This window comes from Pezoporus flaviventris, unplaced genomic scaffold, assembly GCF_033815535.1.
Source record: "Pezoporus flaviventris isolate CSIRO_AGI_PZ_B2104156 unplaced genomic scaffold, CSIRO_AGI_Pfla_v1 ptg000149l, whole genome shotgun sequence".
NCBI classification, from domain to species: Eukaryota; Metazoa; Chordata; class Aves; order Psittaciformes; family Psittacidae; genus Pezoporus; species Pezoporus flaviventris.
In genome coordinates, this window is record NW_026892697.1 from 157794 (window position 1) to 229164 (window position 71371).

At 47.2% G+C, this 71371-nt stretch overlaps 3 protein-coding genes and 4 pseudogenes across 3 annotated transcripts; 5 read left to right on the forward strand and 2 right to left on the reverse strand.

Annotated features, from left to right (window-relative positions):
• The first annotated feature begins 1069 nt into the window (after positions 1-1069).
• Positions 1070-2004, forward strand: LOC133283047 (olfactory receptor 9G19-like; annotated as a pseudogene).
• A 9458-nt stretch (positions 2005-11462) lies between these two features.
• On the forward strand, positions 11463-12014 carry LOC133283027 (olfactory receptor 5AS1-like; the record flags this gene model as incomplete). Its single annotated transcript, XM_061479460.1, has 1 exon — positions 11463-12014. A coding segment is annotated over exon 1 (552 nt), but the record flags the coding sequence as incomplete, so codon positions are not given.
• A 4409-nt stretch (positions 12015-16423) lies between these two features.
• LOC133283050 (olfactory receptor 8I2-like) lies at positions 16424-17320 on the forward strand (the record flags this gene model as incomplete). Its single annotated transcript, XM_061479478.1, has 1 exon — positions 16424-17320. A coding segment is annotated over one exon (897 nt), but the record flags the coding sequence as incomplete, so codon positions are not given.
• Positions 17321-21514: 4194 nt separating this feature from the next.
• On the reverse strand, positions 21515-22244 carry LOC133283031 (olfactory receptor-like protein COR8; annotated as a pseudogene).
• Positions 22245-27624: 5380 nt separating this feature from the next.
• Positions 27625-28579, reverse strand: LOC133283032 (olfactory receptor 8U3-like; annotated as a pseudogene).
• A 6915-nt stretch (positions 28580-35494) lies between these two features.
• On the forward strand, positions 35495-36421 carry LOC133283022 (olfactory receptor 5G25-like). Its single transcript, XM_061479454.1, has one exon. The coding sequence runs from the start codon at positions 35495-35497 to the stop codon at positions 36419-36421; it is 927 nt and encodes a 308-aa protein (XP_061335438.1).
• Positions 36422-55041: 18620 nt separating this feature from the next.
• Positions 55042-58912, forward strand: LOC133283038 (olfactory receptor 8I2-like; annotated as a pseudogene).
• Positions 58913-71371: the final 12459 nt, after the last annotated feature.

Sequence of the window (71371 nt, forward strand, 5' to 3'; positions counted from 1 at the left end):
CTCTTTGGCAGCGAGTAGGAACTGGATGAGCTTTTGTAATCAGCCTCCATCTCCAGTTTCCCCATGTGAAATTCAATTTAAAGAGTCTTAATGTATGAGCAATTTAATGTGACAACCAGATTGAGATCTCATATTCATAGAAGTCAGGGAATGCAAGAATGCCTTCAAGGCCAGCTTGGATGGGGTTTGGAGCAACATGCTCTAATAGAAGGTGCCCTGCCTTGGACAGGGGGTTTGAACTGGATGAGCTTTAGGGTCCTTTCCAAACCATTCCATCATTCTCCAATAAAACAGCACGACCAAACCATAGCAGTGCAGATTCTCTTGATGTGCGGATTGACTCCACAACTCGTTAAAGTTGTGAAGTAGGTATGCTTTATTCAGCTGAGGTACATGGGGGATAGTTCCTCCAAAGGCATGCGCACCCCAGCATCATTTTCCCTCTACATTTATTCTCTATAGTGTTACATATGCAGTAGGTTACATGATATGCCTATACATATTCATACCCTTTTCCCGCTTCATATTATAATGAGCTAAAGCTTCCTTCACCCCTGCGCAGCGCCTCCTGGTGGTCGTGGGCAGGGGTCTCGAGATAAAGTAAACAAGTCTTCCTCACTCTTGAGCTTCTCACCTTTGTCTTGTACGCATGCTTACTAGTCTCTTGGCTTAGGTTCAAACTGTAGTTCCAGTCTCAGCCAGATCTTCACCGCGTGTATGGTGTTGCAAGCAGAAGCTTTGACCACCAGTTCCACTTATCTGATGTTCTTTCCTTTCTTACACAAGTTTACATTAAACACCAGCTGCACTTTTAGACAAATACTTATCATTAACTGAAGAGATTGAAGATTATCAGAAGAATAACAGGTTTAACACTGGGTTATTAATTCAGGCCCCCTATCACACTCAATGTGAAATTTACTCTGCTTTTCTCTTTCGTGTGTACAGCTGTGCTATGATACAGAGAGCAATGCCAGCACGACGGAAGCCCTTCTCTTAACCCATGATCAAGACCCCACACTGCAGCTATGAAATAGCCACTGGGATCCATGCCTCCAGTTGCTTCACCATGGAAGAGAGGAACCACAGTTCAGTCACCAGCTTCATCCTCCTGGGGCTCACCACTGACCCAAAGCTGCAGCTTCTCTTGTTCATGGTGTTCACCTTAGCCTGCATCACCACCCTCATGAGCAACATCACCCTCATAGTGGTGATATGCCATAGCTCACGCCTCCATACCCCAATGGACTTTTTCACTGGCAATTTGTCCTTCCTGGACCTCTGGTATTCCTCTGTCTACACCCCCAAGATCCTTCTAAACTGCATCTCTGAGGACAAGAGCACCTCATTTGCTGGGTGTGCTGCTCAGTTCTTTGTCTGCAGTGGCTTGGCCTGCACCGAGAGCTACCTGCTGGCAGCGATGGCCTATGACAGGTACGTGGCCATCTCCAACCCACTGCTCTATGTTGCTGCCATGACCAAGAAGCTCTGCATAGGGCTGGTGGTCACCTCCTGCCTCAGTGGCTTTGTCAACTCTACCCTCATTGCCAGCTACACGTTCACTCCCAGCTTTTGTGACTCCAGCATCATCAATGACCTCTTCTGCGACCTGCTCCACTGGCGAAGCTCTCCTGTGATGTGACAGACAGCTACCAGTCCCTCCTCTACTTCATCCTGACCTTCAACACCACCCTCCCTTCTGCACTCATCCTCAGGTCCTACATCTCCATCCCGGTTGTTATCCTGAGGATGTGCTCAACTGAGGGGCAGTGCAAAGCCTTCTCCACCTCTGCCACCCACCTCACCACCATCACCCTTTCCTATGGCTCCATCCTCTTCATTTACACTCGGCCCAGCTCCTCCTATGTGCTGGAGAGGCACAAGGTGGTCTCTGCGCTTTACATGGTGGTGACTCCCAAGCTGAACCCCTTCATCTACAGCCTAAGGAGCCAGGAGGTGAAGGAGGCACTGAAGACACTGCTGAAGAGACAGACAGCCTCCTAACAGAAGAAACCCAGGGGTTATGTCCCTAATGATGCACACAGCAAGAAGCGCACAGACCTTGTCTTGCTTGTGCCTTGCTTTGTTACTTATCACAGTCCATGCAGGAGCATAAGCTCTCCTGATCTTGAAGTGCATCATGAGGGACAGGAGATGGCACTGTGCAGACAGACCTCCTCTCCTTCCCACCTCTCCCCATATGCAATATATATCTGCGATAAAATGGGATGTTAGCAGCAGTTGGGATTGTTGCACATCACCTTTGCACTGTGCTTTATCTGAATTAAACATTCATTACTCATGCCCAAAAAAGTAGCTCAGCAGGAGCTACATGTGTCAGAGAATCATGGACAGCTTTGGGCTCAAAAGTACCTTAAGATCATCCAGTCCCAACCCCCAGTGACGGGCAGGGACACCTTCCACTACAGCAGCTTGCTCCAAGCCCCTGTTTCCAACCTGCCCTTGAACGCTGCCAGGAATGGAGCACTTACCACTGCTTTGGGCAACCAGAAGTCATGAAGTAACGTGTGCCTCTTCCTGAGCTGTCCAAGTTATTTCTTCACGATGATGCCAGCACCACAGACACACAATTCCATAGTCCTAGACTATTATCCCAATGAAATACACACATGAGCACAGGTAGAGCAGGTCAGATTAGATGAACCCATGTCAGGAAGCAGAAAGGCAACTGGGACTGACTTCAGTTGCCTGAACATTGACTATTAACACCATGGAGGGGCCCCTCGGTCTCCCTCTGAGCTTTCAGATGTTGCTCCAAAGCAGCCAAACCCTTCTGAAAGTTGCATGATGTACATGTCGAGGGCATGGCAATGTCCTGGGCCCTTCAGGACAGAGCAAATAGCACCACATATCTATATGAGGGCAACCAAACCTGACCTGGAGCATTTCACTGCATCTGTATCCTTCCCTGCAACTTAACTGGTAGTTTCCACCACCGCTTACAGGAAAACATGCAGAAAAAGGGGTTTCTTAGTTCTTCAATTATCTTTTCCTTTTCCTTTATAAAGTTTTAGTCCAACTGAAAGGAAAACTAAAACAAAGCTTTCAAGACTGTTGGGAGGAAGGATTATGAGATCTGCGGTAGTTTCATCTTCTTCAAATTTAGGTAAATAAAAGTTGAGTCATTAAATCAGAGTTTTGTGTCCCCACCTGTGCTCAGTGAAGGTGTGTTTCTGTACCTCCTTTTAGACTCATTAAATCAACCAGGTTGGAAAATTCTTCAGGCTCACCCAGTCCAACCCTTACCCCAGCACTGCCAAGGCCACCACTGACCATGGCACTGAGGGCCACATCTACACAGTGTGTGAACACTTGTAGGGATGATGACTGCAGCCCTGCCCTGGGCAGCCTGTTCCAATGCCTGAGCACCCTTTGGGGAAGGAATTGTTCCTCAGCTCCATCTAAACCTGCCCTTGTGCAGCTTGAGGCCGTTTCCTCTTGTCCTGTCTTTTGGATTAAAACAAACTGAAAATAGGTTTGAGGGGGCAGCTGATGCAGTTTGACCTCTAGGAGGCCTTCACATCCTGACTGGAATTCATTTAATCCAGAGAAAGCTATTCAGAGACGCACATACCATGGAGAGAGGGTGCATGGTACAAATCCTTCTGATGTTCAGACCTGCTCTGGACCACATCCATCCTCACCAGCTGTCCTAGGATGTAATAAAACATCCTCTTATTCCCATCCGTTCTAGAAGGGTCCTGACTATCTCATAACTAGGCAAGGAATTTTAGATGTTGAGTCAGGTGACCCCATTCCCATGTTTATTCTCCAATCCCAAATTCATAATGGTAGGAAAATCACATTTATGAAAGCCAGGCAGACATGGAGGATGGATGTAGTGGACTACAACTTGCCTCAGTTTAACAGTTTAAGAACATTTTTAACAGTTAAAGAACTAAAGAGAGACACAAATAAATCCATCCCAAGACAACTAATCACAAGAAATTCAATGTATGAAGTGTCCTTGAGGAGGCTGAAAAGTGAAGAGAAATGCAATGAGCTTCCCCAGCTCCCTTTATTAGGGGTCAAAAGCAGGAAGGGACAAAGCAACCCATTAGCAAGAACCACATGATCTGCACATGTCATGAAGACAGGGATGTGTCTTTAAAGAGAGAGTAGGACCAAGCTTGCATGGGCACAGAAAGCCCTCCAGCAGGCCCAAAATCCAGGCTTTCACAATACAAGCACTCACAGCTATTTCCATCACAAGTGATGCTGCTCACTTTGCCAAAGCAAGAAGTGGTCCCTGGGGACCAAGCACCCTTCCAGGAGTCATCAGCTTTAACAAGACCTTCTGGGGTTTACCAAGGAAGTTTCCTCATCACCACAAAAGCTTCTCAGAAAACTTGGATGTGACTTCCCTCATTCTTCATAACAAGCCATCAGAGATAATTAGCTGGGGATAACAAGAAAGAAACTTTCTTCTTTGTTACCAACAAAGTTCACTTCTACAGCTGCCTTGCTTGACAGAGATGGCTCATGGCCAAAGCCAAGGAGTTGGAGGGTCAGTGTGTAAGGCATGTTTGTGTATTAAGGACAATTTCATGGGAAAGGTTCATAGAATCCCAGCCTGGTTTGTGTTGAAAGGGCCCTTAAAGCTCCTCCAGCTCCAACCCCTGCCACGGGCAGGGACCCCTTCCACTGGAGCAGCTTGCTCCAAGCCCCTGTGTCCAACCTGCCCTTGAACACTGCCAGGGATGGGGCAGCCACAGCTTCTCTGGGCACCCTGTGCCAGCGCCTCAGCACCCTCCCAGGGAAGAGCTTCTGCCTAAGAGCTCATCTCAGTCTCCCCTCTGGCAGGTTAAAGCCATTCCCCTTGGCCTGTCCCTGCAGGCACCTGTCCTAAGCCCCTCTCCATGTTTCCTGAAACCCCTTTAGGCACAGGTTTATGTGGAAAAGTTCCTTTCTTATGGCTCTAAAAAGAGCAAACCAACACTAGTATCTTCTAGGCAATAATTTCCTATCCATCCATGCAGAATAGAAACCCCTCGTCAGGAAGTTAATATCTGCTATTAGCAACCTTTATAAAAGCAAACACACAGCCAGAATGCTGCCGACATCCATTTTGCTTTCCTATTCTGTCCAGGAAGTGATTTATGCATGCTGAGCTTTGAGGCTCTACTGCATTAGACATTATTGACCAACAGAAATGATTGAGGACAGGTTGGATGGGGCTTGGAGCAACCTGCTCTACTGGAAGGTGTCCCTGCTCATGGCAGGTGTTGGAACTGGGTGAGCTTTAAGCTCCCTTCCAACCCAAACCATTCTATTATTGTATGAAAAGCTGCTTGCACCTCCTCACTTTTGAGTGGGGTTTCTGAAGGACCCCAACACATCAGCACAGTGAGCTGATGTTTCCCATTAGACTTAAACTTACTCCTCAGGCGATGGCCTCTGTCTGCTCTGAACACAACCCACATTGTAGCTGTGTCTGCCCATCACTCTTCACTGCAAATGCAGAGAACCATCCACTTTTTCCAGAAGAAATCCCTGATATGCATGTTTAAAATAGAGCCAAGCTGAATCAAGGCCCCCAGATGCATCCTTGTCTCCATAAGGGGAACCTTCTGTGACTAATTCAGATGTGGAAACCTACAATTAGATACTACTGCTCCTTTGACCGATGTGACTCAACCCCCAAACACTGGAATGAGAAATCACGAGTGAGCTGCAGCTGGGATGGAAAATAAGCTTGGCCTGGATGGACAGATATAAGTTAATGAAGAAGTGATAAGGTAGTTCCAGACCACACTGAGAATCTTTGAGCCATGAAACAAGTTGGGCACATCTGCATACAACATATGGCCAGAAGCATGGAGCATCTGTGTCATCAGCACCAGATGGCATCGAAGGAAAATCCAACCCTGCTCAGACAGTGCCTTCGAAGGCTGTTCCCGAACCAAGTTGGGTGACTGCTTATCACAAGGAATGAAGTTACACTCTGCTTCTAGGTCAGCATGGTGGCAGCTTTCCATGGAGCAGGCCAATCCAGGAAAGCAAGACACTCAGATACATCCTATGGAAGAAATAAGTACACTACCTATGAGGAAAGAAGTAGATGGCTGAAGTAGATGGCTCTCAGTAGAAGCTGAGAGCTGGTCTTCATAAGGTTCCCCACCACCATGGTGTTGGAGATGAGTAAAACAGTTCCAAAGAGCAGCTTCTACACGTTGGGGAAGCCCAAGAGGACAAACGTGGTCACACTCAAGTGGTTTCCTCCAGCCACTCTCTTGGCAGCAGGAGACAATGAAACATGGAAAGAGGTTAAATCACTTCTCCCAGCTCACAGGAACACACAGTGCATGAGGTTAATGCAGGATTTGGGGTTTCCTTTAGGACTGCACCCAATTCCTGGGAGAGAAAACCATGATGGTTGAAGGTCCTAAATAATATATTAAAAATAATATCTTGATAAAATAATAGGCAATAGTTCGTATATGGAAAAAAATAATCTTAAAGCTTAAATCCTAAAGCTGTGGCTGCTCTGTTATGGAAAGAATTGGTCCTGCAAAACATAAGCATCTTCCCATAAGCATCCAAAGTCTTTTTAAGAAGGAGGCTTGTTTGGGATGATTTCTTTGCTGTCTGTGGGAGTTGTTCTTATTTAAGGACAAGTAAATACAATAATATCATGCCTTAATCTGCCACAAGAATTAGTGTTGCATTAAATAGTTAAGAAATCAAATTGGAGTGATTTTCTGACTCTGTAGTGATGTTTGAGTCAATTAAAGTGAGACCAGAATCCCTGAATGCAATTCCATGTACTTGTAGCTTAAAGGGAAAAACCAACCCCTTCTCATCTGAATTATTCTTGCATATATTTCTTCCTCTGTTCTTCCTTCTATTTAAAGAACATGTGTGTATATATAGATGTACACGAGATGACTGCTGTTCATGTTAACCTGAAATATGGAGGCCTTAAAAAGATGAGATGACCTTCAAATCAACATGTTGCCTGTTGAGAAATGAGCATTCCTCCTCCTTCCCCTACCACTTCACTCTTTCCATCAGCCTCTTTTCAAGCAAGATGACCATTTCTTCAGCACAATTCATCTTCTCCCTCCACCCTTCCCAAAGCAGCTTTTACTTCCCCATTCCCCAGCCTGTGCTCAGATGTTCATTGCACAAGATCCCTTGACTCACCACCAGTGCTCTTCTCATGTTGCTGGTGGGTGCCTTTGATGCAAGGACACATTGATGGCTCATTTCAACTCGGTGGACAACACAAGAGCCTTGTCCCTCTCTGATAAGGTGCCCCCCAGCCTGTCTTAGTGCTTAGAGCAAGTCCTCCTCATAGGCAGGACTCAGCATTTTCTCTTTTTGAAGTCTGTCTGATTCCACCTGCCCATTTTGGACCCAAAACTGGCCTTTGAAACAACATTTTGCATTATATGCCTCCAAATTTAAATAACCTCAGGGTGGCTTTTTACTGCTTGCAAAAGGAAGAGTGGGACTTGTTCCTTGTAGAAAAAAGCAGCTGACAGGAGCCAGGGCTTTAACACCTTCAAATGGGTTCAGAAGATCCAGCTGAAGTTGTCTACACCCACCTCAGGCAGGAGGATGAAGACAGTTGCTGTTTCCCATTGCTAAGGGCTCACACACTCAATGGCCATCTCCTCATCCTCATTCTCCTCCTTCCCCTTGTGTAGTACTTACATAAGTAAGTTGCAGATACATAAAGAGTAGACATATCAAACACACACCTTGCATCTAACACCACTGAAACCAGCCATTCTCAATACCACAGCTTGTCTAAACAAAGGGCAAAACATCACCCATCCCACATCAAATACCCACATCTTATCACACACACAAGCATGCTTTTCTCTGTGGTCTCTGCTTTACACACACATGCTGACACTGCAGGTGGCTAAAGATTGATGACTTACATTAAAAGCCAAACACAAGGGTCTCTCCTTATCTATTTATGATCTGAAGTCCAGTTACAGAAGATGAGACTCAGGCCAATGCAATCAGCAGAGCTCATTCAGATCTCTTCAGCTGGAGCAATGGAGGTGTCTGCCTTGCAGTGAGAGGCATGAACACCACCAAATCTCCCTCAACACTAAAGGGAGCTGATGGACCCAGTAAACACATAGGGGTGACATGGTGCATTCAAATGTAAGGAGATAAGTGCTTGCCCAAGGACATAGGAGATGATTCCCAAATCCAATCACTAAGTACCCAAAGAAGGGGAGGTAGCTCCTACCCAGCATTTGCTCAGTTGCTTTTAAACCAGTTTTAACTACAATGAAAGCAGCTCCAGCTGAGAGTGGGGAGCTAAAGCCATTAGGAGCTCCTCAGCAGGAATGCCAGAAGCCAGGCACCTCATTGCCTGCTCATCATGACCCAGCAGGAAGACGCATTGCAATGCTGGCTGCTGCTTCTGCTTCCTAGAACCTCACTTGGTGTTTCTTCTGCTCTCATGATCAGATGATAACACCATTGAAGGCAATGGCAGCTCTTAGCCACAGCAAACCACTGGTTTCATTAAACATACACAACAAGGAGCAAAAAGCTTTCGGTTTTGAGAGCAGCAGCTCCAATGTGAAGCCACAATGAGCAGAGCGATAGGGTTGTAACCACAGACTTGTGTTTTCAAGCCATTAACTGTTCATGTTCCTATTTAAACACTTGGTGATGATGAAGGAGAGACCAGCTGGACATAAAGCCATTGATTATTCTTGTAGAAGGCACGTATTCTTAGTGCCTCTTTTTGCCTTCATGTTGTTCTTTTCAATAATCTTAAAATTATGTATTTTTCTTCTTTTCTAAATTTGATTGAGAGTTATTTCTCCCTCTGTTATATTGATATTCCCACTTCACAAGCCTTGGTTTTAGCCCAGTACTCAATGGGGAAGAAAGACATTCAAAACCACACAGAAATCCTTTTCTACCCTCCTCCAGTGCATCTCCCCGACTGTCAGTCTGGTGCCTTCCAGCAGAAAAACAGGTTGACATTGAAAACATTTAAAGCCACCTGTGTACTTCTCCTTCTTCCTTTCCCACACTTTCATAGCTTGGTTTTCTCGCCTGATTGCTCCATCCTTTGTCTTTTCTAAATGTCTGGGACAAGGTTATCATTTAATATTTCCCCTAAGGGTTTTATAATGTCTCTTCATCTAGGAGAAGCATTCAGGACACACCAGCACTCAGGATTCTTCAGATGAAGACTGGGAAATATGACTTCATCCTGATATATCCACAAATCAGCAATGTAGAACAATGCTTTTGACCAAACTATTGTACAATCACTAGTCAAGTGTATGGAAATAAATGCATGTGATAGAAAGGACTCCCCATGACCAGTGCAAACCATCCACACAGAGGATACTTTGTTGTGCTTGTTTTCAGCTCCCTCCAATGCAATATTAGATGATCCCTGTGGAAGTAAAGGGCTTCCTCAGGGAAACACTGAAAGGAAGAGGTATGTGATAGATGGGGAAATACAGAGCAAACTGTCCTGGGCCTGTCTTCCTGGGTAGGTCTCTGCAGGAGAACTGGTCTTGGAGGTGTTGATGCAGCCAGAAGGAGTTTGGGGAGAGAGGACTTGAGAGGTTGTTTTGCTGATCAAGTCAAACTAATTATCCGATGGAGGAGGGTCCTTTGGGAGAACAGTTTGCACAGCACAAGCCTCTGAGGTAATGCCTCCTGTGAGATAAAACCCCTCCACCAGCCAGCCTGGAGCATCCTGCTCCCCAGCAACTCTCCTTCAACCTATCGCATGGTCTCCAGGAGGAGCTGCAGGCACTGCATCCACCACCACCTTCCTCTTTAACCAAGCAGGTACAAAAGGATTTGATGGGTGGTGGGTCCAGTTTGACTCTGGGCGTGCTGCCTCTCATATGCTTGATGGCATGTTGAATTTCACTGTTCTTCAGGGTCTGTATTGATAGGGCAAGGGGTGATGGGTTTAAACTGAAACAGGGAAATTCAGGTTGGAGATTAGGAAGATGTTCTTCTTTGTGAGGGTGCTGAGGCACTGGCACAGGGTGCCCAGAGAAACTGTGGCTGCCCCATCCCTGGCAGTGTTCATGGCCATGTTGGATAAAGGGGCTTGGGGGCTTGGGGCAAGCTGCTCTAGTGGAAGGGGTCCCTTCCCATGGCAGTGGGTTGGGGCTGGGTGAGCTTTAATTTCCCTTCAACCCAAAGAGCTCTATGATAGCCCATGGTGTGAATAAAAGTGCCCTAGTTCATGGTAGCTTTGCTTCAAACCCAACCCCCCCTCCCCCCCGCCCCCATTCCTGACCCTATGCACAAGTGATTTAGGGTTATTTTAGTAGCTATGTAGCCATTCATAGACGGATATTCCATCAGATAATTCATATGCAGAGGTATTGAATGGCAGCGATGATAATATCCAAGCTAAAGCCTTAAAATTTTGGTTTATATGTCATATATTTAACACCTCCAGGTGGATATTTGGGTTGGTCATAGCACGCTCAATACAATCAAAGCAAAAGCTCTGCTGGAACCAAGACCACTGCTTTCCCTTAACCTTATGCAGGGTGGGGGTTCTTCAGAAGCAAATAAGCTTAGAACTTAAATGAAAGAAAATTTCAAGTACTTGTCTTTCTGTTGTGATGAAAAGGATCCACCCCAACTAATGAAGCTATAGAAGAGCACTCATCCAGTTGGAAATATACAAAAGAGAGAGAAAAGAATTCCTTAAAATTCCCAGAAATAAAGAAAATACAAAAAAAGAGAAAAGAAATTCCTTAAAATTCCCAGAAGTCAGTGAAGAAAATACAGCATCTTTTCTGTTTTCCACATTTTGTGATGTATTTATTTGATTTTACTGTATTATACTTTGATGGACATGATGATTCTCAGTGTATCAGTTGTGCAGTGTATATCAATCATGGTAGAATTATTCTCTTTTAATTTCAGGTTGTGTAATGAGCTCCTTCACTTCTTTGACTCCAGACCTTGAGCTACAGACAGAAATACACCATTACAAATACACCATTTTCCATTGCATTTACTTTATGGATTAAACTCCAACTAAACTTCCACATTATTTCTCTCATAGGGGTGTATTTCACTGATTCCTTTCATTTCAATCCAAATCCATCAACTTGTTGAAATGACGGATACAGGAAACCTCACGGTTCTCTCCAGCTTCATCCTCTTGGGTTTCTCTGATGCCCCAGCGCTACAAACCACCATCTTCACAGTCTTCTTATCCCTCTATGTTTTCATGGTGCTGGGGAACCTGACGATGATCCTGCTGATCAACACTGACCCTCACCTCCATCCCCATGTACTTCTTCCTGACCCACTTATCTTGCATAGATTTTTGCCTTTCCTCCGCTATCATTCCAAAAGCTCTGGAGACCTTCCTGCTGGGGAGAAGCCACATCTCCTTTTGGGGTTGCTTTGCCCAGATGTATATTTTCGTGGCTCTGGCTATCTGTGAGTGCTTCCTCTATGGGGTAATGGCTTACGACCGATACACAGCTGTGTGCAAGCCCCTGCTCTACACCACTACCATGACCAGGGCGCGTTGCTATGGCATGATGGTGCTGGTGTACACCATCGGGTTCCTCACCTCCCTGATGCACATCACGCTGGCAGGAAGGTTGTCATTCTGTCAGGCCAGGAGCATCAACCACTTCTTCTGTGAGATGCCCACCCTCCTGCAGCTCTCCTGCTCAGACACAAGCACAAATGAGGTCTTGCTTTTTTACAACACTGTGTTTAACGTCATGGGCCCTCTCCTGATGATCCTGGTTTCCTACACCTACATCCTCCACACTGTCCTGCAGATCCCTTTGGCCACAAGGAGGCTGAAGGTCTTCTCTACCTGCACCTCCCACTTGGCTGCCATCACCATCTTCTACGCGCCCGGGATCCTCACCTACGTCCAGCCTCATGAGGCATCCTCATGGGATCAGGCAAAGCTGGTGTCGCTGTGTTACTCCATCCTCACCCCAACCCTCAACCCCCTCATCTACAGCTTGAGGAACAAGGAGGTGAAGGGGGCTCTGAGAAGGCTGTGGGAGCAAAAACTGCTGCCACATCTATGCAGGGTTTGAAAGCACGTTTGGAGCCCTTCAGTACTGTGGAGGTAAGGAAGGAATATGTGGAATATGTGATTATGGAATTGAGCATTACTGGCCATTATTGGTCATTATTGCTCACTACTGGTCATTTTTTTATTAAAAAACCCCATGTTTTTACTGGTGAGTTGAGGTGAGTGACACTGTACCTTTTCTGTTTTTGAGGAAGGATCCAGGTAACGGTTAGATGGGAGAGGAGCAGTGTTCCATGTCAGCAGGTCTTTTCCATATATATATATATATGTATATATATATAAACAAGTCTGCAGATTTGTTGATGAAGGCTACTGGCTCACAATACTTCTCTAAATATCTTTGAAAATAGCATTGTACTGTAAGTCTAGTAGAGTACTGCCTACTGGTTGTGAGTTAAGACATAGACCTGTTGGAGAGGGTCCAGCGGAGGGCCACAAAAATTATTAGAGGGATGGAGCACCTCTGCTATGAGGAATGGCAGACACAGCTGGGGTTGTTCAGCCTGGAGAAGACAGGGGAGACCTTACTGCAGCCTTTCAGTTCTTAAAAGGGGCCTATAAGGAAGATGGGGAGAGACTTCTTAGCAGGACCTGTTGTGATGAGGAGTAATGGTTTAACCTAAAGGAGGGGCAATTCGGGCTGGGTAAGAGGAAAAAATTCTTAAGAAGGAGGGTGGTAAAGTACTGGCAAAGGTTGCCCAGAGAGGTGGTGGATGTGTCATCCCTGGAGACACTGAAGGCCAGGCTGGACGCAATTCTGGATAACCTGGTCTAGTTGAAGTTCTCCCAGCTCATTGAAGGAGGGTTGGACTAGATGACCTTTGAAGGTCCCTTCCAACCCAAACTATTCTATGATCCGATTACAGATAAGGAGATCACAAAGCAAGTGCAGGTTGTGGAGAACCAGCACAAGGAATGGTTCTCTTCAAACAGGTTCAGGTGGTTTTAAGCGAGGCCTGAGCCTTCAGTAATTCATCCAAATAAGTATCAGCTCTTCAATAGCAGGACTGAGACAGCACCATGTGTTTTGTGTTTAAATTGTGCTAAATGAAAGTAGTGCCCACAAACAGGAGGCTCAGCCTTGAGGTAAGGCAGTGACCATTGTCTCCATTGCCTACTTCATAAGCATGTTCTCGGTGATGAACTGAGGGTAGAACCAAAGGGTTTGATACAGCTGTGGTGTCCCCAGCACAAGGAGGACATGGAGCTGCTAGAGCAAGTCCAGAGGAGGCAATGAGGATGGGCAGGGGCTGGAGCTCCTCCCATATGGAGCCAGGCTGGGAACATTGGGGCTGTTAATCCTGGAGAAGAGAAGCTGCGTGGAGACCTCAGAGCAGCTCCCAGTGTCCGAAGGAGGCTACAAGAAACCTGCAGGAGGGGCTTTGGCCAAGGGCCTGTAGGGACAGGCCAAGGAGAATGGCTTTAACCTGCCAGAGGGGAGACTGAGATGAGTTCTTAGGCAGAACCTCTTCCCTGTGAGGGTGCTGAGGTGCTGGCACAGGGTGCCCAGAGAAGCTGTGTCTGCCCCATCCCTGGAAATGTTCAAGGCCAGGTTGGACACAGGGGCTTGGAGCAAGCTGCTCTAGTGGAAGGTGTCCCTGCTTGTGGCAGGGGTTGGAGCTGGATGAGCTTTAAGGTCCCTTTCAACACAAACCAAGCTGCAATTCTAAGAAATAAAGCTCTGACAGTCTGCTGGTCAACAAAGCCTTTGTGCTAAATGGGGACGAGTCATATCTGAGCCTCTGCTCTGCTGGGAATTTAAGTAGGGGTGCAAAGAGCCTGAGTGCTGTTAGGAGGGAGGATTTGGGGTCTTCCTCTCCCCTGAACACCCAAGGTGCTGCTGGCCTGGGTCCCTTGATGAAGCTTTGGAGCAAATGCAGTACCCAGCTGTCTGCATCTGGGACTTCAAGCTGGGACAGTAATGGAAGCATTTCTGATTGAAAAGTAAAGGCATTTGCATCAAAATGAAAAAGAAGTTGTGCTTTTATTTTTCCTTCTAAGTAACAGCATGAACTGAGATAAAGGAGAGCTGGATTTCACCTACACAGAGGGTTGAACACTTCCAAGAGTGCTTTTCAAGAGGTAATCTTGTTTTTGAATACGGATATGACACACTACATATTGCTATGTACTAAACCAGGTTTGGGGATTTTTGAAGGCTGGATAAAACTCTTAAAGGGGCTGATATTTTTCAAATAAGACCTTCTGGTGCCATTAATTTTAAAACTTGTTGGGTGTATCCTGACCTGGCTCTTGGGAGCCCTTTGGGCTGACCCTTGCCTGGTCTGACAGCTCCCTGGCGGTTAATGTGTAATCCCCTGACTTGTTTTACCCCTGGCTCTGTGAATACCACAGCTCCCTTCAATGCAATATTAGATGAACCCTGTGGATGTAAAGGGCTTCCTCAGGGAAACACTGAAAGGAAGAGGTATGTGATAGATGGGGAAATACAAAGCAAACTGTCCTGGGCCTGTCTTCCTGGATAGGTCTCTACAGGAGAACTGGTCTTGGAGGTGTTGATTCAGCCAGAAGGAGTTTGGGGACAGAGGAATTGAGAGGTTGTTTTGCTGATCAAGTCAAACTAATTATCCGATGGAGGAGGGTCCTTTGGGAGAACAGTTTGCACAACACAAGCCTCTGAGGTAATGCCTCCTGTGAGATAAAACCCCTCCACCAGCCAGCCTGGAGCATCCTGCTCGCAGGCATCTCTCCTTCAACCCATCGCATGGTCTCCAGGAGGAGCTGCAGGCACTGCATCCACCACCACCTTCCTCTTTAACCAAGCAGGTACAAAAGGGTTTGATGGGTGGTGGGTCCAGTTTGACCCTGGTCATGCTACCTCTCCCATGCTTTGATGGCATGTTGAATTTCACTGTTCTTCAGGGACTGTATTGATAGGGCAAGGGGTGATGGGTTTAAACTAAAACAGAGAAATTCAGGTTTGAGTTAAGGAAGTTCTTCCCTGTGAGGGTGCTGAGGCACTGGCACAGGGTGCCCAGAGAAGCTGTGGCTGCCCCATCCTTGTCAGTGTTCATGGCCAGGTTGGACACAGCGGCTTGGAGCAAGTTGCTCCAGTGGAAGGCATCCCTGCCCATGGCAGGGCTTGGAGCTGGGTGAGCTTTAACCTCCCTTTAACCCAAAACATTGTCTTATATCCGATGATGAGAATAAAAGTGCCCTAGTATGGGGTAGGTTTGATTCAAAAACACCAACCTTCCTGAACCCATCTACAACTAATTTAGCGATATTTTAGCATGAGAATATCCAAGCTAAAGCCTTAAAAATTTGATTTATATATGGTATATTTTGTATTTTACACTCTTAGATGGATATTTGGGTTGGTCATAGGAAGCTCACTGCAATCCCAGCAAAGCTCTGCTAGAGCTAAGACCACTGTATTCCCTTAACTTTATGCAGGGTGGGGGTTCTTGGCAGGAGGCTGGGACTGGATGAGTTTTAAGGCCCCTTCAACCCAAAGCATTCTATGATATTATGTGGTGTGAATAAACGTGCACTAGTACGGGGTAGCTTTGCTTCAAAAACCCACGTTCCTGACCCCATCTACAACAGATTTAGGGGTATTTTAGCACTAATGTAGCCATTCATAGATTGATATTCCATCAAGTAATTCATCTGCAGAGGAATTGAATTGTGGAGAATATCCAAGCTAAAGCCTTAAAATTTTGGTTTATATATTTTGTATTTTACACCCTTAGGTGCATATTTGAGTTGGTCATAGGCAGCTCACTGCAATCACAGGAAAGCTCTGCTAGAGCTAAGACCACTGCTTTCCCTTAATATTATGCAGGGTGGGAGTCCCTCAAAAGCAGATAAACTTAGAACTTAAAGCAAATTTCAAGTACATGGCTTTGTGTTGTGATGAAAAGGATGCAGCACAAGTAATGAATCTACAGAAGAGCACTGATCCACTCTGAAAAATACAGAAAAAGAGAGAAAAAAAGGTCCTTAAAATTCCCAGAAATCAGAAAAGACAAAATGTTTTCTGTTTTTCACATTTGTGGACGTACTAATTTGATTTTATTGCATTACATTTGGATAGACATGATGTTTCCCAGTGTTTCATTAGTGCAGTGTATATCAATCATCGTAGAATTATTCTCTTTTAATTTCAGGTTGTGTAATGAGCTCATTCACCTCTTTGACTTCAGATCTTGGGCTACACACAGAAATACACCATTACAAATACACCATTTTCCATTGCATTTACTTTGTGGATTATACTCCAACTAAACTTCCACATTATTTATCTCTAAGGCATGTATTTCACTGATTCCTTTCATTTCAATCCAAATCCATCAACTTGTTGAAATGACAGATACAGGAAACCTCACGGTTCTCTCCAGCTTCATCCTCTTGGGTTTCTCTGATGCCCCAGAGCTACAAACCACCATCTTCACAGTCTTCTTATCCCTCTATGTTTTAATGGTGCTGGGGAACGTGACGATGATCCTGCTGATCAACACTGACCCCCACCTCAACATCCCCATGTACTTCTTCCTGAGCCACTTATCTTGCATGGATGTTTGCCTTTCCTCTGCTATCATCCCAAAAGCTCTGGAGACCTTCCTGCTGGGGAGAAGCCACATCTCCTTTTGGGGTTGCTTTGCCCAGATGTATATTTTCGTGGCTCTGGGTATCTGTGAGTGCTTCCTCCTTGGGGTAATGGCTTATGACCGATACACAGCTGTGTGCAAGCCCCTGCTCTACACCATTGCCATGACCAGGGCGCGTTGCTATGGCATGATGGTGCTGGTGTACACCATCGGGTTCCTCACCTCCCTGGTGCACATCACGCTGGCAGGGAGGTTGTCCTTCTGTCAGGCCAGGAGCATCAACCACTTCTTCTGTGAGCTGCCCACCCTCCTGCAGATCTCTTGCTCAGACACCCACAGAAACAAGTTTGTGTTGGTGTCCAGTGTTACGTTTAATGCTGTGGTCTCTCTCCTGATGATCCTGGTGTCCTACACCTACATCCTCCACACCGTCCTGCAGATCCCTTTGGCCACGAGGAGGCTGAAGGTCTTCTCTACCTGTGCCTCCCACTTGGCTGCCATCACCATCTTCTACGCACCCGGGATCCTCACCTATGTCCAGCCTCATGAGGCATCTTCATGGGATCAGGCAAAGCTGGTGTCGCTGTGTTACTCCATCCTCACCCCAACCCTCAACCCCCTCATCTACAGCCTGAGGAACAAGGAGGTGAAGGGGGCTCTGAGGAGGCTGTGGGAGCGAAAGCTGCTGCCACATCTATGCAGGGTTTGAAAGCACATTTGGAGTTCTTCAGTACTGTGGAGGTAAGGAAGGAATATGTGGAATATGTGATTATGGAATTGATCATTACTGGCCATTATTGGTCATTATTGCTCACCACTGGTCATTATTAGAGATAAGGAGATCACACAGCAAGTGCAGGGCATGGATAAACAGCACAACAAATTGTTGTCTTTAAACACCTTCAGGTGTTTGTAAGCGTGACCTGAGCCTTCAATAATTAATTCAAATAAGTATCAGCTCTTCAATAGCACACCTGAGACCCCACCATGGTGTTTTGTGTCTAAATAGTCCTAAATGAAAGTAGTGCCCACAAAAAAGAGGCTCATCCTTGATTTAAGGCAGTGACCACTGTCTCCATTGCCTGGTGATACTTGTTCATCCCAAACGAGCTTGAAGACCTGAGGGACAGACCAACGGTTCAATACAGCTCTGGTATCCCCTGCAGTTCTGATACAGTTTTCGTGTCTATAGAATCTTAGAACCATAGAATAGTTTGAGTTGGAAAGGACCTTAAGATCATCCAGTTCCAGCCCCCCTGCCATTGGTAGGTAGGCCTCACACTAAACCATGTCACCCAAGGCTCTGTCCAACCTGGCCTTGAACACTGCCCGGGATAGAACATACACAACCTCCCTTAGCAACCCATTCCAGTGCCTCAGCACCCTCACAAGAAAGAATTTCTTCCTTATATCCAACCTAAACTTCCCCTGTTTAAGTTTTAACCCGTTGCCCTTGTCCTGTCACTACCGTGCTAATGAGGAGTCCATTCCCAGCATCCTTTAGACTCCCTTTTCAGATACTGAAGGCTGCTATGAGGTCTCCACTCAGCCTTCTCCAGGCTGAACTGCCCCAAATTTCTCAGCCTGTCTTCATAGAGGAGGTGCTTCAGTCCCTGATCATCCTCGTGGCCTCCTCTGGACTTGTTCCAACAGTTCCATGTCCTTTTTATGTTGAGGACACCAGAACTACACACAGTGCTCCAGGTGAGCTCTGACGAGAGCAGGGTAGAGGGGCAGGATCACATCCTTCGACCTGCTGGTCACGCTCCTTTGGATGCAGCCCAGGATACAGTTGGTTTCTGGGCTGCAAGTGCACACTGAAGCTGGCTCATGTTCATTTTTTCATCGCCCAGCACCCCCAAGTCCTTCTCTGCAGGGAATATAAGAAGGCCATGGAGCTGCAGGAGTAAGTCCAGTGGAGGCCACGAGGATGCTCAGGGGCTGGAGCAGCTCCCGTATGGCACCAGGCTGAGAACATTGGGGCTGTTGAGCCTGGAGAAGAGAAGCTGCTTGGAGACCTCAGAGCAGCTTCCAGTGTCTGAAGGGGGCTACAAGGATGCAGGAGAGGGACTCTTCATCAGGGACTGTAGGGATAGGACAAGGGGTAATGGGTTCAGACTGAAACAGGGGGGATCCAGATTTTATGTAAGGAAGGAATTCTTCACTATGAGGGTGCCAACGTGCTGGCACAGGGTGCCCAGAGAAGCTGTGGCTACTCCATCCCTGGCAGTGTTCAAGGCCAGGTAGGACACAGGGGCTTGGAGCAAGCTGCTCTAGTGGAAAGCGTCCCTGCCCATGGCAGGGGTTGGAAGTTGAGAGCTTTTAGGTCCCTTCCAACATAAACCAGTCTGGGATTCTGTGATACCTGATATGACCATCCAATACATTTATCCTGTGTAAGTGAGCTGGAGCAGTGCTAAGGACTTGTGATAGGCACACATAGGTTAGCATGTGGCCAGAAGTGTGTCCCAACTAAAATCTTCCTGGGATGTGTGGTCCTCACATCTTTTCCTTTCTGGATGCTCAGTACCAGGTCTGTGCTTTGTGGATTTGACCATGTCACATCCCCTTCTGTATGTCATCACATTATTGAGGAGGAAGATGCTCTAAATGAAACAGTAGATGGAGGGGTTTTAACATTTAATCCAAACACACCATTCTGTTTAATGAACTGTACAATTGCTGGAAGAACATGTACTTGTATAATGACAAACTGAATAAATTTGTGGTCAAAATAAGTACCTTTGGAAACCGTGGTCTTCTGCAAAGAACTGTGATGAATAATGAATGAATGCAATGGCAACCAGTCAAAATCTAATTTAAGTTGGTGTGAAGTGAAACGCTCACTTTATAAGCTTTTAATCAAAGTTTCTGATGAAGTTTTCATGAAAAATAAAGACATTTGAACAATTCCCTCAAGAAAAGAGAACACAACATGTGAAGCAACTGATTCAGATAGAATAAGAGAGGGACTCTTCATCAGGGCCTGTAGGGACAGGCCAAGGGGAATGGCTTTAACCTGCCCGAGGGGAGACTGAGATGAGCTCTTAGGCAGAAGCTCTTCCCTGGGAGGATGCTGAGGTGCTGGCACAGGGTGCCCCGAGAAGCTGTGGCTGCCCCATCCCTGACAGTGTTCAAGGCCAGGTTGGTCACAGGGGCTTGGAGCAAGCTGCTCCAGTGGAAGGTGTTGGGGTTGGAGCTGGAGGAGCTTTAAGCTCCCTTCCAACACAAACCATTCCATGATTCCATGATTTTGCATAACTGAGGAGGGGTGATTCTCATTAACACAATAAAGGAGCTCTTTGCTCCTTTCTGCTCCATTCTTTCATCCTCTGCACACAGGAATACATCAGAGGAGGCTAAATGCAGAGCTGCCGCTGTGTTTAGGGCATTGCGTTGTGGAAAACCCAGTTCCCCTCTCCTTGAGACATCAGGGAGTGCAGCCACAGTAATTGCCATGGCCAGCATCACCTGGGTCCTTCTCACACACCCTCTGACATAGGCTCAGGCTCTATTTAAGCACAGTCCTGGCACTGGGCCCACCTCCAGGGCTGTGCTGTAACTGGGCTTGCTCCTGGTCAGTAGCAACCATGAACTTGACTCTTAGTTTCCCCTGGGCTATCAGTGGAAGCTGCTGCTGTGCTCAGGCACAGGGGGACCGTGCTCTGCTTTGTGGCCACTTTCATCTCCCAGCTTACCTTCCCATTGGGAATAACTGGTCCTGGCTGCTCCCTTGAGGCACCTTGCATCATGCAAACAGCACAAACAGCTCTTAATGAGAGGCAAGACCCTCTGGTGTCCAAGCTAGGGACAAGGCAAGCTCTAATGGAAACTAAGTGTTATAAACATCTCCCCCTCCTTGTCTGTGTCTGTCTCCAGGTCTCTATTTGCTACATAAAGAGCTTATTGCTAAAGGTCTCTAACAGGTTGCAGTTGGTTATTTCTGCTTTGCAGAGCATGAAGTTCTGCAGCATTCCTCAGTGGTACCTTCTCAGTTAACAGGTTGTGTTGGGGAAGAGTTGGGGGGGAGGAAATATCACTTACAGCAGCCCCACAACAAGAAAACAGGGGAAAAATCATACTTCTCCCTAAAGACATTACATTCAATCGTACTAAAATCCTTGGCAATAGGGGAAAATCCTACTCTCAGCTGCTACTTCTCCTAAACCAGATGTGAGATGAAGCCCACAGCAAGGAGGTTAGAAATAGGTGGCCTTTAAGCTCCTTCCAACGCACACAGTGCTGTGAAACCTCTTTGGCTGAGCTGGATGTTTGCAGTGGTAGGAAGGAAGGTGCAGGATGACAGACACAGCTGTGCTGCCTCCAGGCTGGGATGTTCTGGTCACACAGCAATTTAGCATCTTCCCAATGCTCAATCACAGCACATACCATGCTCATCCTCTGGCAGCTCAGTGGCTCCTCTTCTCCTCCCGTTTCCTTACTTTGCACTGCACACCCTTCTGGGAGCAAATGGGATTTTATGCATTTCCTTGCATTAGCCCAAAGTAAAGTGATGTATTTTGGATGTACCTCCTCAAAACCCTTCATCCCTCCTTGAACTTGCCTCTGGATGAATCACTGCTTGAATCAGTGCAACTTCTAAAGCTAAACTGAAGAGGGAAATTCCTCATGGGCTTATTTTTGCCACCTCCTATGATATCACATCTTTCCCCCCCAAAAAAAAACCAAAACCCAAGAGATGACAAGGGAATATTTATCAGAGACCAATATTGAGGGGATGCTTAACATCACCGAGCCTCTGCAGAGTTTAAAGCATGGTTAGGATGTGCTGTACCTGCTCCTGTAAAGACATTCAGTCCCTTCCTCTTCCAGACAGCTGACACAAAACAAGTTAAAAAGGGAAAGAGGAGGAGTTCTATCAACCGATTGGGACCGGGTTGGTCAATGAGCAGCTCGCAATGAGGTTATTTGCTGTTGCTTTTTTAAGGGCATCTTTAACATCCTTGTTCCTCAAGCTGTAGATCAGAGGGTTGAGCATAGGGACAAGGAGGGTGTAAAACACAGCGGTGACTTTCTCTGTCAGCAGACTTAATCCTCAGGATGGACAAGAGGATGTATACATAGGAGGTGATGATGAGGACCAGCACAGACATGGAAATGCTCCCATGAAGAATTACAAGCAAAAGCTCATTGAGGTGGCTGTTGGAGCAAGAGAGCTTCAGCAAAGGGTTAGTGTCACAGAAGTAATGGTTGATGGTGTTTGGACCGCAGAAAGGCAACAGCAGCAAGCAACAGGTTTGAATTAGGGAATTCAAACTCCCCCCCATGTATGATGCAGCCACCAGCTGAACACAGACCCCTGGGGCATGGAAACCGTTTAGAGCAGTGGGTTGCAGATGGCTACATAGCGGTCATAAGCCATCACAGCCAGCAAGAACACCTCTGTGGTCACAAACATGAGGAAGAAGAAATGCTGCAGGAAGCAGGCAGGGTAAGAGATGGTTTTGTTTTCCACCAAGAAGCAGCTTTGGAGCAAAGACAGAGGAGTAGCAAAGATCGACAGCAGAGAGATTGCAGAGGAAGAAGTACATGGTGGTGTGCAGCCAGGGGCTTGTCTTGATCACTGCCATCAGCCCAAGGTTGCCCATGAGAGTGATGAGATAAATCATGAAGAAGATTACAGAGAGGAGTCTGCATCTTGGGCTCGCTTGTCAGGCCAAGGAGGATGAAGTGGGTCACTGCGGTGTGGTTGCCTTCAGCCCTGTTACTGTATTGCATGGCAGCATCCCTGCGGGAAGGAGGAAAGATGGAGTGAAATAGGGAAGAGCAATGCCATGTGGCTTGCATATACTCTGTTAGGCTGGACATTAAAACAATAAAGATTTGATAGTTGAGGCAACATCTAACTGTGGTTCTTGGTGAATCTTCACAGGCAGAGAAACACATCCAAAAGGCCTTCAGAAATCTCTTAATCATGAGGCTAAATCAGACCTTTTCTTTTAAAAAACCAAACCCAATCTTGAACCATTTGAAAACTGGAGAAGAGCTGAAGAACTTGCAAACTGGTCATCACATTTCATTAAGGAGGCAGAAAGAGGGACTGCTCCATGAGAAAGACTAAACACATCTGAGTGTGATGCCCCAGGAGCCCTGAATCCATCACCCCAGCTCTGATACAGCATTGCTGGATCCCCAGCTGCCCACAACAATTGTTCAGTGAGATACTGAAGTCTCAGGAGCTTTCCCTGGCAGCGTGGGGCAGTGAGTCCCGTCCTAGACAGCAAAAATAGGCTGAGCTGCCACACTGCTGTCAGTAGAATCATAGAATAGTTAGGGTTGGAAAGTACCTTAAGGTCATCCAGTTCCAACCCCCCTGCCATGGGCAGGGACACCTCACATTAAACCATGTCACCGAAGGCTCTGTCCAACCTGGCCTTGAACACTGCCAGGGATGGAGCATGCACAACCTCCCTGGGCAACCCATTCCAGTGCCTCACCACCCTTACAGTAAAGAACTTCTTCCTTATACCCAACCTAAACTTCCCCTGTTTAAGTTTTAACCCATTACCCTTTGTCCTATCACTACTACCACTACTAGTCAGGTTCCAGCACAGAGAGAAATATTTCCCTCAGTGTGGCAGATGAGTCTAACAGAGAGTCAGTGCACTTAACTTCTGTTATCTGCTCCAGCTCAGGTATTATTTCCGTGGTTTTCCCCACTCAAGGTCAGGAAGGCATGGCAGGCTGCTCCTCACAACTCTGAGACTAAGAAATGAACTGGACATCATGTTCTGTAGGTAGTAGAATGCTGTTAGCAGTATTTGAGGGGATTCATAGAATCCCAGACTGGTTTGGGTTGGAAGGGAGCTTAAAGCTCCTCCAGCTCCAACCCCAACACCTTCCACTGGAGCAGCTTGCTCCAAGCCCCTGTGTCCAACCTGCCCTTGAACACTGCCAGGGATGGGGCAGCCACAGCTTCTCTGGGCACCCTGTGCCAGCATCTCAACACCCTCTCAGGGAAGAGCTTCTGCCTAAGAGCTCATCTCAGTCTCCCCTCGGGCAGGTTAAAGCCATTCCCCTTGGCCTGTCCCTACATCCCTTGTCCCAAGCGCCTCTCCAGCTTTCCTGGAGCCCCTTCAGGCACTGGAGCTGCTCTCAGGTCTCCCCTTCAGGAGCCTTCTCTTGTCCAGGCTGACCCAGCCCAGCTCTCTCAGCCTGGCTCCAGAGCAGAGCTGCTCCAGCCCTCGCAGCATCTCCATGGCCTCCTCTGGCCTCTCTCCATCAACTCCACGTCCTTCTTGTGCTGTTGCCCCAGAGCTGGATCAGGACTGCAGGGGGGTCTCCCCAGAGCAAGGTAGAGGGAGGAAAAGAGGTGGGGAGGCAAATGCCCAAATAAATGATCTCTGGATGGTCCCAGCACTTCAGGTTTGGGTTTAATGCTTCCCACTGGGGTGGCTGCTCTCCGCTTCCCTGTTGAACCCCACATTGTTACTTATATCTCTGTGAGATTTTGCACTTTTTACATATTTATGAGCTCCCAACACACCAGAAATAGCCAGAAATGTTGTATATAGATTTCTAGGTTCTATTTCTAGCTGCTTTTACCTTCCCTTAAATGAACATCTTCTGAGAACACTCCAACATCCTTATCCCCAGAAATCCAGAACAGACCACCCAACCCTATGGCTGGGACAAAGCACCAACCTTCTGCCATTGAGGAATAACCTTTCAGAAGGTTGCTTGAGGTTTTGCAGTGCGTTTTTAGTCTTCTTAGAGGAAAAACCTGGAAGGTTTCCTCATGGAATGTGCCCTGTGTGTCATTCCCAGGTATTTCTGTGCCACTGCATGCTGTGGTGCAGCTCTTGTCCTCTTCAGTTTAGGGCTGGGGCAGAAAACCAGCCTTTTTAATGCTTTCCCTAAGGTTTTATCACCATCAGATGGTGATACACACATAGGGTGGGAAGATAATGCCTAGAAACTCAGACCTATGGAAAACACACAGCTCAGGTATATTCTTGTTGAGCTTTTTGCCCCAAATCAGTAAATTTAGAAGCTTGAAAGCTGTGGGTTTTAATCTAGCTCTACATTTGAAGCCTATGATCCTGCTTGCCTGCCAGATTCTTATATGCCAGATCCTTACCTAGCATCCTTATGCAGCTTTCTGGGATTTACACACACGGTGTGTGCGTTATCCTAAGGCAGAAGATCCATGATCTGTTTTCCTTCATTCTTCAGGTGGCTCTAATGCTATAGGAGGGGGAAGTGGCAGCTCATGGATGAAGTGAGCCAAGCGCAAGTAATGCAGCAGCTCCGTCAGCAAGAAGCTTTTTGCCCAGAGCGGGTGATGACACTGTCCCAGAGGGGGACAGCACCTGGGTTTATTTACTCCTTTGGTCCTCATGGATAAAACCCCTGAAGTAAAGCTTAGCTGAGCAAAAAGGGGATCATTAGAGACTCCCAGCAGAGCCTGGAAGAGGTTTGGACCTGGGTCCCGCACCCCAGCTAATGGTGCAAGGCTCATTAACCTCAGTGCTAATGTGGAAGGGCAGGGGGGGTCATCTCTGCTGAGGCAGAGGTGGGAAAGAAGCCTAGGAGTGTGTTTAATGGGATGCCAGGGGTTGGGATTTATTGTGCCGTTTGAACTGTGCAAGTCTAGAGCTTCACCTAAACCATAGTTTAAGGTAGCTGGAAGCACCAAGTGCTGTAACCAAAGTCAAATGTGCACATGAATCACTTCATCTCCCTGCATATGGCAATGGTTTTTATAGTTTGAACTGAAACCCCCCTGATCTCTCCCACTGATCACTCTGTGCCTGGAGATCACCACTGCAACTGCACCCAGAGAGCCGTGGAGGCAGAGGAGATGCACTTCCAACCCAAAGGTATGAAGCACAACGTGTACTTCAGCACAAGCCAAGTGTACAAACACCAAACCTGGTTTCTGTGGTCACACTCACGATTTTACTTGAGGCTCACTGAGGGTTTTGTGTGCATCAATTGATACAACAGCAGCAAACTTTAATGTTCCTTTAAGTCAATTAAAGGTACATGAAAGGGCAGTTCAACTTTGTTAGAAATGTTTTGTCATTTCTGCCTCATTCCTTGATCTATTTGTGGCATTGTGACAGTGTGATACATCACGATGTACTAGTGCTACTACTACAAGGATACTCAGGCCAGCAAGAAGTGGGCAAGAACTGAAGACTGTTTGCAGCTGCTTTATCCTGCTGCTGACTTATTTTACTTCCCTTCTATAAGCATTTTTCCACCTCTTACTTCCATTTATGATTACTTCTTTAAACATTCATCCCCTCACTAAAACCCCATTTCACTGTTACCTTTCCACGTGGTCACAACAAAAGTGTTTGGAGATAAACCAGGAATATTGAATTAAAAATCTCCTGTTAGGGCAAAGTATGGATTGAAACATTTAAGGGAATACAGATCAGGAAAAACAACCCCAGTTTTTTGTCTTTAGTGCATTTTGAAATGAAGTCATTTAATTAAGTAATGAAATCTGAGTATATAAAATGACTGAACCACTGTGACTACCAGGTAAGTATCAGTTAAGGATGACAAATCATGGCAACACCATAGGAAAATGTCTTTCAATCAAGTTTCACTGATAGCTTAATACATGTAAGAAACATGTTTCAAAATACAAGTATCTTCATCATTTGAAATTCAGAGGGACTATTCACTGGGGACTGTAGTGATAGGACAAGGGGTAATGAGTTAAAACTTTAACAGGGGAAGTTTAGATTGGATCTAAGGAAGAAGCTCTTTCCTGTAAGGGTGGTGAGGCACTGGAATGGGCTGCCCAGGGAAATTGTGAATGCTCCATCCTTGGCGGTGTTCAAGACCAGGTTGGACAGAGCCTTGGGTGCCATGGTTTAGTGGGAGGTGTCGCTGCCCAAGACAGGGGGGCTGGAACTGGATGATCTTAAGGGCCTTTCCAACCCTAACTATCCTATGATGTTATGATTCTATGGTATCAAAGGTCTCTGTGCTGCCAAGCTTTTTAGCATCTGATTATATCGGTTCTGCCTCCTTCACTGAGCACAGGTTGAAGCTACTTTCCCACAGACAACAGACAACATCTCATCTCTTGCTGCTGTTTGCCAGAGCACACAGAAGAGATTGTTCCCCATCCATGTTCTGTTCACAACATCAGTTAATTCCCACTCACAGCAGGTAAAGGAAAGATATTTTCCCCCGTCGGTGTGTTTTGGCTTCTCTGAGACCCAGACAGCTCTCGGTTAGGATCGATTCTGTGTTCAGGATTGTCTTTCATCTATGGAAATGAGCCACTGTCTTAACTCCTATATGAAATACACTATTTGGTATTTCCTGGTGTGCACTAGCAAGAGTTAAACATGGGCATGGAATGTAGGTGCTTGTCTCGTGCTGGACTTCACTTTCTGCCTTAAAGTGAAATCTATCGTGAAGCTGCAGCCTGGGGAGGGATTCCCCTTGATATTCAAAGCTGGAGCTTGAGATCTTGATTCCGACCAGCTTCTTCTCTTTGAAAGGCACAAGCGACTGCAATGAATCTTTTGAAACCTTTTCTCTGACTCTTTTTCAGCAAGCAAATGTAAAACTACACTTCCTCTTCCCTCCCACCCCAGCATCTTTAATAAAGAGCTCACAGGTAAGAGTGAGGAATTTTATTGGAGCTGAGGGAAAAGGTCAAGAATCTTGCAAGAAAAATAGATATTTATCAGTGACAAAAGTTATAACTGAATAAAGCTGATTGGTGTTTCCTGTGAGGAAAAGAGGCCTGGGATAATTCAGGGTAATTTCTTCATGCAAGCTAGTGACTCAGAAGTGAATTCAAGTTTGAGGTTCCATTACTCTTGGTTTCCTTTAGGGGAAGGATGATGCGACCTGGGGAGTCTATTTCTCGTGCAATACTGTCATTGACTTTTGTGCAGTAACTGGAGAAGAACCTGCATCGAATCATGGAAATAATTGGGAAAATGCCATTGTTTTAGTGCCCCATAGGCTTTCTCATTTGAGGTGAATTGTTCATGTCCTCGATGACAGAACTCTTCCATGTTGCCAGCCATTTAAGAACCTTCTCCCACACCTCACCAGAGCCCCCTTCACCTCCCTCTTCCTCAGGCTGTAGATGAATGGGTTGAGCATGGGGTTGACCACGGCGTAGAAGATGGAGGCCACCTTATCCAGGCTCCTGTGACTAGATGGAGGTTGTAGGTACATGAAGAATGCTCTCCCGAAGAGCAAGGCAACAGCCATTAAATGGGAGGCACAAGTGTGGAAGGCTCTGGCCCTGCTCTGTGCTGAGCACATCCTCAGCACAGTGCGGATAATAGACATGTAAGAGAGCAAAATGATCACGCGTGCAATCACCGCATTGATGGTGACAAAGGCAAAGATGACCATCTCACTGCTGTGGGCGTCGGAGCACACGAGCTTTAGCACAGGGACTACATCACAAAAAAAGTGGTCAATGCTGTTGGGACCACAGAAGGAACCTCCAAACGTGCACCATGTGCAGATGATGACACTGAGGAAGGCAAATAGGTAGGACGATGCTACCAGCTGCCTGTAAACGTGGCTGGAGATGATGGTCACAGAAAGCAGGGGCTGGCAGATAGCAACGTGCCGATCATAGGCCATTATGGCCAGGAGGTGACACTCAATAGTAGCAAAAAGCGAAGGTGAGGAACTGCATCATGCAGCCAGTGAAAGAAATGGTTATGTCCTCTGATAACAGGTTTGCCAGCATCCTGGGGGAGATGACTGTGGAACAGCAGATGTCAACAAACGCAAAATGGGTGAGGAAGAAGTACATGGGGGTGTGGAGGCTGGGAGACACCCGAACCAAGATAATTCCAACATTCCCTATGAGTGTCACAACGTAAATCAATAGAAACAAGGCAAAAAGTGGGGTCTGCGCACATGGGCTATCTGTAATTCCCAAAAGGATAAATTTAATCTGTGTGAGATTTCCCCCCATGACCAGTTGTTACCTGCTGAGGCAAAATCAAGAGAATATCACATTGATCAAAAACAGAGATTTGCTTTTGGACCATATCTAACGCCAATCAATGACCATTTCAACTGTGTCATTTTAAAATATTCCAATATATTTTCTAACCAAAATGTATCTATTTTACGTTTTTCAGATGAGGTATTCAGAAAAGTACCGGGAGTTTCCTGAAGCAGTTAATGGCAGTTTTGTTTTTCTATGCTGGGAAAAACTAAACTCTGGATTTAGTCAAGCATGTGTGTTTTCAGGTTTGAGTAAAGAATCAGATCTTTATTCACTTTCAGTTTGAAGGGAATTTGTGTCAGAAGACACCTCAGAGGAACCTCATAGGATCGCACGTAAGCGTGGAGCAAGAGAAAGTCCCAGTCCCAGTGAAATCACAGCTTACAGATGAATGACCTCTGGACATTTGCTCTTGGCTTTTGATTATCATTCACTCACCAAACCACATTTATCAAACTATTTGAGCTTATTCACAATAGATAACACTCACACTGGTAAATTCATGAGAGCTACCTTTCTGAGCTACAGCATGCTGAAGCACCCTAAACCCATAGGCATTAGGTTGCTTCCTTTAAAATGGAATTGATATTACAACATGTTGATTCCAAAGGCTGATTTCTTAGTGACTGTATTCTGCTGACAATCTGAAATGTTTCATTTCTTTATAACAGAGTAAGATTCATCCTCATTTAAGTCTTGAATAAATCCGTGCATCTTGCTTTAGATGCCTATATAAAAGAAACACAACCTGCATCAGACATTGCTCCCTCTTCTTATAAAGAAAACCCACGTTGGTAAGGCTGTTTTCTGACCAAGACAGAAAAAAGACGACCTGAGGACATGCAGAAGCCAGCCCACTGCCTCAATGCAGGCGAGGCTCTGCTTTGTGTTAGTGTTACCTCTTGTGCCTTCCCTGTGCCATCAAGGATGGGAGCCAAGGGTTTATCCTCAACACAGCAGAGAACATCCACGCGCCAGCATCAGCTCTGTTAAGCACCTGATGTGAAGAGAGGGGAGCTCCTGCCAGACTCCAAGAGCCCAGCTTGTGGTGCTGGGGCTGTAAATACAGTTGCATGTGCTCTCCTGGGAGGAAGACTCTAGGAGTGCTCATGCTTTCCTAGAGGAAAACAAAGAGAAGGGAAAGCAAAGGGTGTGAAATCACCTCTGAAAGGCATTGTGGTGCTTGGGCATCTGAAAGACATAGCATGAGTGAGCCATCCTTGAGCACAGCTACAAGGCAGCAGTGATGAGCAGCTTGTATGATGCTTCTGACATACTTGTGGACCATGCAGAAGTTTCACTTTGACATTGGCAACAGAATGAGAATGGGTTTTGAGACATTTCAGATCTTGCAGAGGGTCCTCAAATGGAAACTGATGCACAAATGACCCCATCTCTGGATTTGCTGCTGTCCCTCTCTGTGCACACCTGAGAGCCCAGCTTTTCAGCCCCCGTGGGGTTATATACATGTAGTGCCTAGATGTCCAACAGCTGAGCTGGTGCCTCTGGGCTTCCACTGTATTCAAGGGTGAGAAATGGGCATTTTTAGGCAGGGATGAATTGTCCCAGGGTGAACTAATAGGCCTTTATCCCCCTGAGCAGCCTCAGCTGCGGCTTCATCCCACCCTCTGCCTGTTTGTCCCCCATCTCTATTTAAGAGATTTAATTCTGTTTTACCAAGTATAATATTGGGCTTTTATGGCAGGACCTCTGTTATTTACCTGATATGAGAATTTTGTGTCTACAGCCAGGGGATTCTGAATTTTGTAGATCCCTTCTCTGCAAAGATTGAAGCAGACTCATGCAATGATGCTTTTGTCATCAAATGTGTTTTCAGAACCCCAAGCCTGTTTCTTGTTGCTGTAATTGACAGCTATTCTTCCCCTGTACGTTAGACTGAGGTTCCTCTTGGGAGTTCCCTCAGTTGGTTCCACCACACACAAGACTATAGCAATCCAGACCTCCCTTAGCAATGTAGCACCAAGTCTAGGTAAACCTTTATGTATTGCAGTTGTCTCTGCTTTGGAATTTTTCTTAAACCAAAGAGGGGATAAGAACACCAGAGTGGGGTAATTCATCAAGCAGCGATGAGCCTTACACGTGACACTTCTCATCTAGGCTCCCTTTCCCATTAAAGCTTGGACCAGATGATCTCTTGAGGTGAAACTTGGGTTATCTGTGGTTCTATGATTCTATTTGTATATATTCTACATGTCTCAGCTACAATATGCAAGAAAGAAGCAAAAAACCAAGGTGTGGTGAAGGTTTTCAAGAAGCTCTCTGATATCAAAGTCTCTGTGCTGCCAAGCTCATCAGCAAGTAATTACATCAATTCTGGCTTCCTCACTGACCACAGATAGAAGTCACTTTTCCACAGACCTCTCACTGCTGTTTTCCAGAGCACACAAAAGACACTGTTCATGACCCATGTACTTCCCAAATAGAAGTTAATTCTCCCTCACAAGAGGTAAAGGAAAAACATTTTCCCACACCAGTGTTTTTTTGCTTCTTTCTGACCCAGGCAGCTCTCGGTTACCATTGATTCTGGGTTCAGGATTGTCTTTCACCAACGGAAACTTGCCTCATGCTGTATTTATAAGTGCAACCCACCACTTGGTGTTTCCTGGTGTGCTTTAGTGTGAGCTGGGCATGGACATGGGATGTGGGTGCTTATCTCCAGCTGGAATTCCATTTTTCTCACCATTTAAGTAAAGGGCACTTAAAAAGAGTGTAAAACACCACTTAAAATGAATAGGAGGACCACTTGATATGCCCAGTTTGTCCTTAACACTGGGTAGTCTCAGCACAGTTCATCAATCTGCACTAGGTATTACATTTTCTACACTTCCTTACATGAAGTGAAATCTCCTGTGAAGCTGCAGCCTGGGGAGGGATTCCCCTTGACATTTTAAGGTGCAGCTTGAGACCTTGATTCCCACCAACTTCTTCTCTTTGAAAGGCACAAACGAATGCAATGAATCTTTTGAAACCTTTTCTCTGACTCTTTTTCAGCAAGCAAATGTAAAACTACACTTCCTCTTCCCTCCCACCCCAGAGGCATTAATAAAGAGCTCACAGGTAAGGGTGAGGAATTTTATTGGAGCTGAGGGACAAGGTCAAGAATCTTGCAAGAAAAACAGATATTTATCAGTGACCAAGGCTATAACTCAATAAAGCTGATTGGTGTTTTACGTGAGGAAAAGAAGCCTGGGATAACTGTGGCTAATTTCTTCCTCAAAGCTGGTAACTGTGAATTGAAATGAAGTTTGATGTTCCTTCTCCTCTTGGTTTCATTACAAGGAAGGAAGATGTGATGTCACACATCCGATTGAAGGGACATAGGGGTTGCTGTGACTCCCTCTCCTGGTCAAAGTCCCTCTGGGTACCACCAGCTCAGCCACATTAAAAAGCACAGCAGCATCCACAGTGTTGTGGCTGCTCGTGCAGAGCCTCTGCAGCTCTGGAATAGGGAAGAGAGATGTGCAATGTGGTCCCCTGTCCCCTTGCACCCATTCCAAATGCTGGTCCTGTCTCTGTGCTGCCACCCGGAACCTCACCATCTTGTCCCACACCTCCCATCTCCATGCTCAATCCCAGCCTGACAGCAGGAGATGGATGGGGAGAAGCTGTCACCTTGGGGACCAGGAATGTGTGCAGGGAGGTCACTGACAGAGGAATAAAGTCTGGAGGGGGCAGAGAGCAAAGGGGCTGCTCCATAGTCCCCTTCAAACTGCAAACTCCAGCACCTCACTGCACACCATGGGGCAGGATGAAGGATGCTGGGGCTCTGCAGGAAACAATGGACATTCTCATATGGATGCTGATGGTTTCTGCCCCTGGTGGTACCCTGGTGATGGAGGCACTGGGCAAGGGCTGAAATCCCTCCCTGCTCTGCATGCAGCTGGATCCAAACTGGGACTCAGCTTTGACTTCTTTGCAATCAGTGCTTGAATCCTTCCTATGGCCATCATAAGGGAGAGGAGGGCCTCTGCCCTCCATGTCCTGCAGGGTGCCCACGAGGGCTATGTGAGCAGTGAGAGCATTTGGGACCAGGACTGATGCAAAGCAAGGAGGGACCATATCCGTGCACATCCCCTTATGTCCATCACATCCATACACATATCCCATGCCCTGCAGAGCAGGCTCTGCCCCATCCATCTCCTGCTCTGGCTGCAGGGCTGGTATTGAGCAGGGAGATGAGGAGGTGAGAGAGGCAGAGTTGACAATAAGAGGAGGGTGGAGGGGGCTCATCCACAGCATTGCACCGCGTCCTGCAGCTCCTATGAATGGTTTTACTGCTGGAGAGAGAAGGAAAGGGGAGGATGTGGCTCTGGAAGGGGTTGGAACCCCAAAGGATGCCCAGATTGTGGGGGTTTGCTCCCAGTGTGCACTGCCAGGGGATCTGGCTGATCTCTGGTGGGAATCTGTGTTACATGCACTTTCCTTTCATGTTTGGCTGTAGAAGGAGGTTCCCCATAACCCCCATGAAGGCTTTAACCTGTCAGAGGGGAGACTGAGATGAGCTCTTAGGCAGAAGCTCTTCCCTGGGAGGGTGCTGAGGCGCTGGCACAGGGTGCCCAGAGAAGCTGTGGCTGCCCCATCCCTGGCAGTGTTCAAGGGCAGGTTGGACACAGGGGCTTGGAGCAAGCTGCTTTAGCAAAGGGGGTCCCTGCCTGTGGCAGAGGTTGGAGCTGGAAGAGCTTTAAGGTCCCTTCCAACACAAACCTCTCTGGGGTTCTGTGATGGGCTTGGGAGCATCCATCAGAGCCACCAGCGACAGGGGCAACCCTAAAGCACCCTTCAGAAGGGCCTTTTTCCCCTGGTGCTGCCCATTTCAGTCCTTTACCACACTCCTCACTGTTCCTCCCCATCTCCTTCCTTTCACTTTTGGGCACCGCTCCCTCAGGCTCTCCTTTGTCTCTTTTGCTTCCAGCACGATGGGTGGAAGAAGGTGAATGTCATCATCAAGGAGAGCACAAGGACTGGGGGTGCCTGTGTCCCCCATGGGATTAAGAACCAAGTTCCCCAGGAAGCCCTGTCCAGGCAGAGGAAGGACAGGAGGGTGACCATGAGCAGCCAGCACAGAGGGACCAAGGCCAAGTCATTCCTGACCAACCTGAGTGCCTTGGGTGATGTGAGCATTGATGTTTGCATGGACAAGAAGTAGAGGACAGCATTTACCTCGTCGTTAGCAAGGTCACCACGATCTTCTGTTGGCTCATTTGCAGCCAAACTTGTGAGCTATGGTTTGAGTACAAGGAATTGAAAATGGGTGGAAAGCTGGTTCATTGCCTGCGGCGCCTGACATTGCTTATGGACCCTGGTACCAGCTCCCATTAGCGAGATCCCCCTCATCTCCCTGCCATGATAATGTCAACCGTGGCCCTTGTGAACCTGTAACTGCCTCAGAAATGCTCCAAAAGTGGATTTGAAAGGTTGGGTTGTTCTGTGGTTTGCTCTAAGGGAGCCCAAAGCCCTGTTGCTTGCTCAAGCTGAGGTCATCTCCTCTGGGTATATTTCTTCTCCAAACTAATCAACACAGAGAAGAGATAATGACCTGCTTTGGGCTTTGTCACCTCCTGGGGCACAAAGAGATTCACAGTCCCCACATCCCCACATCACTTGAAATAGGAAGGGGGTTTGCTGATGCTGGTTCATTCCCAGGCTCCCTGCACAGCTCCAGGCACGTTCATCTTCACATCCATCTCCGAGAGCATCAGGAGGGCAGCAGAAACCGAGCTGAGATGTAAGTGAGGGGCAGCATCTTTCAGCCCATCATTCTCCTGTGGTTCTCTCTTGCCAACAAGCAGCAGCTCCTGTCTTCATCTCCTGCCCTACTGCAGGGTCCTGGGCTTCTTGATGATGCTCTGGGCTTCCCAGGGAGCTGCTTGTGCTGTGTGATCCCCATGCTGCTGCTGAGAAGGCAGGTTTGGAGATCACCCTGGTGGAGAACACACTCAGGAGACTTCCTCTCCTCTGACCACAGATGTTTCCTGGATGAGCACCAGAAGCTTTCCTGTACAGGACATTCGGGGTGTTCCCCATTGCTGAGATGAGGCAGCTCCAAAAGATGACTTTTTTCCCCAAAAACGTGTTTGAGAAGAGATTGCTGAGCTCTGGGGTTTGTCCACTTCTATTGGAGACTCAAGGAACAAGTTAAAGAACCAATAAAAGGTTTTAGATCTGACAAAGTGTGTCAGGAGGGAGGGGAAACTGATATTAACCACTGTGTAAGGTTACATAGAATCATAGTATGGTGTGTGTTGGAAGAGACCTTAAATCTCACCCAGTTCCAAGCCCCTGTGATGGCCGGGGACACCTTCCACTAGAGCAGGTTGCCCTGTCCAACCTGTACTTTCCATAGGTCACGAATTCGTTCTAGTTAGGAAGAAACCGAAGCAGAGAGGGAAGAAGCGGGTGGTTGGCAAATGCCCATGAGAGGATGAAGGATCAACTCTGCACTGTGAAAACATAACGTTTCTCTGTGTTCCAGGTTGAGCCGGATGGTCTCCAAGCCCCAGGCTCAGCATTAACGCAGGCAATGAAGTGCAGCACTAAGGTAAAGTTATATGGGTGTGCAACCTTCCCACTGCTTTCCACAGGGGTCATTGATCAACATCTCAAGGTGAGCCAGAGGAGCAGGCACCGTGTTGTGACATGGTATTTAACTGCTTGAGCACCCCTTTGTTCTACCTGTGCTGGCACAGGACTTTCACCAACCTGTTCCTCATTGAGCTGTGCCTGAACTCTCCCTTTCCATCCTGCAGGACTGTCTCTGAGCAGCTCCCACCACATAGAGGCTTTTCCACCTGGGACATCCCTGCCTCTTGGAGAAGAAACCTCCAGCCAGGAGCTCACACACAAAGCACCATCCAACCCATGGCACAAAGCAATTGCACCCAAGTGACCGAGTTCAGCCTGGTGGGGTTCACAGAGGACTCGGTGTCTCAGGTCTACTTGTTCCTGCTCTTCCTGCTCACCTACCTTGTCACCATTGTGGGCAACCTGGGCATCATCATCTTAATCAGGGCCAGCCACCTCCTCCACTCCCCCATGTATTATTTCCTGGGCAATCTGGCCTTTGTAGACCTTTGTTCTTCCACTGTCATCACCCCCAAGATGTTGGTTGACTTGATGTCAGAGAAGAAGAGCATTGCTTATGCTGGGTGTGTGGCTCAGGTCTTCCTCTTTCAGTTTTTTGGGATAACTGAATGCTTCCTGCTGGCTGCAATGGCCTATGACCGTTACGTGGCCATTTGCCATCCCCTGCTGTACCCCCTTGTCATGTCCCCAAAGTGCTGTTTCCAGCTGGTGACTGCCTCGTACCTCGTGGGGCTGACCAATGGTGTGGGACAGACCATCAGCATGTCCACCCTGTCCTTCTGCAGCTCCAGCGCCATCAACCTCTTCTTTTGTGACTTTTCCCCCCTCATCTCGCTCTCCACCTCTGACACCACCCTCAGCCACACCATCCTGATCACTGCAGCATCTCTCTTTGGTGTGTCCAGCATCCTGATTATCCTGCTCTCCTACGTGGCCATCATCGCCACCATCCTGAGCATCAATTCAGCCGAGGGCAAGCGCAAAGCCTTCTCCACCTGCACCTCCCACCTCACCACTGTCAGCATCTTCTATGGGGCATGCTTTTTTATGTATTTATTCCCCAGCTCAGACAGCTCAAGGGCAGCAGATAAATGGGCTGTGGTGCTCTACACCGTGGTGACTCCCATGCTGAACCCCTTGATCTACAGCCTGAGGAATAAGGAGGTGAAGGAGGCTTTGCGGAGGCTCACAAAAATAAGATGATCTTGAATGGTGCAAGCTTAAGGCCAGACAGAATGAAGATGTGGGGTAGATGCTCAGGTATTGGTTAAGTATGGACAACATGTTGGGGGTCTTCTGCACGCAGAATGCACTGGTTGATATGATTGAGAATACAAATAATTTCACTCTCTAAATTTATATTTAGTAGTGAATTTCACCTAATTAGTTAATTTGTACTGTATTTCACCTAACGAAGACACAGGTAGACAACTACAAGCATGCTCTCCTCTTCATCTCAGGAAAAGGGGGGACCTGATCGCTGCCTACACCTGCCTGAAAGGAGGATGGATCCAGGAGGGGGCTAGGCTCTGCTCCCACGGAACAAGGGATGGGACAAGAGGAAAAGGCTTCAAGCTGCACCAGGTCATGTTTAGATGGAGCTGAGGAATAATTCCTGCCCCAGAGGGTGCTCAGGCATTGGAACAGGCTGCCCAGGGCAGGGCTGCAGTCACCAGCCCTGCAAGTGTTCACAAACCCTATAGACAAGGCCCTCAGTGCCATGGGTTAGGGGTGGCCTTGACAGGGCAAGGGAACACTTGGAGTGCATGAACTTAAAGCTCTTTTCTTTTTGCTCTCCCTTTTGCTTGGCAAATGAGAATAAACTGTGAATTCTACCGTTCCACTGGATCAAACTTCATTTCATAACGGTGTTGTTAAATCATTAAGGGCCTTAAGAAAAGGACAAAAACACCTTTAGCAAGAAAAACAGAAATGATAGCAAATAAGTGTGATGCCATGCAGTCAGTATTATTAGGTTTTGATGGACAAAATGATTTCCAGCACCATTGACCTCATTTCATTTTAGACAGCAAAGAATTTAAGTGAAATAAGGTACTTGTGTGACCTCTGTTATGACCGAATGCGTTTTGAAAGCGTTTTAAGAAGTGATAGTGATGAATCCACACCAAAGGGCAGAAACTATCAAGGAATCCCCATCCACTGCTCCACACCTTTGCTTTCCATTCCCCTGTTGGCAGCAATAGAAGCTGTTGCAGAATGGCTCCGAGAGCAAGGCCATGAATCCTTGGAGGCCTTGTGCGAGCAAAGCAAAGTGTAGGCCTCACATGTACGTGACTTAAGCTGAAGGACACACTGTCCTTGAGCTCTGGGGAAAGTACCCAGAACTGAATTGCAGCTGATGTAATGAGGAAGATCCTTGAAAACAGAAACCGGATGTGGGAGGAGAATGTAAATGAAACCGTTTAGAACTAACCAATGCTGTTGTGACTAGTAGGCATAATTAGCACTATGAGGATATAAGCGATGTGCGACACGAATAAAGTAGAAGCTTGCTTATCACTCATATTGGGTTGTCGTGTCTTGCTTCTCCTCGCCGTCAGCAGAAGCCATGGTCTCCATGGCAGCCTGATCACAACAGAGCACAGGAGCTGTGGTGCTGTCCAGCAGCCTTCAGACCAGATACGTGGCAGCCACATTAAGGTCTCTGTGGTGCCTTCTACAACAATGTTCAATGACTTTATGTCCAGCTGCTCTCTCCTTCACCATCACCAAGTGTTTAAACACGAACATGAGCTCTTAGTGTCTTAAAACACAAGTCTGTGGCTACAACCCTATTGCTCTGCTCATTGTGGCTTCACATTGGAGCTGGTGCTCTCAAACCCAAAAGCTTTTTCCTCCTTGTTGTGTTTGTTTAAGCAAATCAGTAGTTTGCTGTGTCTAAGGGCTGCCACTGCCTTCAATGGGGTAATCATCTGACCAGGAGAGCAGAAGAAACACCACATGAGGTTCTAGGAAGCAGAAGCAGCAGCCAGCATTGCAATGCATCTTCCTGCTGGGTCATGATGATCAGGCAATGAGGTGCCTGGTTTCTGGCATTCCTGCTGATGAGCTCCTAATGGCTTTAGCTCCCCACTCTCAGCTGGAGCTGCTTTCATTGTGGTTAAATCTGGTTTAAAGGCAGCTGAGCAAATGCTGGGTAGGAGCTACATCCTTTTCTTTGGGTACTTAGTGACTGGATTTAGGAATCATCTCCTATATCCTTGGGCAAGCACTTATCTCCTTACGTTTGAATGCACCATGTCAACTCTATGTGTTTACTGTGTCCATCAACTCCCTTTATTGCTGAGGGAGATTTGGTGGGGTTCATGCCTCTCACTGCAAGGAAGACACCTCCATTGCTCCAGCTGAAGAGATCTGAATGAGCTCTGCTCATTGCATTGGCCTGAGTCTCATCTGGTGTAATTGGACTTTGGCTAATAAATAGATAAGGAGAGACTCTCATGTTTGGCTTTTAATGTAAGTCATCAATCTTTAGCCACCTGCAGTGTCAGCATGTGTGTGTAAAGCAGAGACCACAGAGAAAAGCATGCTTCTGTGTGTGATAAGATGTGGGTATTTGATGTGGGATGGGTGATGTTTTGCCCTTGTTTAGACAAGCTGTGGTATTGAGAATGGCTGGTTTCAGTGGTGTTAGATGCAAGGTGTGTGTTTGAGATGTCTACTCTTTATGTATCTGCAACTTACTTATGTAAGTACTACACAAGGGGAAGGAGGAGAATGAGGATGAGGAGATGGCCATTGAGTGTGTGAGCCATTAGCAATGGGAAACAGCAACTATCTTCATCCTCCTGCCTGAGGTGGGTGTAGACAACTTCAGCTGGATCTTCTGAACCCATTTAAAGGTGTTAAAGCCCTGTCTGCTGTCAGCTGCTTTTTTCTACAAGGAACAAGTCCCACTCTTGGTTTTGTTTCCTCCTTTTGCAAGCAGTAAAAAGCCACCCTGAGGTTATTTAAATTTGGAGGCATATAATGCAAAATGTTGTTTCAAAGGCCAGTTTTGGGTCCAAAATGGGCAGGTGGAATCAGACAGACTTCAAAAAGAGAAAATGCTGAGTCCTGCCTATGAGGAGGACTTGCTCTAAGCACTAAGACAGGCTGGGGGGCACCTTATCAGAGAGGGACAAGGCTCTTGTGGTGTCCACCGAGTTGAAATGAGCCATCAATGTGTCCTTGCAGCAAAGGCACCCACCAGCACCCTGAGAAGAGCATTGGTGGTGAGTCAAGGGACTTTGTGCAATGAACATCTGAGCACAGGCTGGGGAATGGGGAAGTAAAAGCTACTTTGGGAAGGGTGGAGGGAGAAGATGAATTGTGCTGAAGAAATGGTCATCTTGCTTGAAAAGGGGCTGATGGAAAGAGTGAAGTGGTAGGGGAAGGAGGAGGAATGCTCATTTCTCAACAGGCAACATGTTGATTTGAAGGTCATCTCCTCATCTTTTTAAGGCCTGCATATTTCAGGTTAACATGAACAGCAGTCATCTTGTGTACATCTATATATACACACATGTTCTTTAAATATAAGGAAGAACAGAGGAAGAAATATATGGAAGAATAATTCAGATGAGAAGGGGATGTTTTTTCCCTTGAAGCTACAAGTACATGGAATTGCATTCAGGGATTCTGGTCTCACTTTAATCGACTCAAACATCACTACAGAGTCAGAAAATCAATCCAATTTGATTTCTTATCTATTTAATGCAACACTAATTCTTGTGGCAGATTAAGGCATGATGTTATTGTATATACTTGTCCTTAAATAAGAACAACTCCCACAGACAGCAAAGAAATCATCCCAAACAAGCCTCCTTGTTAAAAAGAGTTTGGATGCTTATGGGAAGATGCTTATGTTTTGCAGGACCAATTCTTTCCATAACAGAGCAGCCACAGCTTTAGGATTTAAGCTTTAAGGTTATTTGTTTCCATATAGGAACTATTGACTATTCTTTTATCAAGGTATTATTTTTCAGTATATTATTTAGGACCTTCAACCATCATGGTTTTCTCTCCCAGGAATTGGGTGCACTCCTAAAGGAAACCCCAAATCCTGCATTAACCTCATGCACTGTGTGTTCCTATGAGCTGGGAGAAGTGATTCAACCTCTTCCCATGTTTCTTTGTCTCCTGCTGCCAAGAGAGTGGCTGGAGGAAACCACTTGAGTGTGACCACATTTCTCCTTTTGGGCTTCCCCAACGTGTAGAAGCTGCTCTTTGGGACTCTTTTACTCATCTCCATCAACATGGTGGTGGGGAACCCTATGAAGACCAGCTCTCAGGTTCATGTGCCCATCTTCTTATTTCCTCATCGGAAATGTACTTATTTCCTCCATAGGATGTAGCTGGTCATTTTGCTCTTCTGGATGGTCCTGCTCAATGGAAAGCTGCCAGCATGCTGACCTAGGAGCACAGCGGAACTTCATCCCCTGTGATAAGGAGTCACCCAACTTGGTGCAGGAACAGCCTTTCAAGGCACTGCCTGAGCAGTGTTGGATTTTCCTTCGATGTCACTTGGTGCTGACGACACAGATGCTCCATGCTTCTGGCCATATGTTGCATGCAGACGTGCCCAACTTGTTTCATGGCTAAAAGACTCTCAGTGCTGTCCAGAACTACCCTATCACTTCTTCATTTCCTTATGTCTGTCCATCCAGGCCAAGCTTATTTTCCATTCCAGCTGCAGCTTACTCATGATTTCTCATGCCAGGGTTTGATGGTTGAGTCACATTGGTCAAAGGATCGGTAGTATCTAATTGTAGGTTTCCACATCTGAATTAGTCACAGAAGGTTCCCCTTATGGAGACAAGGATGCATCTGGGGCCTTTGATTCATCTTGGATCTATTTTAAACATCCATATTGGAGGTTTCTTCTGGAATAAGTGGATGGTTCTGCTGCCTTTGCAGTGAAGGGTGCTGGGCAGACACAACTACAATGTGGGTTGTGTTCAGAGCAAACACAGACCATAGCCTGAAGGGTCAGTTTAAGTCTAATGGGAAACATCAGCTCACTGTGCTGATGTGTTGGGGTCCTTCAGAAACCCCACTCAAAAGTGAGGAGGTGCAAGCAGCTTTTCATACAACCATGGAATGGTTTGGGTTGGAAGGGAGCTTAAAGCTCACCCAGTTCCAGCCCCCTGCCACAGGCAGAAACAACTTCCAGTAGAGCAGGTTGCTGCAGTCACCATCCAACCTGTCCTCAATCATTTCTGTTGGTCAATAATGTCTAATGCAGTAGAGCCTCAAAGCTCAGCATGCATAAATCACTTCCTGGACAGAATAGGAAAGCAAAATGGATGTCAGCAGTGTCCTGGCTGTGTGTTTGCTTTTATAAAGGTTGCTAATAGCAGATATTAACTTCCTGACGAGGGGTTTCTATTCTGCATAGATGGATAGGAAATTATTGCCTAGAAGATATTAGTGTTGTTTTGCTCTCTTTAGAGCCATAAGAAAGGAACTTTTCCCCATAAACCTGTGCCTAAAGGGGTTTCAGGAAACATGGAGGGGGGCTTAGGACAGGTGGCTGCAGGAACAGGCCAAGGGGAATGGCTTTAACCTGCCCGAGGGGAGAGTGAGATGAGCTCTTAGGCAGAAGCTCTTCCCTGGGAGGGTGCTGAGGCGCTGGCACAGGGTGCCCAGAGAAGCTGTGGCTGCCCCATCCCTGGCAGTGTTCAAGGGCAGGTTGGACACAGGGGCTTGGAGCAAGCTGCTCCAGTGGAAGGTGTCCCTGCTCGTGGCAGAGTTTGGAGCTGGAGGAGCTTTTAGGTCCCTTACAAAGCCAACTTCTCTGGAATTCTATGGTGGAGGCCCATGAAATTGTCCTTAATACACAAACATGCCAACACACTGACCCTTCAGCTCACTGGCTTTGGACATGAGCCATCTCTGTCAAGCAAGGCAGCTGTAGAAGTGAACTTTGTTGTTAACAAAGAAGAAAGTTTCTTTCTTGTTATCCCCAGCTAATTAATCTCTGATGGCTTGTTATGAAGAATGAGGGAAGTCACATCCAAGTGTTCTGAGAAGCTTTCGTGGTGATGAGGAAACTTCCTTGGTAAACCCCAGAAGGTCTTGTTAAAGCTGATGACTCCTGGAAGGGTGGTTGTTCCCCAAGGACCTCTTCTTGCTTTGGCAAAGTGAGCAGCATCACTTGTGATGGAAATAGCTGTGAGTGCTTGTATTGTGAAAGCCTGGATCTTGGGCCTGCTGGAGGGCTTTCTGTGCCCATACAAGCTTGGTCCTACTCTCCCCTTAAAGACACATCCCTGTCTTCATGACATGTGCAGATAATGTGGTTTAAACCCTAGCCAGAGAGCTTGTTCACTCACTCCCAGTGAGTGGTGCCGGGCTAAGAGCAATCGAGCCCCCCCCCACCGGGCTCTCCCCTTCAGCGCTCTTCTGAGGGATGGGGAGGAGGATCGAATGAGTGCAACTCCCACGGGTTGAGACAAGAACAGTCCAGCAACCAATGTACAACACAAATCACCCCCACTACTACCAACGACAACTATGATAAGAGAAAATAACAAGGGAAGAGAATACAACACCACTGGCCAAGAAACGAGTCCCACCCGGAAGCCCGTGTCCTTCTGGGTAACTCCCAGTTACCCCCCACCCCAGGCATGACGTGCTGTGGTATGGAATACCTCCTTGGCTAGCCTGGGTCAGGCGCCCTGTCTCTGCTTACTCACAGCTTCCCCTCCTCCCTGGTAGAGCATGAGCCTCACAAAGTCCTTGGTCAGGGTAAACATCACTTAGCAACAACCGAAAACATCGGTATTAACAGCACTGTTCCCAGGCTGGAAGTCAAACACAGCACTGCACCAGCTAACACAAAGGAGAAACATGACTGCTACTGCTGAATCCAGGACGTTATCCACCCCTTACTCCATACCATTCACGTCATGCTCAAATCCCACATATATATACACATCCATATACACACAGAGCAAGAGAAAGGGATCATTTTCATAGTGCATGGACCAATCCCTACAATGCTGCAGAGTCCATTCGGTCCATGATGTCAGGTTCCATCTCTTGTAACAATCTTTCAGGGCAGGAAAGGTTGTGTGCAGTATTGGATCATTGCCTGCTGATGCTGGTCGTTCCTTTACTGTGGAACATATCCGGTTCTATCAAAGTTTATTCTCTGTTGGGATGATGGTTGGAGGGAAGTCAGGGCTAGTCGCTGGTCACCTGGAGATATCTAGTTGATGGGCTATAAAAGTATTACACAGCAGGCAACAGCATACAATTGAGTTCACTGGCTGTTTTCCCCTAAAATCAAATCCCCTTGAGGTATACATCGGACTTCCCCATCTTCCCACATTACCCACCAAGTATATCCAGGTCCCTGAGCAAAAGCAATCCCACGAGTGGGTTTGCCTTTACCTGAAGCAGGAATAACCCAGACTGTCTTCCCCAGCAAATTCTTCATATGCACCACGGGAACTTTGTCCCCCTCTACAATATGTAAAAGTTCTGACTGGGCTGGGTCAGCCCTGTTGGCAGATCCTCTGGTGTTGGCCAACCAGGTGGCCTTTGGTAAATGTGTATCCCAATGCTTGAAAGTTCCCCCACCCATCGCTCTCAGTGTAGTTTTTAACAGCCCATTGTACCGTTCAATTTTCCCAAAAGCTGGTGCGTGGTAGGGGATGTGATATACCCACTCAATGCCATGCTCTTTGGCCCAAATATCTATAAGGTTATTCCGGAAATGAGTCCCATTGTCTGACTCAATTCTCTCTGGGGTGCCGTGTCGCCACAAAATCTGTTTCTCAAGGCCCACGATAGTGTTCCGGGCAGTGGCATGGGGCACAGTATATGTTTCCAGCCACCCGGTGGTTGCTTCCACCATGGTAAGCACATGGCGCTTGCCTTGGCGGGTTGTCGGCAGTGTGATATAGTCAATCTGCCAGTCCTCCCCATATTTATACTTCAACCATCGTCCTCCATACCAAAGAGGCTTTAACTGCTTGGCTTGTTTAATTGCAGCACATGTTTCACACTCATGAATAACCTGGGCAATAGTGTCCATTGTTAAGTGCACCCCTCGATCACGGGCCCATCTATATGTTGCATCTCTGCCCTGATGGCCTGAAGTGTCATGGGCCCACCGGGCCAAAAATAATTCACCTTTATGTTGCCAATCTAAGTCCATCTGAGCCACTTCAATCTTAGCCGCTTTATCCACTTGTTGGTTGTTCTGGTGTTCCTCAGTGGCCCGACTCTTGGGTACACGGGCATCTACATGACGTACCTTCACCACCAGGATCTGCACCCGGGCAGCAATATCTTTCCACAGTGCAGCAGCCCAGATGGGTTTACCTCTGTGTTGCCAGTTGCTCTGCTTCCATTGCTTCAACCACCCCTACAGGGCATTTGCCACCATCCGTGAGTCAGTATAGAGATAAAGTACTGGCCACTTTTCTCGTTCAGCAATGTCCAGGGCCAGCTGGATGGCTTTCACCTCGGCAAACTGACTCGATTCACCCTCTCCGTCAGCAGTTTCTGCAACTTGTCGTCCAGGACTCCATACAGCTGCCTTCCATCTCCGATGCTTGCCCACAATACGGCAAGAGCCACCAGTAAACAAGGCATACTGCTTTTCACTTTCTGACAGTTTATTATATGGTGGGGCCTCTTCAGCGCGCACCACCTCCTCCTTTGGTGACATTCCAAAATCTTTGCCATCTGGCCAGTCCATGATGACTTCTAGAATGCCTGGACGACTGGGATTTCCTATTCGAGTTTGTTGTGTAATTAGTGCAGCCCATTTACTCCATGTAGCATCAGTTGCATGATGTGTAGAGGAGACCCTGCCTTTGAACATCCAGCCCAGCACGGGCAACCGGGGTGCCAGGAGGAGCTGTGCTTCAGTGCCAATCACTTCCGAAGCAGCTCGAACCCCTTCATAGGCTGCCAGTATCTCTTTCTCAGTTGGGGTATAGCTGGCCTCAGATCCTTTATATCCCCGACTCCAAAAGCCGAGGGGTCGACCTCGAGTCTCCCCTGGAGCTTTCTGCCAGAGGCTCCAGGTAGGACCGTTCTCCCCAGCTGCAGTGTACAGTACATTTTTTACATCTGGTCCGGTCCGGACTGGTCCAAGGGCTACTGCGTGAACTATCTCGCGTTTAATTTGCTCAAAGGCTTGTTGCTGCTCAGGGCCCCATTTAAAATCATTCTTCTTCCGGGTCACATGATAGAGAGGGCTTACAATCAAACTATAATTTGGGATGTGCATTCTGCAGAACCCCACTGCACCCAAGAAAGCTTGCGTTTCTTTCTTATTAGTTGGTGGAGACATTGCTGTTATCTTGTTGATCACATCTGTGGGGATCTGTCTACGTCCATCTTGCCATTTTATTCCCAAAAATTGAATCTCCTGTGCAGGTCCCTTGACCTTACTCCGTTTTATGGCAAAACCGGCTTTCAGCAGGATTTGGATTATTTTCCTCCCTTTCTCAAAGACTTCTTCCGCTGTATCGCCCCACACAATAATGTCATCAATGTATTGCAGGTGTTCTGGAGCTTGCCCCTGTTCCAGTGCAGTCTGGATCAGTCCGTGGCAAATGGTAGGGCTGTGTTTCCACCCCTGGGGCAGTCGGTTCCAAGTGAACTGGACACCCCTCCAAGTAAAAGCAAACTGTGGCCTGCACTCTGCTGCCAAAGGAATGGAGAAAAATGCATTGGCAATATCAATCGTGGCATACCACTTGGCTGCCTTTGACTCTAGTTCATACTGAAGTTCTAGCATGTCCGGTACGGCAGCACTCAGTGGTGGTGTGACTTCATTCAGGCCACGATAGTCTACTGTTAGTCTCCATTCTCCATTAGACTTTCACACTGGCCATATGGGGCTATTAAAGGGTGAGCGGTTCTTGCTGATCACCCCCTGACTCTCCAGTCTACGGATCAGCTGATGGATGGGAATCAGGGAGTCTCGGTTGGTGCGATATTGCCGCCGGTGCACTGTTGTGGTCGCAATTGGCACTTGGTGTTCTTCAACTTTCAGCAACCCCACAACAGAAGGATCCTCTGAGAGACCAGGCAAGGTGGACAGCTGCTCAATTTCCTCAGTCTCCAAAGCAGCAATACCAAAAGCCCATTGCTACCCTTTTGGGTCTTTGCAGTACCCTCTCTTGAGGTAGTCTATGCCGAGGATGCATGGAGCCTCTGGACCAGTCACAATAGGGTGCTTTTGCCATTCCCTCCTAGTTAGGCTGATTTCAGCCTCCAGAGCAGTCAACTCTTGGGATCCTCCTGTCACTCCAGAAATATAGATGGGTTCCACCCCTTGACAGCTTGATGGCATCAGGGTACACTGTGCACCGGTATCTACTAGAGCCTTATACTTGTGTGGGACTGATGTGCCAGGCCATCTGATCCACACAGTCCAGTAAATCCGATTGTCCCCTACCTCCGCCTGGCTGGAGGCAGGGCCTCTCTAATGGTCATCACAGCATTGGACACTTAAATCAGGGTAAAAGGGATTATTCTTCGTTATCATTGAATTGCTGAGGTGAGTACCTCAAGAGAGGACACCTTCAACACCGGAGCGGGGGGGAGATCAGCGTCCAGGAGCCTCAACTCAGAGCGATAAGAGCCACGAAGGGAGCCTCAAGTCCTTGAGAGGACCTGCCCAGGACCCGGCAGCTCAGCTTACACGAGCAGCTGACTCACACGGGGCAGAGCCTGAAGCAGTGACACCAACCCTGACTGGTTAAAAACTTGCCCCAGGGAGTGCGAGCGACCAGGAGCGTGGCGAACTGAGTGGGCAAACAGAGCGGGTCAAGGCAATTTGCGCTGCAGTTTGTGCGGGCAGGCGAGCGGGATGCTGAGCACTCATCGTATGAGCAGGGCCCGGTCAGGGAGCTCTGCTCTGGCTGCCCCGGCGGTGGCAGCGTAGGCACCCAGACAGAGCCGATGAGAGGGGAGGCTGCAGTGCAGAGCTCGGGGTGCAGAGAGTGCCTGCACTGGTCTGGTGAGGGGAGGGTGCACAATGGGCAGGGCTGCACCCGGTGCTCCCTGGTAGAGGTCCTCCTGCAGCAGGGGCTGAGCTGGGGGATGCTGTTAATAGACTGTGAGATGTCAGGGAAGCTGAGAGGAAGCAGGAATGCTTGTCCCACGCCCAAACTGTGCAGGGGCCTCGAGCTTCACCTGTAGCTCATGAAGACAAGAAGGAGGCCGTTAACCTGGGAAGCTGGGAATTAATGACAAAAAAAACAACAAATAAAGTAGGAAAAGGACAATCAAAAGCAAGGGGCTTCCCCCTAAATCTGTTGTCCCCATGCAGAACCGCTTTGTTGTCCTGCAGGGGGCTAATGACAAAGAAACAGCTGGCTGATGCACTGGTAAAAAAGATCTCTACTGGTGCTGCCAGGAAAAAGTGGTGGGTCATAGTAGTAGGGGACTCTACAATGAAAGGGACAGAAGCACTCGTCTGTCGGCCTGACCCCATCTCAAGGGAGGTGTGTTGCCTACCAGGGGCACGGATCAGGGATGTGACAGAGAGGCTGCCTGCTCTAGTAAGTCCCATGGACTGTTACCCACTTCTAGTGATACATGTGGGTGCTAGGGATATAGATAGTAGTACCCTGGGGAACATAAAGAAGGACTACAGGCTTTTAAGAAAAGACAGGCCCGACAGGCAGGGAGGGGGGGTTGCCCTTTATGTTAGGGATAGGCTGGAGAGTATGGAACTCTGTCTGGGGACAGGGGAGCAGTCCACAGAGAGTTTGTGGGTCAGGGTTAAAGGGAATATAGCTATGGGAGACATTACCGTGGGGATCTGTTACAGACCGCCTGATCAAGGAGAACCTGTGGATCAAGTGCTCTATAGACAGATAGGAAAAGCTTCACACCCACAGGCCCTTGTTCTCATGGGTGACTTCAACCACCCTGACATCTGTTGGAATGACGGTACGGCCCGGCACAAGCACTCCAGGAGGTTCCTCGATTGTGTGGAAGACAACTTCCTTCTGCAAGTAATAGAGGAACCAACGAGGAGAGGTGCCGTGCTTGACCTCATGCTCACCAACAGGGAAGGGCTCGTTGGAAATGTGACGCTCCAGGGCAGCCTTGGATGCAGCGATCATGAGATGGTCAAATTTGAGATCCTCAGGAAAGTGAGGATAGCACGCAGCAAGCTCACTGCCCTGGACTTCAAAAGAGCAGATTTGGCCTCTTCAGGAACCTGCTTAGTAAGGTTCCATGGGATATAGCCCTAGGGGGCAAGGAGGTGCAAGATTCTTGGTTAATATTCAAGGATCACCTGCAAGCTTGCTGATGACACCAAGCTGTGTGATTCGGTTGATACCCTGGAGGAAAGGAATGCCATCCAGAGGGACCTCAACAAGCTTGTGAGGTGGGCTGATGGCAACCTCATGAAGTTTAACCATGCCAAGTGCATGGTCCTATACTTGGGTCGGAGCAGTCCCAGGCACAGCTATAGGTTGGGTAGTGAAGGGATTCAGAGCAGCCCTGTGGAGAAGGACTTGGGGGTGTTGTTCAATGAGAAAATGAACATGAGCCGGCTTCAGTGGGCGCTCGCAGCCCAGAAACCAACCGTATCCTGGGCTGCATCAAAAGGAGCATGACCAGCAGGGCGAAGGAGGTGATCCTGCCCCTCTCCTCTGCTCTTGTGAGACCTCACCTGGAGCATTGTGTGCAGTTCTGGTGTCCTCAACATAAAAGGGACATGGAACTGTTGGAACAAGTCCAGAGAAGGGCCACGAGGATGATCAGGGGACTGGAGCACCTCCCTTATGAATATAGGAATGAGAAAGTTGGGGCTGTTCAGCCTGGAGAAGAGAAGGCTGTGTGGAGACCTCAGAGCAGCCTTCCAGTATCTGAAGGGGGCCTATAGGGATGCTGGGGAGGGACTCTTAATTCGGGACTCCATTGACAGGACAAGGAGTAACGGGTTCAAGCTTAAACAGGGGAGGTTTAGACTGGATCTAAGGAGGAAATTCTTTCCTGTGAGGGTGATGAGGCACTGGAATAGGTTGCCCAGGGAGGTTGTGAATGCTCCATCCCTGGCAGTGTTCAAGGCCAGGCTGGACGAGGCCTTGGGTGATATGGTTTAGTGTGAGGTGTCCCTGCCCATGGCAGGGGGGCTGGAACTGAATGATCTTAAGGTCCTTTCCAACCATAACTATTCTATGATTCTATGAGGATTTGTCCCAGAGGCTGTGGAGCCTCCACCCATGGACATGTTCAGAAGTTGCCTGAATGAGGCCAGGAGCAACCTGATGCGGCCATGGCTAGCATGACCATGACTAGTCACTGATGTGACTATGACCAGCAGGACATAGTTATGGCTCACAAAGGACATCTAGGAGGTCTCTGTTCCTATGACTGGCAAATTATACACATAAACACATATGTATGTGTGTATATATATCAAAACACAATATTAAATGTATCCTAAACTATATATTTATATATAGCACAGTATATTCTTGTGTTAAATGTCAACACCAACACACACAATACTAATTTTCCTTGCCTCAGTTTAGTTGGGGTCTCAGGGGTTCGTAGGGTGGGGAGGGCCCAGATGCTGTGGGCTTTTCCCAAGATCTAAATGGATGAACTGATGTTTTAATGCAGTTATGGAGCCCTGGGATATCGTGCCTGAGTCAAGTAAGTGAAATGCAAATTCTTCAACAGGTCTCTGTTTGGAACCGGGCTGCTGATTTAAATCACAGTCAAATTGGGCTTTGCCACCTCTATTCAGGCAGCTGTGGAACTTCACCCTTTCAGTTTTCCTCCTCCAGTTCTGCCTTTCTCAAAGCCTTTAAGAGAAGCTCTAAGGAGTTTTCTAATTTATACCCAGAGTGGTTTGTTAAAAACAAAGGCAAGAATGTTATCAGTAGAATTTGCCGCAGGAGAGTTGCACCTTGGTTTGAGGCAATGGGGATTAGAGAAATCCAAAGAGAACATGGAAACACACCAGGACCCTGAAACAACGGGAAAATCAAAGGTAATGAAAAAACCCAATCATAAGTCTTTATTTCCTATGCAAGAAGTCATTCCTGGCACAAATTGCAGCTCCCCCATATCTTGGTTGCTATAAAATCGCAATGCCACCAGGGAAAACAGTCACCACAGGGTTTCCCCACACACCCAAAACTTCCCTATTTCTTTAGCAGCTCCTCACTCAGAGGTGAGAGATGTCTGTTGATCCAGTTGTGTTAACAAGCTCCTCTGGGAATGGATTTGGAGCTGATGGGCTGATAGGAAGGAGAAGGCTTGGCTGAGTCCTGGATGGAGATTTTCCACCTGTGGTCACTTGAGTTGTGGCATCACCAGTGGGAAAAACACTCTTTAATCCAGGGGAAAATAACCCAAACAGGGATGTGACCCTGGCCAGCACTAAGGAATAAATCTTTATTTTTTTTATACTTTCTTCTTTATTTATACTTTATTCTTTATCCTTTACATTTTATTTCTTATTATATATATATTTATTATATATATATAATATATATTCTTATTCTTTACTCTAATTTACTAAAGTTACCATCCTGAAGCTGACTCTTACTGTTGCCAGCAGGACATGACAGTATCCACATATGCCTGCTCTTTAGATGCCCATTTCCCCTTCAAAGCTGCATTTCATCTACTTCTGAAGAAAATTCATTCCTTTTTCTATGGGATTTTTGTTCCTTCTTGGTACCATTGCTCTCTGTGGTCACCTCCAAGAGGTGCAAAATTGTCACAGGAGTCCCTCTAGGTATCGAAAGGCAGAAGTTTTGAAATAAGTGGCTAGAAACTCATGGATCGGGATTTCTTATACAACACCACCACCGATTGGACGTTGCTGGGAATATCCACTCCTTTTTCTTTAAGATAAAAACTTTTTCTTACGTCCTTGGAAGCTTTGGGTAGCCAAGTGGCTTGTTCTTACTCAAGAAACTGAGAAATTATAGATAAATAAACTAAGGCCATCATGTTGTCTCTACAGTTGGCTGATCCTATGTAGACAGTTTATTTCCTGACCCTGTTAAAGCAATGTCAGATAGTTTAACAGCTTCAAAGTCCCCTCACATTTAGAAATGATGCTTTAAACCCCACTTTTCCTAGTGCAGTTCTTGGCTGAGGCTTCAGGTTGTATAAAATGTAGATTATTGTAGAATCATAGAGTGGTTTGGGTTGGAAAGGAGCTTGGTTCCAACCCCCTGCCATGGTCAGGGACACTACACGCTAGACCATGTCACCCAACACTCTGTCCAACCTGGCCTTGAACACTGCCAGGGATGGGGCAGCCACAGCTTCTCTGGGGACCCTGTGCCAGTGCCTCAGCACCCTCACAGGGAAGAGCTTCTTTGTTATCTGTAACCTGAACTCCCCCTGTTTCAGTTCGAACCCATCACCCCTTGTCCTGTCACTACAGTCCCTGATGAAAAGTCTCTCTCCAGCATCCTTGTAGCCCCCTTCAGACACTGGAAGCTGCTCTGAGGTCTCCACACAGCTTCTCCATGCTCAGCAGCCCCAATGTTCTCAGCCTGGCTCCATACAGGAGCTGCTCCAGCCCCTGAGCGTCCTCGTGGCCTCCTTTGGACTTGATCCATGTCCTCCTGATGTTGAGGATATCAAATTCACTCTGCATTTAAATGCTTTTTTCATTAAATAGTCTGGGCTATCCATACACAATTTGAAGTGCTAATTCGTGGTGTTTGAAATGATTCGTTTCTCCATCAGTTGTTTCCTACAGATTCACAGATCCCTCTAAGAAAGTATCCCCACTGTGCATCTTTACTCCTGACAAAGTCATCCCAGATTTTATAATGAAAGCAAACAAAAACACATCAGATCTCAAATCAGGTAAGGTCTCAACCTTTATCCCAGGTAGGTGAAGGATTTAATTCCTTGTTGTTGATGTATGTAAATCACACCCATCACCACCTAAATAATCCCAGGGGAGCAGCTGGGCTTATTTAGGTGCTCTCTGATGCTGAATTAAATGGGTGAGGATGCCTAAACAGTAACCAAGTTCCTGGGTTACTGGTGGATCCATCCTGGTAACCTGCATGGGGTAGGAAACCCACCTTTTGTTACAGAGCATTAAGTGCTAGGCAGGAATAGCCAGGGTCATTCCCTACTAGGGCTTTCTGGGAGTAAAGAGGTGACTTCTGTCCTTTCCTGGAAGACCCTGCAGCCAACTCTCATCTTTGGGAGCACAGTAATGGAAGCATTTCTGATTGAAAAGTAAAGGCAGCTGCATCAAAATGAAAAAGAAGTTGTGCTTTAATTTTTCCTTCTAAGTAACAGCATGAACTGAGATAAAGGAGAGCTGGATTTCACCTACACAGAGGGTTGAACACTTCCAAGAGTGCTTCTCAAGAGGTAATCTTGTTTTTGAATACGGATATGACACACTACATACTGCTATGTACTAAACCACCTCTGGGGATTTTTGAAGGCTGGATAAAACTCTTAAAGGGGCTGATATTGTTCAAATAAGACCTTCTGGTGCCATTAATTTTAAAACCTGTTGGGTGTATCCTGACCTGGCTCTTGGGAGCCCTTTGGGCTGACCCTTGCCTGGTCTGACAGCTCCCTGGCGGTTAATGTGTAATCCCCTGACTTGTTTTACCCCTGGCTCTGTGAATACCACAAAGGACAAGGCTCTGGAAGGATGGGTAGATGCTGCATGGGAGAAGACAGGCAGCATTACCCTTCTAGCTGGAGCCTGGAGAAGCTGGGAGTATTAAAACCCATTTCAAGTGGATCTGAGAGCAAAGAGGAAGAAATCCCTGATATGAAAACCCTGCTTTGTCCTGTGGCATCCACAGTATCCACAGGCCTTGTAGCAAACCTTCCCTCCTCTGCTTTATTTCAGGGCAGCAGAAACCATCCCCTTGAGGAATCAGAGGGATGCTGGTGCTGTGAGCATGGGGCTCTTTTGCTTCATATTTTAAACGATCTTTTTCTTCTCTCATTAGACAGTTTGTGCTGTAAGACTCTCGAAAGAGCAGGTAACCAAGCAGTGTGTTATGACTTTATATATCTGGCACCTTCCCCTTGCTCCTGTACTGAGATCTTGAGGATAACATCCACTATGATGGCTTTGGACTGCCAGACTGGAAATCGAGATGAGTTCTTAGGCAGAAGCTCTTCTCTGTGAAGGTGCTGAGGCGCTGGCACAGGGTGCCCAGAGAAGCTGTGGCTGCCCCATTCCTGGCAGTGTTCAAGGTCAGGTTCGATGGGGCTTGGAGCAAGCTTCTCCAGTGGAAGGTGTCCCTGCCACGGGAAGGGTTGGCGCGGGATGAGCTTTAAGGTCCCTTCCAACACAAACTACTCTGGGATTCTATGGTTCCATGAGAGCAAGGTAACTGCTAACTAACCAGGAGGTTATGCTGCAAGGTTTGCTTGGCTGTAGGATCATAACAGCATCTGGATGTTCTCCTATCCATAATGTCAAGAGTTACATCTTGGATAATACTAGCAACAGTCTGCTTGGTGAGTCCTAGGGCAGCTTGTTGAAAGCTTGGCCAAAAAGCAAGATCTTACCAATTGGAGTAGGAAAGCCACAAATGGAGGTCCTTTCCCCAGGAATACAGGGATAAATGTTCAGTTAACTCTTCAGCAGAGTGTGGGCCCACAACCTGCATGGATAATATCTAAACAAAGTGAGCAAGGTATGGGTTTTTAGTTTAATTTTTCTCCATTCCAGTGAGCATGCTCAAGCTGCAGGGAGATGTGATCGCTGGGAGGAAGTTGTCATGTATAGCACAAGCTGCACCCTTAGACACATCCCAGGTTTCATATCTGCCCTTGGATCACGTCAGACCAAGCACTTGGTTTGTCAAGCAAGAAAAAGCAAGGGTGAGCCTTTGTTAATTGTGAGCTTCAGGTCAGTTCTCCCCTGGCAGGAGATGTGTGTGTCTGGGCAGGTGGATGCTGCCTCAGGGGGAGGATTGAGCCCCAGACCCAAACAGTTTGATTTTCATTACTTGGGTCACATCTTCCAGCTCCGTGGTGATGGCTCAGGAGCTGCTTTGCCTCCGGCATCTCTATGTGAGCAGTGAAAAGCAGCTCTAAATCCCCATTAATAACACCAGGAGACCACATGTGTTGCTCACAGGACATCTGAACTGAGGAGTCTGGCTCTGGAGGGGGAGCTCACCCCTTCAGCAAAAGGTCATCAAATAATGATGACTCTTAAGCATGGCTCTGCTTGTCAGATACCAGCCACGCACACTCCTGCTTTGCTCTCTGGTGTAACTCTGTCAAGTGATGATTAACGTTAGGCAGGAAAAATCAATGAAGATTTATTCTACCTGTCGTAAGCTGTGATATTAGGAGCTGCTGATTTCTCCCAGGCAGAATTTATGTTTGATCAAGCCTGAATGTATCTTTTGTCTCCAAGTTAGGCATCGTGTCTAAAGCAAAGTGGGGTGAGAAATCCTGGCTCTGCACCATCCTACCCTAAGGAAAACCACATTTGCTCTCAAAGAGCTCCTCCTGGGTCACAGAGAACAGCTATTTATTCCTCATGTACTCACACTGGACTGGCAGCACCCAAAAGATGAGAAATAATTCCCACGAGTGCTACGTGCTGGCTGCTATGGCTTACGATCACTACATGGCCATTTTTAACCCCCTTCTCCTACTCCATGGTCATGTCCCAAAGGCTTTGCACTGGGTTGTTGGCTGGTGCCTTCTTACCTGGCGTGATCAGCTCTACCATACACATGGTTTCCATATCTCGTCTCCCGTTCTGTTGGTCCAAGACGATCAATCACTTCTTCTGTGATGGACCACCACTGCTAGCCCTCTCCTGCTCTGACACCCCTTCCATCGAGGTGATGGTTGCTGCCGTGGTGGGGTTCAAGGTACTGAGCACCACAGTCTTCATCCTCATCTCCTACTTGTTGGTCCTTTCCATTGTCATGCAGATGCAGTCTGTGGTTGGTCAACGCAAAGCTTTCTCCACCTGTGCCTCTCACTTCATCTCCATTGCTTTGTACTACGGCAGCTCCCTCTTCATGTACCTGCGCCCTAGGCCCCGGCAGTCCTCAAAGCATGATGAGGTGGTCTCCATGCTGTACTCTGTGGCTGTCCCCATGCTGAATCCACTCATCTACAGCCTAAGAAATGCAGATATGAAGAACGCCATGAGGACAGCAAAAAGTAGAGTCTTCTCCTCTTTGTCCATTCATGGTTCCTAGTCAGCTGAAAGGAGAGCACTACCCTGCCCTGGTGAGAAGCAGCAGGATGGATATTGCACCTTCAAGGATGGTTCGATATTGCACCTTGATGAGGATGGTTGGATATAGCACCTTCAAGTATGCTTGGATATAGCACCTGCACAAAGAAGGGACTAAACATACTTGGAAGCATGACAGCTGGAAAACACACTTCTCCTTAAACCAAGGCTACATTCTGTGCTGGCATGGACAGGACTTTCTCTGGCTGCAGCCTGAGACCTGACAGTGACTGTGTACTGGAAAGAAAGTTGTTGTCCAAAGTGATTGTCACTTAAATATTACTTGAAATTAATATATTTTATTATTTAAATGTTATTAAACATAACAATAAACTTTATTTCAGGCTTCAGAGTGCAAAAGGGAGAAGGTAGGTGGCGGCTTTGCCCAGCTGGCATCAAACCAGCAGATATCTAAGCTCATGTTTTATATTAGCAAATGATTTCTGGTGTTATTTCTGGTTTTAAGGAAATATTAACTGGTATTTCCAGGTATTTCAACTCCAGCCCACAAGGTTTGGTCACGTGAAATGACAGAGGGGATATTGAGGTGAGCTCTTAGGCAGAAGCTCTTCCCTGTGAGGGTGCTGAGGCGCTGGCACAGGGTGCCCAGAGAACCTGAGGCTGTCGCATCCTTGCCAGTTTTCAAGGCCAGGTTGGACACAGGGGCTTGGAGCAAGCTGCTCTAGTGGAAGGGGTCCAAGCCCATGGCAGGGGTTGGAGCTGGATGAGCTTTAAGGTCCTTTCCAACACAAACTAGGATGCGATTGTATGAAATAAAGCTTTGACAGTCTGTTGGTCAACAAAGCCCTTGTGCTAAATGGGGAAAAGTCATATCTGAGCCTCTGCTCTGCTGCGAATTTAAGTAGGGGGGTAAAGAGCCTGAGTGCTTTTAGGAGGGAGGATCCAATGCTTTTGACCAAAGTGTTGTACAATCACTAGTCAAGTGTATGGAAATAAATGCACCTGATGGAAAGGACTCCTCATGACCAGCACAAACCATCTACACAGAGGATGCTTTGTTGTGCTTGTTTTCAGCTCCCTTCAATGCAATATTAGATGATCTCTGTGAATGTAAAGGGCTTCCTCAGGGAAATACTGAAAGGAAGATGTATGTGACAGATGGGGAAATACAAAGCAAAGTGTCCTGGGCCTGTCTTCCTGGGTAGGTCTCTGCAGGAGAACTGGTCTTGGAGGTGCTGATGCAGCCAGAAGGAGTCTGGGGAGAGAGGAATTGAGAGGTTGTTTTGCTGATCAAGTCAAACTAATTATCCGATGGAGGAGGGTCCTTTGGGAGAACAGTTTGCACAACACAAGCCTCTGAGGTAATGCTTCCTGTGAGATAAAACCCCTCCACCAGCCAGCCTGGAGCATCCTGCTCCCAAGCATCTCTCCTTCAACCCATCGCATGGTCTCCAGGAGGAGCTGCAGGCACTGCATCCACCACCACCTTCCTCTTTAACCAAGCAGGTACAAAAGGGTTTGATGGGTGGTGGGTCCAGTTTGACCCTGGTCTTGCTGCCTCTCACATGCTTGATGACATGTTGAAATTCACTCTTCTTCAGGGACTGTATTGATAGGGCAAGGGGTGATGGGTTTAAACTGAAACAGAGAAATTCAGGTTGGAAATAAGGAAGAAGCTCTTCCCTGTGAGGGTGCTGAGGCGCTGGCACAGGGTGGCCAGAGAAGCTGTGGCTGCCCCATCCCTGGCAGTGTTCATGGCCAGGCTGGACACAGGGGCTTGGAGCAAGCTGCTCTGGTGGAAGGTGTGCCTGCCCGTGGCAGGGTTTGGAGCTGTGTGAGCTTTAATTTCCCTTCAACCCAAACCATTCTGTGATAACCCATGGTGTGAATAAAAGTGCCCTAGTATGCCTAAAAACACCAATATTCCTGACCCCATCTACAACAGATTTAGCAATATTTTAGCATGAGAATATCCAAGCTAAAGCCTTAAAATTTTGGTTTATATATGGTATGTTTTGTGTTTTACACCCTTAGGTGGATATTTGGGTTGGTCATAGGAAGCTCACTGCATTCCCAGCAAAGCTCTGCTGGAGCCAAGTCCACTGCTTTCCCTTAACATTATGCAGGGTGGGGGTTCTTCAAAAGCAGATAAACTTAGAACTTAAAGCAAATTTCAAGTACATGGCTTTGTGTGGTGTTGAAAAGGATGCAGCACAAGTAATGAAGCTACAGAAGAGCACTGATCCACTCTGAAAAATACAAAAAAGGGAGAAAAATAATCCTTAAAATTCCCAGAAATCAGTGAAGAAAATACAACATCTTTTCTGTTTTCCACATTTTGTGATGTACTTATTTGGTTTTATTGTATTACGTTTGGATAGACATGATGTTTCTCGCTGTTTCTTTAGTGATGTGTATATCAATCATGGTAGAATTATTCTCTTTTAATTTCAGGCTGTGTAATGAGCTCCTTCACCTCTTTGACTTCAGATCTTGAGTTACAGACAGAAATACACCATTACAAATATACCATTTTCCATTGCATTTACTTTGTGGATTAAACTCCAACTAAACTTCCACATCATTTCTCTTGTAGGGATGTATTTCAGTGGTTCCTTTCATTTCAATCCAAATCCATCAACTTGTTGAAATGACAGATACAGGAAACCTCACGGTTCTCTCCGGCTTCATCCTTCTGGGTTTCTCTGATGCCCCAGAGCTACAAACCACCATATTCACAGTCTTCTTATCTCTCTATGTTTTCATGGTGCTGGGGAACCTGACGATGATCCTGCTGATCAACACTGACCCCCACCTCCACATCCCCATGTACTTCTTCCTGACTCACTTATCTTGCATGGATGTTTGCCTTTCCTCCGCTATCATCCCAAAAGCTCTGGAGACCTTCCTGCTGGGGAGAAGCCACATCTCCTTTTGGGGTTGCTTTGCCCAGATGTATATTTTCGTGGCTCTACTTGTCTGTGAGTGCTTCCTGCTTGGGGTAATGGCTTACGACCGATACATGGCTGTGTGCAAGCCCCTGCTCTACACCACTACCATGACCAGGGCGCGTTGCTATGGCATGATGGTGCTGGTGTACACCATCGGGTTCCTCACCTCCCTGGTGCACATCACACTGGCAGGGAGGTTGTCCTTCTGTCAGGCCAGGAGCATCAACCACTTCTTCTGTGAGCTGCCCACCCTCCTGCAGCTCTCCTGCTCAGACACAAGCACAAATGAGGTCTTGCAGGTTTACAGCACTGTGTTTATTGCCATGGTCTCTCCTGATGATCCTGGTGTCCTACACCTACATCCTCCACACCGTCCTGCAGATCCCTTTGGCCACGAGGAGGCTGAAGGTCTTCTCTACCTGCACCTCCCACTTGGCTGCCATCACCATCTTCTACGCACCCGCGATCCTCACCTACGTCCAGCCTCATGAGGCATCCTCATGGGATCAGGCAAAGCTGGTGTCGCTGTGTTACTGCATCCTCACCCCAACCCTCAACCCCCTCATCTACAGCCTGAGGAACAAGGAGGTGAAGGGGGCTCTGAGGAGGCTGTGGGAGAGAAAGCTGCTGCCACATCTAGGCAGGGTTTGAAAGCACATTTGGAGCCCTTCAGTACTGTGGAGGTAAGGAAGGAATATGTGGAATATGTGATTATGGAATTGAGCATTACTGGCCATTATTGGTCATTCTTGCTCACTACTGGTCATTATTACAGCAAGTGCAGGGTATGGAAGCCAACACAACGAATGGTTCTCTTCAAACAGCTTCAGGTTGTTTTAAGCGAGGCCTGAGCCTTCAGTAATTCATCCAAATAAGTATCAGGTATTTAATAGCAGGCCTGAGAGAGCACCATGTGTTTTGTGTCTAAATTGTGCTAAATGAAATTAGAGCCCACAAAAAGGAGGCTCAGGCTTGAGGTAAGGCACTGACCACTGTCTCCACTGCCTACTTTATAAGCATTTCCTCAATGATGAACTGGTGGAAGGTCAAGAGGATTTGATACAGCTCTGGTGTCCCCAACACAAGGAGGACATGGAGCTGCTAGAGCAAGTCCAGAGATGCAACAGGTATGCTCAGGGGCTAGAGCACCTCCCGTATGGGGCCAGGCTGAGAACATTGGGGCTGTGCAGCCTGGAGAAGAGAATCTGCTTGGAGACCTCAGAGCAGCTTCCAGTATCTGAAGGGGACTACAAGAAACCTGCAGGAGGGCTTTGGCCAAGGGCCTGCAGGGACAGGCCAAGGGGAATGGCTTGAAGCTGCCCGAGGGGAGACTGAGATGAGCTCTTTGGCAGAAGCTCTTCCCTGTGAGGGTGCTGAGGTGCTGGTACAGGGTGCCCAGAGAAGCTGTGGCTGCCCAATCCCTGGCAGTGTTCAAGGGCAGGTTGGACACAGGGGCTTGAAGTAAGCTGCTCTAGTGGAAGGTGTCCTTGTCTGTGGCAAGTGTTGGAGCTGGAGGAGCTTTAAGTTCCCTTCCAACACAAACCAGGCTGGGATTCTGTGAAATAAAGCTCTGACAGTCTGTTGGTCAACAAAGCCTTTGTGCTAAATGGGGACAAGTCATATCTGAGCCTCTGCTCTGCTGCGAATTTAAGTAGGGGTGTAAAGAGCCTGAGTGCAGGTGAGAGGGAGGATCAGGGGTCTTCCTCTTCCCTGAGTACCCAAGGTGCTGCTTGCCTGGCTATCTTGACGAAGCTGATGGAGCAAGTACGGTACCCACCTGTCCTGGGTTCAGCAGTAGCAGTCATGTTTCTCCTCCTTGGTAGCTGGTGCAGTGCAGTGTTTTGACTTTCGGCTCGGGAGCAGAGCTGATAGAGATGTTTTGGTTTGGCCAAGGACTTTGTGAGCCTCATGCTCTGCCAGGGAGGAGGGGAAGCCGGGAGGAAGCAGAGACAGGACACCTGACCCAAACTGACCAAAGAGCTATTCCATACCACAGCACGTCATGCCCAGGATGTAACTGGGAGTTAGCCGGAAGGGCTGGGAGACTGCAAGGTTGGAGGAGGTATCGGTCGGAGCTTGGTCGGGCTTGGGGGGCGAGTTATCGGTCAGCGGGTGGTGAGGTGTTGTATTCTGTTCCCTTGTTATTTCCTTTATCATTATTATCATTGGTGGTAGCAGTAGTGATTTGTGTTATACCTTAGTTACTAAACTGTTCTTATCTCAACCCGTGGGAGTTGCATTCTTTTGATTCTCCTCTCCGTCCCTCCGAGAGCAGGGGGAGGGCAAGAAAGGGGGGGAAGTGAGCGAACGAATTACCTGAGTGGGTTTAAACCACGACACCACCTGTCTGCATCTGGGACTTGAAGCTGCATTATTCACCCTGCACAAGCACACCCAGGTATTCTCAGTGCCTCTTTCTGGATTCATGTAGTTCTTTTCAATAACCTTTGAATTATATTATTCTTCTTTTCTAAATTAGGTTGAGGGTTATTCCTCCCTCTGTTATATTGATTTTCCCAGTCCCCAAGCCTTTGCTTTAGCCCAGTACCAATGGGGAAGAAAGACATTCAAAACCACACAGAAATCCTTTTCTACCCTCCTCCAGTGCATCTCCTGGACTGTCAGTCTGGTGCCTTCCAGCAGAAAAACAGGTTGACATTGAAAACATCTAAAGCCATCTACGGTCTTCTCTTTCTTCCTTCCCCACACTTTCATAGCCCAGTTTTCTCCTCTCACTGCCCCATCCTTTGACTTTTCTAAATGTCTGGGACAAGGTTATCATTTAATATTTCTCCTAAGGGGTTCATAATATCTCTTCATGTAGGAGAAGCATTCAGGACACACCGGCACTCAGGATTCTTCAGATGAAGACTGGGAAATATGACTTCATCCTGATATATCATCAAAGCAGCCACATTTTGAGCCAATGCTTTTGACCAAAGTGTTGTTCAATCACTAGTCAAGTGTATGGAAATAAATGCATGTGATGGTAAGGACTCCCCATGACCAGCGCAAACCATCCACACAGAGGTTGCTTTGTTGAGCTTGTTTTCAGCTCCCTCCAATGCAATATTAGATGAATCCTGTGGATGTAAAGGGCTTCCTCAGGAAACACTGAAAGAAAGGGGTATGTGATAGATGAGGAAATACAAAGCAAACTGTCCTGGGCCTGTCTTCCTGGGTAGGTCTCTGCAGGAGAGCTGGTCTTGGAGGTGTTGATGCAGCCAGAAGGAGTTTGGGGAATGAATGGTTCCTTCAAACAGCTTCAGGTGATTTTAAGTGTGGACTGAGTCTTGGATAATTCATCCAAATAAGTATTAGTTATTTAAGAGCAGGACTGAGATAGCACCATGGTGTTTTGTGTTTAAATTGAGCTAAATGAAAGTAGTTCCCACAAAAAGGAGGCTCAGCCTTGAGGTAAGGCAGTGACCACTGTCTCCAGTGCCTGGTTGATAACTGTTCATCCCAAGCGAGCTTGAAGATCTGAGGGAAGGACCAAAGGTTCAACACAGCTCTGGTATCCCCTGCAGTTCTGATACAGTTTTGGTGTCTATAGAATCCTAGAGTCATAGAATAGTTAGGGTTGGAAAGTACCTTAACATCACCTAGTTCCAACCCCCCTGCCATGGGCAGGGACACCTCACACTAAACCATCTCACCCAAGTCTCTGTCCAACCTGGTCTTGAACACTGCCAGGGATGGAGCATTTACAACCTCCCTGGGCAACCCATTCCAGTGCCTCACCACCCTCACAGGAAGGAATTTCTTCCATATATCTGACCTAAACTTCCCCTCTTTAAGTTTGAACCCATTACCCCTTGTCCTATCATTACAGTCCCTAATGAAAAGTCCCTCCACAGCATCCCTATAGGCCCCCTTCAGATACTGGAAGCTGCTCTGAGGTCTCCATGCAGCTTCTCTTCTCCAGGCTGAACAGTCCCAACTTCCTCAGCCTGTCTTCATACGGGAGGTGCTCCAGTCCCTGAGCATCCTCGTGGCCTCCTCTGGACTTGTTCCAACAGTTCCATGTCCTTTTTATGTTGAGGAAACCAGAACTGCACACAATGCTCCAGGTAAAGTCTCACAAGAGAAGAGCACAGGGGCAGGATCACCTCCTTCGACCTCCTGGCCGCTCTCCTTTGGATGCAGCCCAAGATACTGTTGGTTTCTGGGCTGCAAGCACACACTGCTGGCTCATGTTCATTTTCTCATCGCCCAGCACCCCCAAGTCCTTCTCTGCAGGGAGCATAAGAAGGCCATGGAGCTGCTGGAGTAAGTCCAGAGAAGGCCACGAGGATGCTCAGGGGCTGGAGCAGCTCCCGTATGGCGCCAGGCTGAGAACATTGGGGCTGTTGAGCCTGGAGAAGAGAAGCTGCTTGGAGATCTCAGAGCAGCTTCCAGTGTCTGAAGGGGGTTACAAGGATGCAGGAGAGGAATTCTTCATCAGGGAGTGTAGGGATAGGACAAGGGGTGATGGGTTCAAACTGAAACAGGCGGATCCAGATTTTATGTAAGGAAGGAATTCTTCACTATGAGGGTGCCATGGTGCCGGAAGAGGGTGCCCAGAGAAGTTGTGGCTGCCCCATCCCTGGCAGTGTTCGAGGCCAGGTTGGACACAGGGGCTTGGAGAAAACTGCTCTAGTGGAAATTGTCCCTGCCCATGGCAGGGGTTGGAAGTGGAGAGCTTTTAGGTCCCTTCCAACATAAACCAGTCTGGGATTCTGTGATACCGGATATGAGCATCCAATACATTTATCCCGTGTAAGTGAGCTGGAGCAGTGCTAAGGACTTGTGATAGGCACACATAGGTTAGCATGTGGCCAGAAGTGTGTCCCAACTAAAATCTTCCTGGGATGTGTGGTCCTCACATATTTTCTTTCTGTTTAATGGACTGTACAACTGCTGGAGGAACATGTACTTATATAATGACAAACTGAATAAATTTGTGGTTTAAAATAAGCACCTTTGGAAACCGTGGTCTTCTGCAAAGAACTGTGATGAATAATGAATGAATGCAATGGCAACCAGTCAAAATCTAATTTAAGTTGGTGTGAAGTGAAATGCTCACTTTATAAGCTTTTAATCAAAGTTTTTGATGGAGTTTTCATGAAAAATCGAGACATTTGGACAATTCCCTCAAGAAAAGAGAACACAACATGTGAAGCATCTTATTCAGATAGAATAAGAGAGGGACTCTTCATCAGGGCCTGTAGGGACAGGCCAAGGGGAATGGCTTTAACCTGCCCGAGGGGAGACTGAGATGAGCTCTAAGACAGAAGCTCTTCCCTGTAAGGGTGCTGAGGCGCTGGCAAAGGGTGCCCAGAGACGCTGTGGCTGCCCCATCCCTGGCAGTGTTCAAGGCCAGGTTGGACACAGGGGCTTGGAGCAAGCTGCTCCAGTGGAAGGTGTCCCTGCCCGTGGCAGGGGTTGGAAGTTGAGAGCTTTTAGGTCCCTTCCAACATAAACCAGTCTGGTATTCTGTGATACCTGATATGATCATCCAATACATTTATCCAAGGTAAGTGAGCTGGAGCAGTGCTAAGGACTTGTGATAGGCACACATAGGTTAGCATGTGGGCAGAAGTGTGTCCCAACTAAAATCTTCCTGGGATGTGTGGTCCTTACAACTTTTCCTTTCTGGATGCTCAGTACCAGATCTGTGCTTTGTGGATTTGACCATGTCATATCCCCCATCCCTGGCAGTGTTCAAGGCAGGTTGGACACAGGGGCTTGGAGCAAGCTGCTCCAGTGGAAGGTGTTGGGGTTGGAGCTGGAGGAGCTTTAAACACCCTTCCAACAAAAAACATTCCATGATTCCATGATTTTGCATAACTGAGGAGAGATTATTCTCATTAACACAATAAAAGAGCTCTTTGCTCCTTTCTGCTCCATTCTTTCATCCTCTGCGCACAGGAATACATTAGAGGAGGCTGAATGCAGAGCTGTTGCTGTGTTTAGGGCATTGGGTGGTGGAAAACCCAGTTCCCCTCTCCTTGAGACATCAGGGAGTGCAGCCACAGTAATTGCCATGACCAGCATCACCTGGATCATTCTCACACACCCTCTGCCATAGGCTCAGGCTCTATTTAAGCTCAGTCCTGGCACTGGGCCCACTTCCAGGGCTGTGCTGTAATTGGGTTTGCTCCGGATCTGTAACAACCATGAACCTGACTCTTAGTTTCCCCTGGGCTATCAGTGGAAGCTGCTGCTGTGCTCAGGCACACGGGGACTGTGCTCTGCTTTGTGGCCACTTTCAGCTCCCAGCTTGCCTTCCCATTGGGAATAACTTGTCCTGGCTGCTCCCTTGAGGCACCTTGCATCATGCAAACAGCACAAACAACTCTTAATGAGAGGCAAGACCCTCTGGTGTCCAAGCTAGGGACAAGGCAATCTCTAACGGAAAGTGTGTTATAAACATCTCCCCCTCCTTGTCTGTGTATGTCTCTTAGGGAAAATGACCCCTGTTCAACTGGGTGCTCCAGACAGATTTTGGTTTACTGTACATCAGGCATCCAAATGCAAACTCCTACATCCGGGGGGGGAAAAAGAAGTTAAAATTATAAGTATAGCCTACAGTGGGTATGCTTAGTCATGTTTTCCATGTCCAACTAACAGAAATGGTGCTGGGAGTCTTTCTCTTTTATTTTTAGCTATGAAAAACATGTCAGCAGCTGCTTAAACTTCGACTGCAACAGACAGCGCTGTTACGATGGTCACGACCTAGAAGGTACAGAAGCCAAGCAGCTGGGATCACTTGCTAGAGAAGGGGGAATTGACAAAGTAATTGCAAGAGAGAAAAAGTCCCTCAGCCTTTGGAGGCGGCTCTTGGCATCTGTGAAAGAAAGGTTTCCATACAAGGATGATGTTACGAGTCGTTCGGCCAAGTGGACTACTATAGACAAAGGCATCCAGTCTCTGAGGGAATCAGCCATCGTAGAGATGATCTATCACATCAAGCTGAATAACGGGGATACACCCATAGATCCAGATGAAGTTGAATGTACACGACCCATGTGGCAAAAACTCACACGGAATGCACCGTCATCATATGCCCATTCATTGGCAACAGTGACCTGGAATGACATAGTACCACTAACAGTGGATGAAATGGTTCATAAACTCCGAGAGTTCGAAGACAATCTCACCCCTTCCATCATCTCAGCTGTGGAAAAACTGTCCCAGTATAGAGGTACCAAGGCCAAGTCATGCCTGACCAACCTGAGTACTTTGAGTAATGTGAGCATTGATGTTTGGATGGACAAGTAGTGGCCAGAATTTACCTCACCGTTAACAAGGTCACCACGATCTTCTGTTGGGTCTTTGAAGCCAAACTTGTGAGCTATGGTTTGAGTACAAGGAATTGAAGATGAGTGGAAACCTGGTTCATTGTACATGGTACCTGACATTGCTGATGGACAATGGTACCAGCTCCCCTGATGTACCCCCTTGTCGTGTCCCCTAAGTGCTGTTTCCCGCTAGTGACTGGCTTATACCTCATGGGGCTGACCGATGGCGTGGGACAGACCTGTCCTTCTGCATGTCCACCCTGTCCTTCTGCAGGTCCAGTGTCATCAACCTCTTCTGTGACATTACCCTCTCATCTCACTCTCTACCTCTGACACCAAAGTCAGCCACATCATCCTGACCACTGCAACATCTCTCTTTGGTGTGTCCAGCAGCCTGATTATCCTGCTCTCCTACGTGGCCATCATCCCCACCATCCTGAGCATCAATTCAGCCGAGGGCAAGCGCAAAGCCTTCTCCACCTGCACCTCCCACCTCACCACTGTCAGCATCTTCTATGGGGCATCCTTTTTTATGTATTTATTCCCCAGATCAGACAGCTCAAGAGCAGCAGATAAATGGGCTGTGCTGCTCTGCACCCTGGTGACTCCCATGCTGAACCCCTTGATCTACAGCCTGAGGAATAAGGAGGTGACGGAGGCTTTGAGGAAGCTCACAAAAATAAGATGATCTTGAATGGTGCAAGCTTAGGGCCAGACAGAATGGAGATGTGGGGTAGATGTTCGGGTATTGGTTAAGTATGGACAACATGTTGGGGGTCTTCTACACCCAGCCTTATGTGATGCACTGGTTGATATGATTGAAAATACAAATAATTTCACTCTCTAAACTTTGATAATTCTATTTAGTAGTTAATTTCACCTAATTACTTAATTTGTACTTTATTTCACCTAATGAAGACACAGGTAGACAACTACAAGCATGCACTTCTCTTCATCTCAGGAAAAGGGGGGACCTGATCGCTGCCTACACCTGCCTGAAAGGAGGATGGAGCCAGGAGGGGGCTAGGCTCTGCTCCCACGGAACAAGGGATGGGACAAGAGGAAACGGCCTCATGCTGCACCAGGGCAGGTTTAGATGGAGCTGAGGAACAATTCCTGCCCCAGAGGGTGCTCAGGCATTGGAACAGGCTGCCCAGGGCAGGGCTGCAGGCACCGGCCCTGCAAGTGCTCACAAACCCTATAGACAAGGCCCTCAGTGCCATGGGTTAGGGGTGGCCTTGACAGGGCAAGGGAACACTTGGAGTGCATGAACTTAAAGCTCTTTTCTTTTTGCTCTCCCTTTTGCTTGGCAAATGAGAATAAACTGTGAATTCTACCGTTTCACTGGATGAAACTTCATTTTATAACGGTGCTGTTAAATCATTAAGGGCCTTAAGAAAAGCACAAAAACACCTTTAGCAAGAAAAACAGAGATGATAGCAAATAAGTGCGATGCCATGCAGGCAGTATTTTTAGCTTTTGATGGACAAAATGATTTCCAGCACCATACACCTCATTTCATTTTAGACAGCAAAGAATTTAAGTGAAATATGGTACTTGTGTGACCTCTGTTATGAATGAAGGCACTTTGTAAGAGTTTTAAGACGTGATAGTGATGAATCCCCACCAAAGGGCAGAAACTATCAAGGAATCCCCATCCACTGCTCCACACCTTTGCTTTCCATTCCCCTGTTGGCAGGAATAGAAGCCATGATCTCCATGGCAGCCTGAGCACAACAGAGCACAGGAGCTGTGGTGCTGCTCAGCAGCCTTCAGACCTGATACGTGGCAGCCCTTGGCAGCCTGGAGCAATGGCATTGCCTGCCCTGATGTCTCTCCTGTTGCTTTCCTTCACAGAGAGCTGAATGGTGATGGGCAAACACAGTATACATAAAACACCCCAAAATACATCACTGTGTGCATTACCTCAGCCCATAGAGCTGCAGCCACTGCCAGGACCATGGTGAAACCCGGAGCCATGGCTGAGCCTTAGGGCTATCCTAGACACACATAATAACCTAGGCTGGAGGGAGAAGCTCCATGGCTGGATTCAGTTGAGTAAGGATATAAGTGGTTTTCTCATTTCTTAACAACACACAACTCACAGGCACTCAGGGTCAATCAGCTGAATCCTGCTTTGTTCCCAAAGCTTCCTGATAATTCCCTGGTTATTATTTAACCCAGCCCACAGTTGTTTTCCTGCTGAGCCTTGGGGACAAGCAGGGCAGAGGTTTCACATGCTCCCTGGCCCCTATGTCAATGTTTGACTGCTCTTACAGTGGGGTTTTCTAACTCCCTCTGTTTCTAACTGGAATTTCCCATGCTGCAAATTCACAATAGGAAATCTGAGATTTACCCTCACCTGCAAGATAATGCACATGGAGAACTTGCTGGTGGCATCAAGACAAAAAGAATGGGACACCATTAATTCTTGCATGAATCATTTCTCTGTCCCTGAAATCATAGAAGCATGGAATTGTTTGGGTTGGAAGGGACCTTAGGGCTCCTCCAGCTCCAAACCCTGCCACAGGCAGGGACACCTTCCACTAGAGCAGCTTGCTCCAAGCCCTGTGTCCAACCTGGCCTTGAACACTGCCAGGGATGGGGCAGCCACAGCTTCTCTGGGCACCCTGTGCCAGCGCCTCAGCACCCTCACAGGGAAGAGCTTCTGGCCAAGAGCTCATCTCAATCTCCCCTCAGGCAGCTTAAAGCCATTCCCCTTGGCCTCTCCCTAAAGGCCCTTGTTCAAAGCCCCTCTCCAGATTTCTTGTAGCCCCTCTTAAGGTATTGAAAGGCCACAATAAGGTCTCTCTGGTGCCTTCTACAACAATATTCAATGACTTTATGTCCAGCTGCTCTCTCCTTCACCATCACCAAGTGTTTAAACAGGAACATGAACTCTTAGTGTGTTAAAAACACAAGTCTGTGGCTACAACCCTATCGCTCTGCTCACTGTGGCTTCACATTGGAGCTGCTGCTATCAAACCCAAAAGCTTTTTGGTCCTTGTTGTGTGTGTTTAAGGAAACCAGTGGTTTGCTGTGTCTAAGGGCTGCCACTGCCTTAATGTGGTTATCATCTGAGCATGAGAGCAGAGCAAACACCACATGATGTCCTAGGAAGCAGAAGCAGCAGCCAGCATTGCAATGCATCTTCCTGCTGGGTCATGATGAGCAGGCAATGAGGTGCCTGGCTTCTGGCATTCCTGCTGAGGAGCTCCTAATGCCTTTAGCTCCCCACTCTCAGGTGGAGCTGCTTTCATTGTGGTTAAATCTGGTTTAAAGGCAGCTGAGCAAAAGCTGGGTAGGAGCTACCTCCCCTTTTTGGGTACTTAGTGATTGGATTTAGGAATCATCTCCTACATCCTTGGGCAAGCACTTACCTCCTTACATTTGAATGCACCATGTCACCCCTATGTGTTTACTGGGTCCATCAGCTCCCTTTAGTGTTGAGGGAGATTTGGTGGGGTTCATGCCTCTCACTGCAAGGCAGACACCTCCCTTGCTCCAGCTGAAGAGATCTGAATGAGCTCTGATGATTGCCTTGGCCCGAGTCTCATCAGCTGTAATTGGACTTCGGCTCATAAATAGATAAGGAGAGACTCTCATGTTTGGCTTTTAATGTAAGTCATCAATCTTTAGCCACCTGCAGTGTCAGCATGTGTGTGTAAAGCAGAGACCACAGAGAAAAGCATGCTTCTGTGTGTGATAAGATGTGGGTATTTGATGTGGGATGGGTGATGTTTTGCCCTTTGTTTAGACAAGCTGTGGTATTGAGAATGGCTGGTTTCAGGGGTGTTAGATGCAAGGTGTGTGTTTGAGATGTCTACTCTTTATGTATCTGCAACTTACTTATGTAAGTACAACACAAGGGGAAGCAGGAGAATGAGGATGAGGAGATGGCCATTGAGTGTGTGAGCCCTTAGCAATGGGAAACAGCAACTGTCTTCATCCTCCTGCCTGAGGTGGGTGTAGACAACTTCAGGTGGATCTTCTGAACCCATTTGAAGGTGTTAAAGCCCTGGCTCCTGTCAGCTGCTTTTTTCTACAAGGAACAAGTCCCAGTCTTGGTTTCATTTCCTCCTTTTGCAAGCAGTAAAAAGCCACCCTGAGGTTATTTAAATTTGGAGGCATATAATGCAAAATGTTGTTTCAAAGGCCAGTTTTGGGTCCAAAATGGGCAGGTGGAATCAGACAGACTTCAAAAAGAGAAAATGCTGAGTCCTGCCTATGAGGCGGACTTGCTCAAAGCACTAAGACAGGCTGGGGGGCACCTTATCAGAGAAGGACAAGGCTCTTGTGGTGTCCACTGTGTTGAAATGAGCCATCAATGTGTCCTTGCAGCAAAGGCACCCACCAGCAACATGAGAAGAGCACTGGTGGTGAGTCAAGGGACCTTGTGCAATGAACATCTGAGCACAGGCTGGGGAATGGGGAAGTAAAAGCTACTTTGGGAAGGGTGGAGGGAGAAGATGAATTGTGCTGAAGAAATGGTCCTCTTGCTTGAAAAGGGGCTGATGGAAAGAGTGAAGTGGTAGGGGAAGGAGGAGGAATGCTCATTTCTCAACAGGCAACATGTTTATTTGAAGGTCATCTCCTCATCTTTTTAAGGCCTGCATATTTCAGGTTAACATGAACAGCAGTCATCTCGTGTACATCTATATATACACACATGTTCTTTAAATATAAGGAAGAACAGAGGAAGAAATATATGCAAGAATAATTCAGATGAGAAGGGGTGGTTTTTCCCTTGAAGCTACAAGTACATGGAATTGCATTCAGGGATTCTGGTCTCACTTTAATTGACTCAAACGTCACTACAGAGTCAGAAAATCACTCCAATTTGATTTCTTATCTATTTAATGCAACACTAATTCTTGTGGCAGATTAAGGCATGATATTATTGTATTTACTTGTCCTTAAATAAGAGCAACTCCCACAGACAGCAAAGAAATCATCCCAAACAAGCCTCCTTCTTAAAAAGATTTTGGATGCTTATGGGAAGATGCTTATGTTTTGCAGGACCAATTCTTTCCATAGCAGAGCAGCCACAGTTTTAGGATTTAAGCTTTAAGATTATTTTTTTCCATATAGGAACTATTGCCTATTATTTTATCAAGGTATTATTTTTAATATATTATTTAGGACCTTCAACCATCATGGTTTTATCTCCCAGGAATTGGGTGCAGTCCTAAAGGGAACCCCAAATCCTGCATTAACCTCATGCACTGTGTGTTCCTGTGAGCTGGGAGAAGTCATTCAACCTCTTCCCATGTTTCTTTGTCTCCTGCTGCCAAGAGAGTGGCTGGAGGAAACCACTTGAGTGTGACCACGTTTGTCCTCTTGGGCTTCCCCAGCGTGTAGAAGCTGCTCTTTGGGACTGTTTTACTCATCTCCATCAGCATGGTGGTGGGGAACCTTATGAAGACCAGCTCTCAGCTTCATGTGCCCATCTCCTTATTTCCTCATAGGAAATGTACTTATTTCTTCCATAGGATGTATCTGGGTGTCTTGCTTTCCTGGATTGGCCTGCTCCATGGAAGGCTGCCACCATGCTGACCTAGAAGCAGAGTTTAACTTCATTCCCCGTGATAAGCAGTCACCCAACTTGGTCCAGGAACAGCCTTTCAAGGCACTGTCTGAGCAGGGTTGGCTTTTCCTTGAATGCCATCTGGTGCTGATGACACAGATGCTCCATGCTTCTGGCCATATGTTGTATCCAGACATGTCCAAC

What these genes read in the sequence shown, in the direction of transcription:
- LOC133283022 (XM_061479454.1), top strand. Translation starts at nt 35,495, where the DNA reads ATGGCACAAAGCAATTGCACCCAAGTGACCGAGTTCAGCCTGGTGGGG.